The sequence below is a fragment of the Nicotiana tabacum genome, chromosome 20, assembly GCF_000715075.1.
Source record: "Nicotiana tabacum cultivar K326 chromosome 20, ASM71507v2, whole genome shotgun sequence".
Classification (NCBI taxonomy): Eukaryota; Viridiplantae; Streptophyta; class Magnoliopsida; order Solanales; family Solanaceae; genus Nicotiana; species Nicotiana tabacum.
Window position 1 is genome coordinate 29036817 of NC_134099.1, and position 72089 is coordinate 29108905.

At 38.5% G+C, this 72089-nt stretch overlaps 2 protein-coding genes and 1 non-coding gene across 3 annotated transcripts; 2 read left to right on the top strand and 1 right to left on the bottom strand.

The window, feature by feature from the left end:
- The first annotated feature begins 13076 nt into the window (after positions 1-13076).
- Positions 13077-13766, top strand: LOC142174317 (secreted RxLR effector protein 161-like). Its single transcript, XM_075240098.1, has one exon. It carries the CDS (start codon positions 13077-13079, stop codon positions 13764-13766), a length of 690 nt encoding a protein of 229 aa, XP_075096199.1.
- A 3099-nt stretch (positions 13767-16865) lies between these two features.
- LOC107803742 (aldehyde oxidase GLOX) lies at positions 16866-19609 on the top strand. The gene is made up of 2 exons (XM_016627506.2): positions 16866-17442; positions 17806-19609. Exons 1-2 carry the CDS (start codon positions 17069-17071, stop codon positions 19220-19222), a joined length of 1791 nt encoding a protein of 596 aa, XP_016482992.1. The 5' UTR covers positions 16866-17068; the 3' UTR covers positions 19223-19609.
- Positions 19610-26922: 7313 nt separating this feature from the next.
- TRNAA-AGC (transfer RNA alanine (anticodon AGC)) lies at positions 26923-26995 on the bottom strand. Its single transcript has one exon. It is a non-coding gene; the product is annotated as a tRNA-Ala (tRNA).
- Between the last annotated feature and the right edge of the window lie 45094 nt (positions 26996-72089).

A 72089-nucleotide genomic window follows, 5' to 3' on the forward strand; every position in this document is an offset into this window, starting at 1 on the left:
GCTGTTTACTATTTTCTTCAACATTTCGAAAGAAAAACAACAATCAATCCTCTAAAAAATTGTGGAATTTTCACCAAATTTAAATTAGGTCACTTAAAACAGAAACAAGCAGTAGCAGTAATATTTTCTGAAGATAGATATGAAGTATATTTTCTCAAACTCTTTTTCTCAGTGCCCATGAATAATTGTCTGTAATGGTCCATTGTTATTAAAAAGTAAAAATGCATTAAAATATTAACATTTTTTTCAACTCATCTTTTTTAATAAATAAATAATACAACAAACTTTAATTTGTATCTCAATAAATAATCGTGCAAGATCACAATAATTGTTGGACAGTTTTCATCTAAAATTTTGTATACGGTCAAAACCGGGCTCGCCCCTTATGTGATTAATCGAGATTGGAATATGATAGGTTAAGGTTCGACCTCGAATTATACTGAACCAAGGTGCGAGGTTATATCGTTAAGTTCGACCTCGGAAAGACGAGATCGAGGGAAATTTGCCATGCCGAATAACAGTAGGATGAAATATCGGCGATCTAGTGCAGATCACAGCGGGACTCTCGACACATATCAAGGATGGGCCGGTTAATTAGCTCGTGGGATTTTTTTACCTCATAGAGAGCTGTATCAAGAGTAGGAATCCTCTGTAAGTTATTTTTCCTATGTATATGTGGCCCAATAGGTTAAGACCCATAATTAATATTTAATTAATTATCAAATCTCATCCGTCCGATTGGTTACTTGATGGACGTACCAGATTAAGTGAGAACCTCTATAAATTGGTCCTCTCCCCACCCATTAGGGTTACCGTATTTTATATTCTCTCTTCCATCACTAAAGTCAGCGGTAACGTAAAGCTAGAGCAAGGGGCGAGAAACCAATTTCAATTAACGCTTCCGCTTCACGATAATGGATTCCGCTTCAGGTATGTTTTCTATGACGATTATATGTAAGATTATCATGTTCAAGATCATAGTACCAATTAAAGTTTATGCTTACAGAGAATGGATATTTGAACTGGTAATCTTCGTTTACTAGTACAACTGAAATCACCGTGGCTTTAGTTAAGAATAGTTTTCAGCGAAACTGTAAGAACATATTTATTTTCTCATGGTGTTTAAATCAGTACAATTGAGAATTCAATCTCTAAGCCAACGAGATTAGAAAATCTTTGACCAATGGTTTGCATTCGTTCAACACCCGTTAGCCCATCATGAAGTTAAAATCAGAGTTCTTTGAATACTGAGATATATTAATCTACTTGATTCTTAGTTCATCAATTTCAAAGAAAATATGAGTACTGGAATTTAAGTTTTGTGTGGTGGTGACTTATTTTTTGTTTACATGATGGTCGTATTACCCCTTAGTTATTAGCCATATCAGTTTCGGCCTAGATTGTTTGTAATACATTACTATTTATATTTTGTTAAGATTTTGACTACAAAAATTATTGTTACTTTCTAGATTATAAAAGTAAAGTTACTGGTATCTTAGGGACATTAAGGAAATAAAGTTTTACTCCTAAAAGATTTTCTTGAATGCTAAGCTTCACGGAGATCTCACATGATGCATTAACTATTATTTGATTCTTATACTGTGTAATGACTAATGTATGTTTTTTTAAAGTTATATAGAATGTTTAAAATATATACATACATAATATTTAATTTTTATGCATGTACCAATGTTTATATAGTTTGTTAGTCACCAAAGTGATCAAACTAGATTGTTTAAAATATTCACATGCATAAAATATTCTGATATTTATTTTATGTGTGCATTTATGTTTATATAGTTGTTAGTCGCCAAAGTGACCAAACTAGTATGTTTAAGAAATATGCATACATAAAATTATAGTTTATCCATAAAATTAATGAAACGCCTATAATTTAAAATTAGTGGATAAATTATTTTTAACTATTGCTAGAACTTAAGGATTTACCCAAAGGTGAATCAATTATTCTATGAATAGTGAATATGATGAGGTAAATTAATATTCGTAGTTAAATATATATTGTATGTCCAAAGATGGCATATATATTTGGTTAAAAATATATAATTACCTATTAAAGACGAAGTGGCATTTAAATTATGATAGTGCATCGTAGTATTTACCCAAAGGAGAATTACGATATGCTTTAACTGTTTCAAATCCATATTGATTTGTGAGCATGTATTATCTATTTTGCAGTTATTCCTTTTCATTCGCTTGCTTCGTCTATTACTGTGTTCAACGGATTGAACTTCTCTGAATGGCGTGAACAAGTCCAGTTCCACTTAGGTGTGATAGATCTTGACTTGGCTCTGCTGAATGATAAGCTCGTTGCCATTACTGATTCGAGCAGTGCGGATGAGAAGTCTTTCCATAAAGCATGAGAACGCTCTAATAGGCTAAGCCTTATGTTTATGCGAATGAATATTGCCAACAACATTAAAAGTGCTATTCCACAAACAGAAAGTGCCAGGGAATACCTGAAGTTTGTGGAAGAACATTTTTGTTCTGCAGATAAGTCTCTCGCTGGTACACTAATGGCTGAACTCACGACCATGAAGTTTGATGGGTCGCGTAGTATGCAAAACCATATCATCGAGATGACTAACATTGCAACAAGACTTCAGACCTTGGGGATGAAAGTGGATGACTCCTTCTTGGTTTAGTTTATTTTGAACTTGTTACCTCCTGAGTATGGACCTTTTAAAATTAACTATAACACTATTAAGGATAAGTAAAATGTTAGTGAATTGTCCAGTATGCTTACTTAGGAGGAGTCAAGACTTAAGAAATAAGCGAGTCATTCAATTAACCTCATGGGTCAAAGAGCTGGTAAAGGACTTAAAATGAAGGCCAACAAGTTCAAGAAGAAGAAAGCACTTGCTAAAGCTCAACAGGATGCTAACAAGGAACATAAGGCAGATACGTGTCATTTCTGTAACAAGGAAGGACACTATCAGAAAGATTTCCTGAAACGTTAAGCTTGGTTCGAAAAGAAAGGTACAACTAGTGCTTTTGTATGTTTCGAATCAAATTTAGTAGAAGTTTCTAATAATACTTGGTGGCTTGATTCTGGTGCAACTGCTCATGTATCTACTATGTTGCAGGGATTCCTTACGATCCAAACTACAGATCCAAATAAGGATTTCTTGTTCATGGGAAATCGTATGAAGGCTCCAATTAAAGGCATAAGGACTTATCGTTTGATCATGGAGACTGGACGTCACCTTGATCTATTACAGACTCTTTATGTACCTTCAGTTTCTAGGAATTTGATTTCTCTTTCAAGACTTGATGTTTCTGGATTTGATTTAAAGTTTGGAAATGGATGTTTTAATTTATATAAGAATGCTATTTTTTATGGTTATGGTTTTCTTAGTGATGGTTTATATAAATTGAAACTCGATATTGGTTTTTCTGAATCCCTTCTTACTGTTCAACATAATGTTGGAATTAAACGTCGTTCACTATATGAAAGTTCTGCTTACTTGTGGCATAGACGTTTGGGTTATATATCCAAAGAAAGGTTAGAAATATTAGTAAAGAATGAGATTCTTCCGAATCTAAATTTTACTGATCTTACTATATGTTTGGATTGCATTAAAGGAAAGCAAACCAAGCATAGTAAGAAAGGTACCACAAGAAGCACCCAGCTTCTTGAAATTATACACACCGATATTTGTGGACCCTTTGATGTTCCATTTTTTGGTGGAGAGAAATATTTTATCACTTTTATCGATGATTTTTCACGTTATGGATACATCCATTTGTTGAAAGAAATATCTCAAGCAGAGATGCTCTCAAGGTGTTTGTTAATGAGGTTGAAAGGCAATTAGATAAAAAGGTAAAAATTATTAGGTCAGATAAAGGTGGTGAATATTATGAAAAATATAATGAGTCAGGACAATGTCCAGCTCCATTTGTAAAGTTCCTCGAGGAACGTGGCATATGTGCACAATATACTATGCCAGGAACACCTCAATAAAATGGTGTTGCAGAAAGGCGTAATCAAACACTTATGGATATGGTTAGGAGCATGATAAGTAACTCCTCATTACCCAAATCATTGTGGATGTATGCTCTTAAAACCGTTGTATATTTATTAAACACGGTTCCTAGTAAGGCAGTTCCAAAAACCACTTTTGAACTGTGGACATGAAGGAAACCTAGTTTAAGGCACCTGCATATTTGGGGTTGCCCAGCGGAAGCTAGAGTTTATAATCCATAAGAAAAGAAATTAGATTCTCGAACGGTAAGTGGTTACTTTATTGGTTACCCAGAGAAATCTAAAGGGTATGTGTTTTACTGTCCAAACCATAGTTCGAGAATTGTTGAAACCGGTAATGCAGATTCATTGAGAATGGTGAAGTTAGTGAGAGTGTTGAAAAGCAAAGTGTGAAAATTAAATAGGTGAAGGTTAATATTCTATTACCCAAAAATGTGCCTACTTCCACACAAATACCAAATATTGTTCCAGTTGTTGAAGAACACTTTGACAACACCGAGCAACATTTGGATGAAACACCTCATGAAGAAATTAACTCACACAAATGAACCACAAGAAATGCCATTAAGAAAATCTCAAAGAGTTAGAAAATCGACTATTTCGGATGATTACGTGGTTTATTTGCAAGAGTCAGATTTTGACATTGGTATTAATAAGGATCCAATCTTATTTTCATAAGCCATAAAAAGTAATGAGTCTGACAAATGGATTGATGCCATGAAGGAAGATTTAAAATCCATGGAATACAATAAATTCTAGGATCTTGTTGAATTACTAGAAAGTTCTAAAAGAATCAGGTGTAGATGAGTCTTTAAGACCAAACACGATTCAAATGGAAATATTGAGAGATACAAAGCTAGACTTGTTGCCAAAGGTTATACTCAGAAAGGAGGCATTGATTATAAAGAGAACTTTTCGCCGGTCTCTAAGAAAGACTCGTTAAGAATTATTATGGCTTTGGTAGCTCATTATGATTTAGATTTACACCAAATGGATGTGAAAATTGCCTTTCTTAATGGAGACCTCAAGGAGGAAGTTTCTATGGACCAACCAGAGGGTTTGGAAACTAAAGGAAAAGGTCAAATGGTGTGTAAACTGGAGAAGTCAATATATGGACTTAAACAAGCCTCACGACAATGGTATATAAAGTTTAATGATACCATAACATCTTTTGGATTTGTGGAAAATACCGTTGATCGATGTATATACCAAAAGATCAGTGGGAGTAAGTTTATATTTTTAGTCTTATATGTTGATGATATTCTACTTGCTGCTAATGATTTAAGCATATTGCGTGAGACTAAAGATTTCCTCTCTAAGAATTTTGAAATGAAAGATATGGATGAGGCATCCTATGTGATAGGAATAGAAATATTCTGTGATAGATCACAAGGATTATTGGGATTATCTCAGAAAGGTTATATCGAAAGAATTCTAGAGAGATTTAATATGAACAATTGTTCAGTAGGAATTGTTCCAATTCAAAAAGGAGACAAATTTAGTCTCATGCTATTGGCCCAAGTAAAGGTTAGTTTTGAAGACTGACAAAGGAACTCAGGATGAACTAGGTCTATCCCTCAGGTGCACAAAAACGGGCAGATTCGAGCATGTGGGTTGCACGTGAAGGAGATAAGCTTAACTTGGTGTATTTAATATCTCCTGATCGAAAAGGTTGCATAATTGATAAGGAGAAGGACTCCTTAGTCAAAGAAAATACTATCCAAGATAGAGAATGAGTTAGAAGTTGAAATCAACTAGAACTCTTCCACCAAGGAAGAGTTGCATCAGAACTCTAGTTATTTCTTTATATACTAACTCTATAAATTGCAGGATGTTCTCACATTACAAGTGTTGCACAAAAACGCAGAAGTTAAACGTGAATTGAGAGCAAAATAGCAAGGTTTTTTGCAAGCAGTTCGTATGTGATTCAAGTGTGCAAACCTGAAGCTACATGAACCAGATTGAAGAACCAGCTCCATAAAGAGTCTTATGTGTCTTTCTTTATTTCTAGTTTAATTGTAGTAGGTGTTTTCATATTGTACCTTTCAGCTTTATCTAGAAGCAATTGTAATAGGTATTTGAGCATTCAAGTTAGAGTTAACTTGAAGTTGTCGCAACAGTTAGAGGCTGGTTGCTACAACGAGATTAGAGGTAATCCCTAGGTTTACAAAGAGTTTTTGTAAATGCTGTTTTGGCTCAGTGATTTAGTGAAGTGTTGGGAAAAATCCTACTGAGTAGTATGTCGTGGTTTTTTCACCTTTTGATCCAGGTGTTTTCCACGTAAAAATCTTTGTGTTCTTTATTTTATGTACTTTTTATTCCGCAAACACTAGTAGTTAGAACACCTAGAAGAACCAGGTTCTTCTAGATCGAAAAATTGGATACCACACAAATCACCCCCCTCTTGTGTGGTATTGACGCTTAAAACATCAATTGGTATCAGAGCGGGTTATCCTTGAAGAGGCTAACACTTTAGGAACAGATCAAGATGAGTGCATCACCTGGAAACTGGTAAGGGCAATCCACTGATAGGCCTCCACTCTTTAATGGCCACTACTACTCTTGGTGGAAAAATCGGATGAGAGATCACATCATCAGAGAAGACTATCAGCTGTGAGATATTATCACTGATAGTCCCCTAGCTACCATGAAGAAGAATGCTGAAGGAGTAGATGTGCCAAAAACAAGAGCTGACTGTAATGCCGAGGACTTGAGGAAATGGGAAAAGAATGCTAAAGCAAATAAATGGCTTGTGTGTGGACTTGGTCCAGACGAGTATAGTAGAATTCAAAGCTGTACCACTGCTAAGAAAATCTGGGATACTTTGCAAGTGGCTCATGAAGGAACACCTAAAGTGAAGAGGTCTAGAGGAACACTGCTATATTCTCAATATAAGAATTTCACCATGGAGGAAGGGGAAACCATCCAGGAGATATATACAAGGTTCACCACACTGGCAAATGAACTTAAGTCTCTTGGAAGGGTTATTCTTGAAAAGGACAAAGTTGAGAAAATTTTGACAATGGTTCTGCCAGTCACTTGGGAAAGCAAAATCACTGCCATTCAGGAATCAAAGAACATTGCCATTCTTAAGTTGGATGAGCTAATTGTAAATCTCACTGCCTATGAACTTAGAAGGCAAGCCATGAAGATGGATGCACCCAAGAAGGAAAGGAGCCTGAGATTCAAAATCACTGAAGGTGCTGATCTAGAGGAGGATAAAATCACCATGATCACAAAGAAATTCAAGAAGTACCTAATGATAGGAAAGGGTCCTTCCAGAAGTGGAAGCTACAACAAACAAAGGGTTCCTGAAAAACAAACCAATGAGGGGTGTTACAAGTGTGGGAAGACTGATCACCATATCAAAAACTGCCCTCAATGGGAAATTGAATGGAAGAAGGAAAGATCTGAACGAAGAAGCAGGAAGAAGGGACATGTTCAACCAAAAGGGAACAAAGGATCAACAAAGGCTATGGTTGCTACCTGGGGAGAAACATCAGATGAGGAATCAGAAGATGAAGTTGGAGATGAACAAGCTCTTATGGCCATAGGAGAATCAGATGATGAACAAGAGGTAAGTATTCTTCATCTCAAAGACAAGATTAAATTCCTGTCTAAAGAAAGGTTGTATGAACTATTGTGGGATTTTATTAATGAGTTTGAGATAATTAACAATGAAAAGGAAGAGCTGTCTAGGGAATGTATGATCCTAAAAGCCAAGTGCAAAAACCTGGAGTCTAGGGCTAATGAGAGTGAAAGTGAAAATACTGAGTTCAAGAACCAGGTTCTTGAACTTGACACTAGTGTCCTAGAACTTAGGTCTGGGAACTTAAAACTGAAACTAGGAACAGGAAAGAAGAAAGCTGATCATACACATCTCACCCTAGAAGAAAACTTAGGAAAAATGAAGGATGAGCTGTACATGAAAGATGAGTAGATAAGAGTATTAAAAGAAAATCTAGGGAAGGTAAAACATGAACTAGACAGAACTTGCAAATGGAACAAGGCTTCAGATGCACTCTCCTGGCTACAAGAACATCACAGTAGCAACAAAAGAGGACTTGGTTATGAGACTCAAACACCTAAGTGGGATCCCAAAAGCAAGTACCTCACACTTCCTGAGAACAAAATTTGCACACACTGTGGTAAAACTGATCACTATAAAAGTGAATGTATTGCAAAAAAAAAAAAGGCTAGTCAAAAGAATAAAGAATTTGTTCAAGGGAAAAATAGGCTGCCAGGTTGGGCTAAAAAGAATCTGATTCACCCTTTTGCCTATAAAAAGGGACCCAAACTAGTTTGGGTTCCTAAGACTAACTCCTGATTTCCTTTTGCAGGTCCTAGTGAAGGGGAGCAGCCAAATATGGTACATGGATAGTGGCTGCTCAAAGCATTTAATAGGAAGCAAGAACCAGTTCCTTTCACTTGAGGACCTCAAATGAGGTAATGTCTCCTTTGGAAATGGGAAGAAAGGTGAGATCATTGGGGTTGGAAAGGTAGGTAAGACTGATTCTCACTCTATTGAGAATGTCTACTTGATAGATTGCCTAAAGTACAGTCTAATTAGTGTATCACAATTATGTGATAGAAGTAACTTGGTAGCATTCACCTCTACCAAATGTTTTGCTATTGATCTTACCACTGACAAGATTGTTTTGCAGGTAAAAAAGAGTAAACAATATATACATTGTAGATTTGTCCACACTTTCAGAAAATGAACTCACTTGCTTAAGTATGTTGGATAATGATCCCCTTCTTTGGCACAAGAGACTTGGACATACAAGTCTGAGTCAACTCAACAAATTAGTCTCCAAGGACCTGGTGATAGGGCTGCCTAACATCAAGTTCAAGGAAGACAAAGTTTGTGAGGCTTGTGCAAGGGGGAAGCAGGTAAGATGCTCTTTTAAATGCAAGAAAGTGGTAAGCACCACCAGAACGATGGAACTGGTCCATATGGATCTCTATAGTCCAATGAGAACATTAAGCAGATGTGGTAAAAGATATGTGATGGTGCTTGTTGATGAGTACTCTAGATTTTCTTAGACATTGTTTCTAACATCTAAAGATGAAGCATTTGACATATTTACTTCTTTTGTTAGAAAAACTCAGAAATAACTAGGTAATCAACTTGCATCAATTAGGTCTGACCATGGAACTGAATTTGAAAATGCTAAGTTTGCTGAATTTTTGCATTCTACGTCATAAATAGTTGCATGACTAGACCTCTTGTTAAGAAGATTCCCTATGAGTCACTTAAAGGGAGAAAGCTAAATATATCCCATCTTAGGGCATTTAGATGCAAGTGCTTTGTACACAACAATGGCAAAGACTCCCTAGGTAAGTATGATCCCAGAAGTGATGAGGGAGTATTCTGGGATATTCTTCACATAGTAAAGCTTATAAGATATACAATAAAAGAACTATATGTGTAGAAAAATGTATATGTTATTTTAAAAAAAATTAACATTCTTTCTAAGAGGCAGGAACAAGATAATGAAGAGATTGGGCTGATAAGAAATTCAAATGGTGAAACCACAGTCCAACCTGAAGATGCATCGTAGGAAGGAACAAGTGATAGAATAGGTCCTTCTACCCAGGGCAACATGACATGGGGAACTGACTAGAGAGGAACTGATCCTCAAACTTCGAGGGAACCTGTCCATAAACCTATTCCTCAGTAACAAAACTAGGAAGGAACATCCAAAGAAATTGACACTCCTATTGCAACATCCACAAAATTGGATATAGATGAACCTCGTTCATCTGTTGATCAGAAGTTGTATAGGGGAATGATTGGTTCTCTTTTGTATCTTACTGCTAACAGACCTGACATTGTTTTCAGTGTAGGGCTTTGTGCTCGATTTCAAGCAAATTCAAAGGAATCCCACTTGGCTGTTGTCAAGAGAATATTGAGATACTTGAAAGGCACTACTGATCTTTGCCTTTGGTATCCAAAAGGTAGTAACTTTAACCTAGTGGGATATGTTGACGCTGACTATGCAGGTTTTCTTGTGGATAGGAAGAGCACCTCAGGTATGGTAGACTTCCTTGGTTCATGTCTTGTGTCATGGGATACTAAAAAGCAAAATTCAGTGGCCTTATCTACTGATGAAGCTGAGTATGGTGCTGCTGCTTCATGATTGTGCTCAATTGTTGTGGATCAAGAAACAGTTGATGGATTTTGGTATTGAAGTTGGTTGCATCCTTATTTTCTGTGATAACACTAGTGCTATTAGTATGACTAAGAATCTGATTCATCATAAGAGAACTAAGCACATAGATGTTAGACACCATTTTTGAGGGACAACTATGAGAAAGGCTTGATCACTGTGGAGTTTTGTGCTACTGACAAGCAAATTGCTGACATCTTCACAAAAGCCTTAAGTAGAGATCACCTTGAGAGGAACAGGTTGGAATTAGGGATGATTAAGATCACCTAAAAAGACCAGTTTAAGGTTAAACAAAAAAAACTGAAAAAATATATTTGGTTAGAAAGTCTGTAAATTGTGTATAATTATATTAAATCTTGCTCCGTCTCATACTTTCCATAGTATACTCTTGTGCCATGTGTTAAAATGACTCATTAATCTCTAATGATATTTTCTCTATTTTGGCAAATTTAGACTTACACAAGAGAATTATCAGTGAAGAACCTGGTTCATCAAGATAACACAGTATGTTTTCTACACTCTGTATAATTTAAAATAACTATATTTGGATCATGAGTAGAGTCCTACCAAATATCAAAGTTCTTTTGAACTTATCCGTTACAAGTGAACTGGTTACGTTCAAGACTCCTGACCGTATCAAACTACCTAGATTCTTTTAAATCTGCTACTCAGGGGGAAGAAAGTGGCTCTTCCGAAACTGAACAAGTATCTTCTGATTCTAAAGTTTCTCCTGAGACAATTTCTAAAGTTGCTGCAAATTTGGAAAATAGATTTGTAGGATCTATAGCAGGTGTTGAGACTACAGAATCTGGAGAAGTTGGTGGTAAAAATGAAAAAAAAAAGAGTGCAAGGGTGCTAGGAGTACTGTGAGGGGAAAAGAGACAAGAGTGGCTGATTCTTCACCCACTCCTGTGAGTTTAACCAAAAATGCAGGTGCAATGGTTGTTTAGGGAAATGAACCTGGTTCATATATAGATGAAACCCTCACAGACCTGCTGAAGAAAGTGACTAAAAGCTACAATCCAGCTTCTTGATAGAGTTATCGATGACACCAAAACTCATATTATTCCCTATGACTTCATTCTCACAACTGTGCTTGCACATTTCAATGTACCTATGAAAAAGTGGGAGGTCAGTACAAACATAGATCATTTTTGGGTTAATACTCTGCTTGCTTACGATCATGAAGTTAATGTCACTCCTAAAAAATCTAGTTCATCCAAAAAGATACCAGTGAATAGCAAGTCCAGAGCCTTGGTGCAAGAAAATGGGGCTAAGGATGCTGAGATTGAAAGGCCGAAGAAGAGGTTGGTTGAGGTGGAGACTAAGAGAGATGCTCTCAGAACTGAGTTGGCAAGAGAAAAAGAGAAGAATGATGGCATTCTTCAAGGTATGCTGAAACTCCTCCAAGTCAAAAACCAAGCACCTAGTTCTTCCCAACCTTAAGCCTCCTAGCCTAATGTAGATAAACCAGTAACCCAAATCGGGACTTTTTGTTTCTTTTGCTCATGTTTTCAGTATTTTTATTTCTTCTTATGCTTTGTGGTAGAATCTTATCAATCATCAATGAAATTCACTGTTTTTGCTCTAACTGTTTGTTTATATTTCTTTGATGGTTAAAATTATTAGCTTGATCTATGATGATTAATCCATGATTGCATTTGAAGTAGCTTCAGTGGCCATGAGTAAGCTTTAAAATCTGGTTATCTCACATTTTTTATGCAACTTTTCGATGATGCCAAAAGGGGAAAAAAGTTGTGCTTTAAACAAGTGATGTTTACACTTTGAACAGTGATGTTTATAACCTAATGCACCTGGTCCTTGATGATAAGTGATAAAAAGGAAAAAATGTTTCTAACATTGTGTTGATGTTGAGCTGAGTTGAAACAGAGCCTAAGCTTATGAAAAGCACTGAGTTTGTCATCATCAAAAGGGGGAATTTATTGGCCCAAGTAAAGGTTAGTTTTGAAGACTGACAAAGGAACTCATGATGAACCAGGTCCATCCCTCAGGTGCACAAAAATGGGTAGATTCGAGCATGTGGGTTGCACGTGAAGGAGATAAGCTTAACTTGGTGTATTTAATATCTCCTGATCGAAAAGGTTGCATAATTGATAAGGAGAATGACTCCTTAGTCAAAGAGAACACTATCCAAGATAGGGAAGGAGTTAGAAGTTGAAATCAACTAGAACTCTTCCACCAAGGAAGAGTTGCATCAGAACTCTAGTTATTTCTTCATATACTAACTCTATAAATTGCAGGATGTTCTCACATTACAAGTGTTGCACAAAAACGCAGAAGTTAAACGTGAATTGAGAGCAAAATAACAAGGTTTTTTACAAGCAGTTCGTGTGTGATTCAAGTGTGCAAACCTGAAGCTACATGAATCAGATTGAAGAACCAGCTCCATAAAGAGTCTTATGTGTCTTTCTTTATTTCTAGTTTAATTGTAGTAGGTGTTTTCATATTGTACCTTTCAGCTTTATCTAGAAGCAATTGTAATAGGTATTTGAGCATTCAAGTTAGAGTTAACTTGAAGTTGTCGCAATAGTTAGAGGCTGGTTGCTACAACGGGATTAGAGGTAATCCTTAGGTTTACAAAGAGTTTTTGTAAATGCTGTTTTGGCTTAGTGATTTAGTGAAGTATTGAGGAAAATCCTACTGAGTAGTAGGTCGTGTTTTTTTCACCTTTTGAGCCAGGTGTTTTCCACGTAAAAATCTCGGTGTTCTTTATTTTATGTACTTTTTATTCTGCAAACAGTAGTAGTTACAACACCTCGAAGAACCAGGTTCTTCTAGATCAAAAAATTGGGTACCACACAAATCACCCCCCTCTTGTATGGTATTGATGTTTAGAACATCACATGCAATGCCCTAAGAATGATGTAGAATGAAAGGAAATGGAATCAATTCCTTACTCTTCAATTGTTGGTAGTCTGATGTATGCTCAGACTTGCACAAGATCGGATACTAGTTTTGCGATCGGAATGCTAGGAAGATATCAGAGTAACCCAATAATTGATCACTGGAAAGCTGCAAATAAAGTTTTGAGGTACCTGAAAGGAACGAAGGATTACATGTTCATGTATAGGAGGTCCAAGCATTTGGAAGTTGTTGGATACTTGAATTTAGATTTCGCTGGATGTATTGACACTAGAAAATCCACGTTTGGTTATTTGTTCCAATTAGCTGAAGGAGCAATATCGTGGAAGAGTGTCAAACAGTCTGTTATTGCTACATCCACGATGGAAGCAGAATTTGCGGCATGCTTTGAAGCCACAATTCATGCATTATGGCTGCAAAACTTTATTTTAGGACTTGGGGTTGTCGACACCATTACCAAGCCGCTGAAAATTTACTGTGATAATTCTGCAGCAGTATTCTTCTCCAAGAACGATAAGTACTCCAAAGGTGCCAAACATATGGAATTAAAGTACTTTACCGTCAAGGAGGAAGTTCAGAAACAAAGAATGTCACTTGAGCATATTAGAACTGATCTCATGATTGCAAATCCGTTAACGAAAGGTTTACAGCCGAAGATATTTAAAGAACATGTACATAGAATGGGTCTTGGCTGTATTTATGACTGATGTATTTACGATGTTTTGACACTTTGAGCTCATTTATATGTTTCTGATATACATTAGTGATTTCCTGTTTCTCATAATGGTGTACACATTATTCTTTTGAGATATTACAGAATAAGTCTCAATGAGACATTATTGTGGACCATAATATTTTATAGCTTATGGACATGGTACGATGAATTGCTAATGTTATAGTATGTGGAAGAGAGTATGTAGACATATTATATATAACCGCCATAACTCATATTTAGTAGTTTATCGTATTATGGTATTTATGATGGACATTATAGAAGAGATTTATTTATGTGCAACTAATGTTCCTATATTAAATATTAATATTATGTGATTATTGGGCCAAGTGGGAGAATGTAATTTATTTTTCCTCCGTGTATGTGGCCCAATAGGTTAAGGCCCATAATTAATATTTAATTAATTATCAAATCTCATCCGTCCGATTGGTTACTTGATGGACGTACCATATTAAGTGAGAACCTCTATAAATTGGTCCTCTCCCCACCCATTAGGGTTACCGTATTCTATTTTCTCTCTTCCATCACTAAAGTCGGCGGTAACGTAAAGCTAAGGCAAGGGGCGAGAAATCAGTTTCAATTAACGCTTCCGCTTCACGATAATGGATTCCGCTTCAGGTATTTTTTCTATGACGATTATATGTAAGATTATCATGTTCAAGATCCTGGTATGAATAAAGTTTATGCTTACATCCCCTACTATATAAAGGGGGTCTGATCATTTGTAAAAGACATCATTTTTACGCAACATAAAGCTATATACTGTCATCTTTCTAGCTTTTATTATCTTGTTACCCTATTACTCTATTCATACTTCAGTTGGAACATATTTGGTTCAAGAGTGGTCGAGCTCGAGGGCCAAGACAATTCGATTCGTTTGGTTTGTATTTATTCTTTTATCGATCTCAATATTAATCCATTCTCTTAATTTGTATTAAGTTATATCACGTACCCTTAAAACCACGTATAAATTCAATTGTTATCCGATTTTAGGGTAAACAAATTTATGCAACAAGATCGAGCTGCGGTATTTCTGCCTAATCGACAGACCATGTTAAAGATAACAGCTTAAGCCTATTTTTCGCAAATACTAGACAGGACTAACATTTTCTGTGACCATGTTGAAATAGGACACCCATAAAAAGAGTGTTAGTGTTAAAAAGAAAAGGTTTAACTTTTATATACCGATAATGTAAAAATATTTTACACCATTAGATCACTCAAAAATTATGTGTAGCTGTCCGTAGTAGATGAAATCAATAACAACAAAACCCAATGTAAACCCGATGATGGGAAGATAGTGTATATGAAGACCTTACCCCTGGCTTGAGACGATAGAGAAGTTATTTCCGATAAAGGAAAGATGAAAAAAGAAGCAGTAGCATTGGACAGTAATAACAATAAGATAGCAAGAAAATTGAAGCAAAAGCAACAACAAATAGTAATACAATGATCTAAAAGTAAGAAAGTACCAGACTAACCCTAATACTACTGGTATAGACAAGGAAAACTCATGACTATCCACTAACTTTTTATCCTAATTCGGGATCTCCTACCATACCCCTTATCAAGAGTCATATCCTCGGTAAATTGAATCGTATAGTAGAAATTTATATTGAATTATTGATAGTGTGAAAAACATTTATACTATTGTTGTATATAATTTAAATTTAAAGCAACACCAATGAACATAACCGCATATGTAAAATGCATTCTTCAGATCACAAATCAGAATGGTTTTCGCTGGCTGCTATAAACTTGCATTTAATTCGAGCCGTATAATAACCCATGTTGCCCAGCAAAATATTAAAGTTGTTAGTGGACCCTTACCATATACCAATTAATTATTACTAGTTGACTTTGAATATTAATAGTGCCCTTCTGGACTTTTTAAAGCTACTTAAAAGTGTTTAACTAACGACAACAGTCGGTGAATTAAAGAAGGAAAGGTTATATACATAAGTTATGTCATCAAAGGATAAGCACAGTTAATTTATTGTTGGCAACGTTTCATGACTCTTGTGAAAAATCACCTAAAAGCAAGCTTTAGACATGTGGTTAAGCTATCGTTGTTAATTGTGTGAGCATGTGAACAAAGATCCATATATGGTTGGTTTTCATAATAATGATTTATGGTGCAAATTAAGACGAAAAAAGAAGAAGAAAATGAAGTTGATACAGACTGCAATAGGGAACCAAGAGAAATGGGGCAATTGTAGCAGCAAATTTATGTTGGCAGTATTCAATAGATTCAAAAAGGGCAGATTTGGAGTAACAATAAAGTTATCTTCGTGTGTTTAGTAGGTTATAGGTTCGAGCTGTCGAATTAGTGACACTGACGCTTGTGTTATGATATGTTATCTATATTATATTTTCTGGGTATGATTCTTTTCCGAACCTCACTTAGATGTGAGATGTTATGTAAATCGGATTGCCCAGTACAACGGGATATCTTTGAAATCGGTATATAAAAAAGAAAGATCTTTTTTTTTAGTTGAACCATATGATATCCAAAATCTACTGATCCGACTACTCCAAGAATTTCTTGAGTGTTATCTTAATTCTCACCCACTTAGTTTTCTACTGGAAAGTGAAATATACTCGATGATCGTAAATCAACAAACATAGCAATATAAGTTCTCTAACTCCTTGTTTCTTCCAAATCAAATAATATTATATTCAACTAAGAATACCACATGAAATTGGCAATAATTAAATTAAAGCTACCAACTAGAGAATCGAATGTAACTAATTACTAACATAAGCTCTACTTTTTACAACCTAAAAGTTCAATATTAATCAATTTGCACCATACTATTATTTTCTCTTCCTCCCGGCCGGTCCTATGCAAACTTCTACTTTAAAGAAGTTAATAAAAGTAAATTAGGGTTTCTATTTGAGGAAACCGAAACAATCTAAAGAAAGAAAGGGACCAAAATGCTTTTTCTTTAAATAAATATTAATTATAAATAAATAGGAGTAATAATTGTTGGCGGAAGTCAAATGATTATGGACCAATACAAGAACTTCCTCTCCGCCTATCCATATATTTAGCAACTGACTAATTTCACCCAATCCGTGCATGCATTCCCCTTACTCTCCCCTATCTATATTCTTCTCTTTCTACTTTTTTACGCCAATATTTTACTTTCACACTAATTTATTTCATTCATTTAAGAACTCTTTGCCCATCAAACTACTAATATTTCCTTTGTTACTTATCCATTTCCCATTTTTTTGATCATCTCAATCAAGAAAACATAAGAAAACTTATCAATGGAATTCAAGAATCTATCTTTTTATTTCCTTTTTGCTCTCTTCCTTCTTTTCTCAACTTTCCCTCTCTCATTTTCATCTTCATCTTCATCTTCATCCCCTAAACAAAATGGTGGCCACCGACAGAGTCCATCACTGCCTAATAGTATTATTCAATCATCATTTTCCACGTCCTTTGACTTCAAATTCTCAGGTCAAGCAGGACCATTGGATCAAAAAAACTCAGATCATAGAAATGGTAAATGGATTCTTTTACAAAAATCCATTGGTGTCTCTGCCATGCACATGCAACTTCTCCATAATAACAAGGTTGTCATCTTCGACCGTACAGATTTCGGTGCTTCTAACCTTTCCCTTCCCCAAGGCCAATGCAGGTACGTTGAATTGTGTGATTATTTCATCTCATATCTGGGCGTTTGGATATACATAGAGTAATTCACAAATAATCATATATTTTTTCGCAAATCAATATTTGTTTAAATGTTGGTCAGTATATCAATTTCAACTTGAAATGGAGAACTTTAAGTTGAAAAAACTAATTCGAAAGTTATTTCAAGTGAAATAATAGTATTTTTTTTATCGCAAAACTTCACTCCTAAGTAAAATTTAAGTTCAAACACATTTCAGTACATTAACTATTAACGTTAAATACTCATTTTTTTTTTAATTTCAACAAAATATTGAGGAAATAATACTAAGTTGTTAGAGAAATATATTTTTAATTATATTTTCAACAGGTATAATGACGAAGCCATCAGAGTAGATTGCACAGCTCATTCTATCTTGTACGATGTTGCCACCAACACTTATCGTCCTCTCATGGTTACCACCGACGTTTGGTGTTCCTCTGGTGCCGTTAACCCTAACGGCACCCTTATCCAAACCGGCGGATACCATGCGGGTGAACGTAAAATACGGTTGTTTTCACCATGTAATAACGATGAACATTGTGATTGGACGGAACTTCCACAGAATCTCACCGTTAAAAGATGGTACTCTTCAGATCATATACTTCCAGATGGACGTGTAATAATTGTTGGAGGTAGAAGAGCTTTTAGCTATGAGTTTTTCCCACAAAACTCACAAAATAATGGGATTTTTTATCTTCCTTTTTTGAAGGAAACAACTGACCCTAAAGAGGAGAACAATCTTTATCCATTTTTGTACCTTTTACCTGATGGAAATATTTACATTTTCGCTAATCAACGGTCCATAGTCTTAGATTACGTGAATAATAAAATTATTAGAGAGTTTCCACCAATTCCCGGCGAAAAAAGGACTTATCCGGCGACTGGTTCATCGGTAATGCTACCGATGAAATTAGTCGCCAGTGCTTCGTCGCCGGTGGTGGAGGTGATGGTATGTGGCGGTGCTAACGGTGGCGCGTTTTCACAAGCTGAGAAGGGTGTTTTTTTGCCTGCTTCACGTACATGTGGACGTATGAGGATTACGGATCCGGATCCTGTATGGGTCATGGAGGATATGCCAATGGGTCGGGTCATGCCCGATATGTTGTTGTTGCCTACAGGAGATGTAATTATACTAAATGGAGCTTCAAAAGGGACAGCCGGGTGGGAAAGTGCAATTGACCCGGTGTTGAACCCCGTTCTTTACAAGCCAAATGAACTCGACCTCAGTAAGAGATTTACTGTACTCAAACCAAGTAACATTCCAAGAATGTACCACTCAGCAGCTACATTATTGCCAGATGGCAGAATAGTAGTGGGTGGAAGTAATCCACACATAAGGTACAACTTTACAGGCGTACAGTACCCCACAGAGTTAAGCTTAGAAGCATTTAGGCCACCATATTTGGCCCCAGAACACTCACATCTCCGACCATCAATCTTGACCGTTGAAGGACCCGTATCATACGGTCAGAAATTCTCCATCACATTTACACTTGGTTTTTACCAGCCTGCAAAGGAGCTCATGGTAAGCATGATTCCACCCTCATTTACCACACACTCATTCGCGATGAATCAACGGTTATTAATATTGGACGTTGTGGGAGTTCAACGGCTGTCGTTGTTTGCACAAAAGATTACGGTGTGTGCACCTCCATCGCGTAATATTGCACCTCCAGGCTATTATATGGTGTTTGTCGTACACAGAGGTGTTCCTGGACACTCCTCTTGGATCAGGATGCAGTAATTTTGATAGCCTATTTTTGTTTGTTGGAATTGGCAAGAGGGAGTTTAATAGGTCATTTACTTGTTCAGTGTAGGTAGTTGGAATGGAAGTTTTGGTGCAGTTGAGAAAATGTCACCATTTTTTCCCCCTATTTTTTCCAATTAGGGAAAAAAAAGGATTGGTGTAGCTTGTAGTCGGTTAAATTTTTATTTAGTGGATATTATTTTTGGCATACTTGCCTAGTTTTTACCCTAGTGGCCCAGGTGAGCAGTGAGCTAATATTTGTATTTGTAATACAAAGAATAAGGCAGGGCAGGGACTTGACCACAGTATATGAGAAGGGAAGCTCCTTTTTACCATATTGTTCTATTAAAATGTAAAGTTTTTAATATATGGTATTCTTTTGTTTATGTGCACAATTTTTATCAAAATTGGTAATGTTAAGAGAAAATGTGGAAGCATGAAAAGAACAGGATCAGCTGCAAACAAGTATGTGACACACATTTACCGCATTATGTATGAGCACAGTACTGAACTATATTTAAAGTGCACATTTATTGTCACATTTCTTTTAGGTTTTCTATTTGGTTTATTTCTTTGCTTCATTTATCTTATTATCTTATTGTTGCTCTAGCATATTGTATTGCTTTTTTTTTTTTTCATATTTTTTTATTGTTATATTTCTTTTAAATAATATTGTGATTATGTTTCTCCTGAACCAAGGGACTACAGGAAACAAGCTTTTTACCTTTACAAGGTGAGGGTAAAATTTTCATATATACTGTCGTCCCCCTGACTCCACTTGTGGAATTTCACTAGATTTTTGTTGTTGTTATTAGGTTTTCTATTCGGTATCTAATATATGCTTATGGACCCCGACTAATGGGGACCCGCGCCGCATAAAAGCCCACTAAAAAGAAAATTCTCATACCATGATTTTTCTTATTCTCATAACTCAGAATCAACAACTGTGCTTGCCTAAGTTGAGAATCTCTTGGAAATATTCTCTTTACCTGCACATGGTAAGAGAGTCTGCATACATACTATCCTCCCCAGACCCTATTTGACTCAAGAGATATCGGAACCTTTTTGAATAAATTAATCAAAGAAAATGAAGGGGTAAATCTTAGTCAAACATAATAACTTCCAGATCAATGAGCTAATAGAATAGATAATATATAAGATAAAATAGATATAGTCGATCTTATTGAACTTCATTGTGACTCCCATTAATCGATGGGAGAGGTAGTATTACATGTTTTTCGGTAGATTACTTCATTCTTATGAAGATTACAAGAGGAGAACTTAGGGGAGAGAATGGGAAGGAGCTCACCTACTATCGAGGGTTTTCCCTTACTATATATAGTTAAGGAACCTTTGCCATTTACTTGGTCCGATGCTCTCTCGCTCCAAGTGTGCCTTGGTCGTCCTTTAGACATTGCTCCTTCTAACTCGACGGGTGTCGAGAATGCCGAATGTAGAGTGGGCCATGTTATCTTTTACCGCCTTATCACTTGGGCGGGACGTTGGTCAGCTCGACTGTGACGGTCAGATTTTGACCAATACAGTTAGTCCCTCTGTCTGTCGGGGTTGTCTCCTGTCGGGCCTGGTAGACGGATCATGATTGCTACGAATTCGAGCGAAAGCTGACTTCTCGTTCCTTGGTTACGTTACTTGGGTTTCAAGTGAGATGGCTGCATTCTTTCGATATCCTTGGACCATTGCGGCTGTTTCGGAACCGAAACGTCGTTTGGCATCGAAGCATTATTTCATGGTTACCGCCATTATGACACACGTTCCCGGGGAACAGAAATGTTTCATGCCCTATCAGATTCGATTAGCGACCCTTGGGTTTCGCTTGGGCGATTTATGTCTCTTATAAATAGAAGGAACTCATCATTCGATTGGCACACTTCCTTGCCTTTTACTCGAAAGAATTCTGCAGATATACTTTCTTCCCGAAACTCCGAGTTTTCGTTTGCCCTCAGTTAACTGAAATTTTTCATCCTTTCTTTCCGTTGTCCTTTTGCTACATCATCTGGACAAAATGGCTGGTGATTCCTCTTGCACCGATCTCCCTATCACAATTACGGCACCGGCAAATGTTGCTCAGGCCATTGGAGGGGCAGATGCGGTGGAAGACGAGGAGGTCCCGTCGGTAGTTGAGATTTTGCCTCGCTCTGGGCGAGAATTGACCGACTTCAGCAGCACTGGGGCGGAGCCGGAGCCTGTCCCTTCTGTTATGAGAGAAGAAGATATTGCAGAGTTGAAAGCCAGGTGGGGGATCCCCGGTTACGTCGACATGCGACCGGCGATAGAAAATGACATAGTTCATTTCGACCGTCTTGGGTACTGCATATTTTACGCCTACCCCTTTCTTATTGGATACACACTTCCTCTCCCTCTCTTGGTGGTAGACTTCTGCCATTTTTATGAGGTATGCCCCGCCCAACTTTCACCGTACCTGTACAAGTTGTTCCTTATGTTGCTCAAATTTGCGGAACTCGCTGGTCGTGAGATCACTTTGGATCACATGCTCAATATCTTCGCCCCCTCAGCTTATCCGCGGCACGATGCTTCACATGCGTCCTCGGGTGTCGAAGAGTCTGGTGGTGAAAATGGACGACCGGGCTAACCGTCGTTTCTATGAGAATTATTTCTATGTCCGGACTGAGCACATTGTGGCGGATCCGACGGGGTTCCATGAGAAATGGAACTTTGCACGTAAGTTCTTATGCTTTTTGTCGGAGATATATCTGATAATTTTCCGTTACAGTACTAAACCCTATTATGTCTCTGCAGCCGAGAAATTTTCTTCTCCATCTGTCGAAGGTATCCGTGAGTGGGTGAGCACCATCCTTCCCCATACGGCGGGGGTTCACACCTGGTCGGCCTTTTATGAAAAATTTGGACGCAGGCCCCTTACAGGTGAGAAGTCGTTTCTGTTTGTTACTTTTCCTCTCTTTTTACTTAGTTTTTTATATGCTATTTGTCAATGCCATAGAGTGCGGAGAGAGAGGGATCCTCCATTGGCTTTTCGTCAGCCGACATTGTCTGCTTACCTTGTTGCAGCACCTGCCGTTCGGCCTTCGTCTAGGGCCACTTCGGTCGAGTCGGCGGCTGCGGTTGTTCCTGCGGAGGCCACTTCTCAGACTGAAGTTTCAGCTCGTGTTGCTCATTAGACGGGTGAATCTTCCTGCGTTGAGGAAGAAGAAGTGTCGTCTAAGAGGCAGCGAGTGGAATTCGAGGTAACCCCTCCGACTGTAATTCACCTGGACGACTCTCCTTTGACAGAATCTAGGGCAGGGGTTGATACCGCTCCGCTCGTAGAGATGGAGACAGTCATCACATCTTCCCCATCGATAGAGATTCCTACTGCTGTTGTTGATCAGCAACCTGTCGTGACGGGGGCCAGATGTTTGAGGCTGCCATTGTAGTTTTAAATATACCCTTGTCATCCGTACCTAGTCATGCTTCGTCCTCAACTGCTGAAAGAGGAAATGGTGTTGTGGTCGACGATTATGAATCTGAGTCGGACCTCGATCTTGATGATGTTAGGTTATTTGAGGTGGGTATTACCCACTCGATGGTTCATGCAGGAGGGCTGGATCGTATTCTTGAAATTTCTTCAGATGTTAATCTCTTGGGGGACACGGAGGATCTGGTGCCACAGTTCGACATTCTATGTTCTGCTGCCAAGAACAAGGCTCTCCGGAACGTTCCTGATGTCGATTTGATGAATGAGGTGGCTGCTATGGGTTCTAGGGTACGTTGCCCTTTTCTTTTATACTTCTCCCATTTTTCTTGTTGGTATGGTTTTAGCCCGCCTTCTCGTTTTTCAGATGTACACGGTGGAAGTGGAGAGTATGCGCAAGGACGACATTCGGGCCAAGCTTTTCTTGAAGATGTTGGAAAAGTATCGACGCTATCGCAACAAGTGCCGTGAGATGCACGGGCGACTGAGGGAGAATCCTAGTGCTCGATCACTCGGTGAGGAATTGGAGAAAAAAGATCAGCAGTTGATGGAGGCCATTCGTAGGAACAGTGTGCTCGAAGAGTAGCTTCGCGCGAAGGATGAATAGCTTGAGGTGGGAAAGGGGGTAGCGGCAGAGTGTGACTATCTGCAGGGGAGGCTGAGGTCAATGCAGGCCGAAATAGACCAGAACCTTATAAAGGTCGAGGCCATGAGTGCAGAGTGGATGGGAAAGATGGCCGAGTTGGAGAGAAAGGTCGCTGGGCTGGAGAGTATCGAGAGTGCCTGGTCTGCGACTTTAGCAAGGGCGGCAGCACTGGAGAACACTATCCGCGTCCTCCAATCCGAGCAGGAGTCGGAGAGAGCGACGACAACGCTGATGGAGGCGAGGCTTGTAGAGCGCATTGGTGAGATCGATCGGGAAGCTTCAACCTTTGGAGATCGGGTCGCCGCTCTTGAGGCTGAAAAGGAGCGACAGTTGGCTCAGATTGAGTCTTCCTCCACCGATGCTCCCCGCCGCCTACATGAGCTTTGGGTTTATGTTGAAGCTCAGCGGGATATATACAAGAGTCTATGGGAGGCGAGCAATATTACTGAGGCCGCATATGAAGAAGCACGAGCAAAGGCGCAAGAGGCCCGTGTCAAATGTGGTTATGACTCTGTGACTCCAGAGGCTGAAGAGGGCGCGGATGATGAGGGAGAGCTTCCTAGAGATGATGGTGGCGGTGATGACGCCGAGTGAAAGAATGCTGTCTTAGTCTGTTTTCTGTATATTTTTTTTATCGTCGATTGTCATTGTTCCTTTCTCTTTTTTTTAATTGTTAGCTTGGTCCGTAAGTAATCTACGACTGTTACCGTGGTGACCTTGTATAAAGAAGAATTTTTTCGTTGTTATCTACCTTGCGTTTTATCTTTGTTTTTACTTTTTTGTGACTTTGGCGCGAGATGGATTCCCGTATGGCGAGTCCTGGTCTTTTCTTCCCTTTTTGTTTATTGACGACCCTTGGCCTTAGATATATTTTGAACTTTTCCCTTTGGCGATGGCTTGTGGCCTTGAGGGTGTGATTTCGAACTTTTGTCGAAAAATCGATCCGTCACTGTTTGATTAAGATCGAACTCTTCTTTTTGGCGAATGCCCTTGGACTTAAAGAATGTTATTTTGAACTTATCGAAATAGTAACCTATCATCGTTCGATCGAGGTCGAACTCTTCTTTTTGGCAGAGGCCCTTGGCCTTAAAGGGCGTTATTTCGAACTTATCGAAATATTAACCTATCGTTGTTCAATCGAGGTCGAACTCTTCTTTTTGGCGGAGGCCCTTGTCCTTAAAGGGCGTCATTTCAAACTTAGCGAAATAATAACCTGTCAACGTTCGATCGAGGTTGAAGTCTTCTTTTTGGCGAAGGCTCTTTGCCTTAAAGGGTGTTATTTCGAACTTATCGAAATAGCAACCCATCGTCGTTCGATCGAGGTCGAACTCTTCTTTTTGGCAAAGGCCCTTGGCCTTAAAGGGTGTTATTTCGAACTTAGCGAAATAGTAACCCGTCGTCATTCGATTAAGGTCGAACTCTTCTTTTTGGCGAAGACCCTTGGCCTTAAAGGGTGTTATTTTGAACTTATCGAAATAGTAACCCATCGCCGTTCGATTGAGGTCGAACTCTTCTTTTGGCGAAGGCCCTTGGCCTTAAAGGGCGTTACTTCAAACTTATTGAAATAGTAACCCGTCGTCGTTCGATCGAGGTCGAACTCTTCTTTTTGGCGGAGGCCCTTGGCCTTAAAGGGCATTATTTTGAACATAGCAAAATAATAACCTGTCGACGTCGATCGAGGTCAAACTCTTCTTTTTGGCGAAGGCCCTTGGCCTTAAAGGGTGTTATTTCGAACTTATCGAAATAGCAACCCGTCGTCGTTCGATCGAGGTCGAACTCTTCTTTTTGGCGAAGGCCCTTGGCCTTAAAGGGTGCTATTTCAAACTTATCGAAATAGCAACCCATCGTCGTGCGATCGAGGTCAAACTCTTCTTTTTGGCGAAGGACCTTGGCCTTAAAGGGTGTTATTTCGAACATATCAAAATAGTAACCCGTCATTGTTCGATCGATGTCGAACTCTTCTTTGTGGCGAAGGCCCTTGGCATTAAAGGGTGTTATTTTGAATTTATCGAAATAGTAACCCATCATCATTCGATCGAGGTCGAACTCTTCTTTTTAGCAAAGGCCCCTTGGCCTTAAAGGGTGTTATTTCGAACTTATCAAAATAGTAGCCCGTCGTCGTTCGATCGAGGTCGAACTCTTCTTTCTGCGCACACATTGTAGTTTCCTTGTCTGACTCCTGCCTTCCGGCTTGGAGGTGTCACCGGCGGGCGGTATTTCGGTTGTTTTGTATTAGTTTCTCATTCTTTAATTGAGATGTTTCTTTTCTTGCTCGCCCGCGCGACATTTGTGTTCCTGCTTGAGCATTGAGCAGAAGGTGATTTAAAATGATACTTTCCTTACCCCCATCCGATGGTCCGGCGAAGGAGAGTAGGTTTGTAATGTTGCTCGCTTTGCTTGGCATTTCGATGGTTGATGGGGCGAGAATTTCTAAATTCGGTGATTCTACTCGGCTCTCCTTCCCCTTCTGTGCTACACCTTTGTCCCGCGTGGGTTGGGTTTTGCCTTAGCGCTCTTTTTGGTGGGTAATCATGTTTCTTGTCTTTGATCTGGGAGAGACTAGGAAATTTCACTAAAAAATCCACACAGACGACGCTAAATTGTTTGACTCAAAAGATATCAGAACCTTTTTGAATAAATCAATCAAAGAAAATGAAGGGGTAAATCTTAGTCAAACATAATAACTTCCAGATCAATGAGCTAACAGAATAGATAATATATAAGATGAAATAGATATAGTCGATCTTATTGAAATTTTTCATTGTGACTCCCATTGATCGATGGGAGAGGTAGTATGACATGTTTTTCGGTAGATTACTTCCTTCTTATGAAGATTACAAGAGGAGAACTTAGGGGAGAGAATGGGAAGGAACTCCCCTTCTATCGTGGGTTTTCCCTTACTATATATAGTCAAGGCACCTTTACCATTTACTTGGTCCGATGCTCTCTCGCTCCAAGTGTGCCTTGGTCGTCCTTTAGACATTGCTCCTTCTGACTCGACGAGTGTTGAGAATGCCGGATGTAGAGTGGGCCATGTTGTCTTTTACCGCCCTGTCACTTGGGCAGGACGTTGGTCAGCTTGGCCGTGATGGTCAAATTTTGACCAATACAGACCCCAAATGTTGAAATATACTAGATATGTTATTATTGTTCATAACTCGAAACCGAGAGCATTGTTTAAACATGAAGAAACACTATTCATCCAACCACATTCTTTGTAGTGTCATATAATAGTAGATGCAATAATATTCCGCTTCCATTGAATTAAAATTTATTCTGTATTACTAGAAAAAGAGTATAAGATGACAAGAACAGAAGGGTTGAGAGTGAAACATAACAGGCTGGTGAAAAGAGAGGGTGAAATAAATGAGAAGTTGTAAAGCAGGTGGGGAAGGGACCCTTGTATTAGAAACACAAAGGGGGGAGTCCCCCATCTTTGTTTGTTTGTTTGTATTGGATAGTACAATGTCAGAAGCAAGTGCCATAAATACACCGTTGTGATTGTGGGCACAAGTAATGAAAAAAGAATGAAAAGCCTATACCCCCGACGAGAAGAAAAAGAATGAAGCAAAAAATTATGTGAACGCAACAAAAAATCAATGGAGATGCGGGGTATCGATCCCCGTACCTCTCGCATGCTAAGCGAGCGCTCTACCATCTGAGCTACATCCCCTTCAGCGTGAGATACGTTTTACTGCTTCCTTTGTTCTGTTATCTTTTTCTAGGTTAGATTTAGACTTAAGAATTGTAAAATTCCGAAAAAAGTGACAAAGGTAATTGAAAATTATAGTTGTGTTTGAACATGAATATATTTGGGGTTATTTTTGCGAGTGGTCTGAGTGAAAATTTTGAAAACAACTTTTTGGAGTTTTTCAAATTTTCGAAAAATTTCAAAATTTATCTTTAAGTGAAAATTGAAAATTTTATGACTAAACATTGATTCGAAAAAAAGTGAAATTTTTTCGAAAAAAATAAATAAAAGGAATCTCATAACCAAACGGGCTCTTATTCTCAAACTCAATAAATTTGGAACCATTGCATACTGTCAGAAAGTTGAAAATGAATATATTTACATAAATGATTGAAAAATCAATTGTATATTCATTACGCGAATCAAAATACATATAATCCATACTTAAATGTTGAAAACGACGAGGCAAAATGAGTTGCCTATATATGTATATTCTAGGAAAAAAAGCACATTTTGAGATTCTTTTATTTTGTAGTTTGTAAAATTCATTGTGAGATGTTTGGTTAATCTTTTCTTGAAGTTGAAAGAAGGTTCATATTCTTTAGTCCCAAAGTATTAGTCTTTTTTTCTTCCACTATAAGTCAAAGAAAGAAATTCGAAAATGCATTCTTGTCTTCATTTTGCACTTGAGACGAAAATTGAAACTGATAATTTGTTTGGATAATATTTATTTTTTCAGAAAAATAAATTAATACTTTTCATGATAAAGAGAAAGCATTGTGTTCAACTTGTAGGCAATGTATTTTTGAGCAGAATGAAGAAGCTCTCATGTTTTTTTTTTTTTTAAAAAAAGGAAGCTCTCGTTCTGCAGAACAATTACGTTGGTTGTTTATGTGAGCCAAAATGGTCTTACAAAGACAAATGTGGGAACAAAAAACTTCTAACATTTTGTAAACTTGAAATAAAATAAATTAGTCGAGATAATATGTCAAAGGTTGATCAAGCTTACGTTTCTTTATTTATAAAAGTGACCAAACTAATATTTGTTGTACGTAGCATTTATTATAGAGAACTATTATGGCCATCGTTATCATGTCCCTTTTGTTTTGTCCTGCTTCACATAGTTGAGTGAACTTTTTATTAAAAAGATAATATAGTGAATTTTATGATGCTTAAATAAAATAAAGTTAATTTTCTTTCAAAAAAAATGTTATAAATTTAATGTGATAAAATAAACTTTAAATAACCATAAAAAATTAACCCTAACCGTGTTGAACTTATGATTGATTACTCAAGAAATAAATTTGATCCTAAAAGTCCATTAACTTTGATCAACAACTATACTAAATGTTTATAAGATAAAAGAAAGGAGAAATCTAAAAATATATGAAACAAAACTCTTATTTACAATAACTCACAATATTATTTCACTTTCAAAATGTAGTAACAAAAATTTCTTCTTAATTTATATAACTTACAACAAAACCTACAAATTTAAGGATTTTAAAGATCTTCTCTCTTAGATTTTTCAAGCACAACTTCTATGGCTTCCTCTGTTGGGATATATACTATTAACTAGGGGTTTGGTTTAGATATATTATTTATTATGAAACAATTGTTTATTCAGCTTTAATAAAGTTTTAAATAGATCATATATTCGTCTGTGTCCTTTGCTTATATAGTAGATGATTTAGTATGTAGAGTTTAGTTTATACACGGAAGATTAAATCATCGGTTCTTATAAGTATAAACTTTGAGTTCACAATCTAATGATGGAATTGGACAAACCATGAGGAATTATTGTAGCATAAGATTAAATATAATTTATCTTGATTATGGGAATGGTTTAATTCCAACTTCTTATGCTAGTACATTTTGTATGTATTGAACGGACCAAGTAGAGATAAGTATTTTATACTGACTTAATAAAATAAACTCTCTAGCCATTAAATGTACTTATACTCTTAATCTTGATATAATTATTATTAGCTGTGTATATTATTATTATTATTGTTTGATTTATTAGTGTCATGACCCGAAATTCCCACTTTCGAGACCGTGATGGCGCCTAACATTTCACTTGCTAGGCAAGCCAACATTAGAGAAGCGAGATTCTTTCGTGGGTCAATATGCCTGGTAAATTGGATAACAATAATGTACATTGGCGAAATAATAGTTAGTTAATGGAATCCATGTCTCGGTTTAGAGATTGATGATACACCTTTATGAAAGCTTATAAGTGTTCATGTGTAAACCCGGCCGGTGGATTTTGTATCCGACACATGAAATAAGTTAAGCGAAAGTCTAAAGGAAATGATCAATAAATTAAATTGTCAGTAATTTAATTTAATTGATTAGTATCTGAATCTTAACATGGGAAGTTAAATAAGATTTAATGGATGAATTTCGAAATTGAATAAGGAGTGCAATTACGAATTTTTAGTGAAATAATTCGCAATTAATTTAGTGGATATTAATTTCGAAAATTACAAATTAATTCCATAATTGGAAGCCTTGTTAATTAAATTCTGTGGTCCCTACTCTGCCTAAATAATAGGAAATAAAGGAATCCTTTTTCTGGTGGAAAAGAAAACCTAACAGGTTTTGGAAAAGGGTTTTAACCCGTAAAACTTGTGCTATAAATACATAAGGTTTTCCACCTAGTACAGGAGAGTAAAGGGGGCCGAAATTTTTAGCCTTTTTCCTTAGAAAATTTCGCCCGGAAGTTGCTATTTCCGGGTATTATTTGGGTAACACAGTAGAACACCGTGGAACGTTCGAAGACCGTGATCGTGCGAGTGGTAGATGTCATGACCCAAAATCTACTAAGGATCGTGATGGCGCCGGACACCGCTGTCAGGCAAGCCAACCAAAATACTTAATTAAATTCTCGTTTTAATAACTTTTGAAAACTATGATTTTCCTTCAACTTTACCAGTAAAAGATAATTGTTTCAAATCAAATATGAATGTTAAGAAGTTAATACAAGATACCCCATAATCATCCCAGAACCCGGTGTCACAAGGGCATGAGCATTTATTACGGAATGAAATAAAATACAGTAACTGTCCGGAATACAAAGTTGACAGAAATGAAAACACAGTAAAATACTCTGAAGGGAACTCTACTGGCTGCGGGTAATCTCGATAAATGCAGCTCGCCTAAGTCTCCGTATCAACCCTGCCGCTATGCCACTAAGCCACTAACGACATATGAACCTGTGCAACAAAATGCACAGCAAGTGTAGTATGAGTACGAAAATAACGTGTACCCAATGGGTATCCCGTCTAATCTCGAAGAAGTAGAGACGAGAGGCCGACTTCGACACTTACTAGTGGTCCAATGATAATATAGTACAAGTGTGAGAAATTCATGGATTTCATAAAGCAAAATTAAACTCATAAAGCCGGAAAGCAGGTAAACAACTTTTCAAATAATAAAGGATTTCTAAAGATTTACTTTTCATTATCTTTATCAATTTATCTCTGGCCAGGAAAAGCAATTATCAACATTTATAAATCTCAGGCAAACAATACAAGCATGCGCATATCATGCCGAGGTCGTACGGCCCGATCCAACATCAATGTAAAATGTGTACTACCGAGGGTCGAACGGCGCGAACCATAGATGTATCTATTACCCCACTCGTAAATCATACATGCGACGCGGTCAACATAAATAAACATACACCCTGCTCGCGAATCATACATGCGACGCAGGTACACATAGAAATACATGCTCAAACAGAAAATTAAGAATTTATTGTGGAACGTTTATCCAAATAAAAGCCAATTCTCTTTTAGTGATTTAAGAAAATGGAGCTTAATCCTTTTAGAAATTCATTTACCAATTCAATAAGATTTAAGCAATTCAGATGCTAACAAGATTACAGATATTCCAAGTATAGCATGCTTTTGGGTCCTAGACTACCCGGACTTACACATAATAGTAGCTATGCACGAACCCTCGTCACCTCGTGCGTACGTAGCCACCACAAATAGGAGCACATAACCAATTATATCACATATGGGGACAATTTCTTCTTACAAGGTTAGAAAGGAGACTCACCTCGCTCCGATGATCCATAACCGGCATTCCATGCCCTTCCAAAGACTCGATTCGATGCCAAATGCTCCAAAACTAGCAAATAAATATGCAAATCCATTAATATATATTCAATTACTCATTACAATCTAATTTATAACAATTCCTAACCCCGATCGAAAAGTTAACAAAATTGCCCTCGAGCCCACATGCCCAGATTCCGAAATTTCTCGAAGATAAAGTTTACCCATGAACTCACGAACACAAATATATGATTTTATCCTAATTTCATACCCAAAATCGTGGTCAAAATCCAAGAATATCAATTTTCTAGGTTTTCCCTCTACCCGAAGTTTCTACCAATTTACATGCTCAAATCCCTAACAAAACCATGTATTTAACCCATAAGGGGTGAAATTAACTTACCTCATGTTTGATGATGAAATCCCTCTCTTGAAGCTCTCCAAAAATTGCCCAAACAAGAGTAAAATGGCCAAGACCCCCGATTTTTAAAGAACCTTACTACTTACAGCAATTCCTCCCTTGCGGTCACACAAACGCTTCTGTGGTTCCACAGGTGCGACCCCTCTACCGCTCCTGCGGTTTCTCTCTGGGCTCCCCTTTCCGCTTCTGCACCTCGACTCCCGCAGGTGCGGTCCCGCTTCTACGGCAAGATAACCACATTTGTGGTCCTTACACTTCCAGCCCAAAATCGCATCTGCGACTCTCCTGGCCGCCCCTGCGGCCGAAGCCTCGCAGGTGCGGTTACACTAGAAGACAACTGCTGCACTTCCTCTTCCAATTTCCAAAATTGATCTGTTAACCATCCGGAATCCACCCGAGGCCCCCGGAACCCCAACCAATCATACCAACCAGTCCCAAAACACATTACGGACTTGCTCGAGGACTCAAATAATATCAAACAACGCTAAAAATCATGAATCGACCCCCAATCCAAGCTTAACGAACTTTAGAATTTCAAACTTTTACATTCGATGACGAAACCTATGAAATCATGTCCGATTGACCTCAAATTTTGCACACAAAACATATTTGACATTACGGACCTACTCCAACTTCCGAAATTGGATTCCGACCCCGATATCAAAAAGTCCACTTCCGGTCAAACTTCTCAAAAACCTTCAAATTTCTATCTTTAGCCAAATGACTCCAAAATGACCTACGGGCCTCCGAATGTACTTTCGATTGCTCTCCCAATACCAGAATCACTATACGGAGCTATTCCCAGACTCGGAATCTCAAACGGACATTGATAACACTGAAATGCACTTCAATCCAAACTTATGAGATTCTTCCGAAAATGCTAATTTCCACAATAGGCGCCGAAACATTCCCGGATCTTCCACAACCCAGTCTGGACATACGCCTAAGTTTGAAATTATCATACAAACCTGCTGGAATCTTCGAATTAGGATTCCGAGGTCGTTCACTAAAACATCCAACCTTAGACAATTCTTTCAACTTAAAGCTTTCAAATGAGAATTCTCTTTCCAAATCAACTCCAAACTTCCCGGAATTCAATTCCGACAGTGCACACAAGTCATAATACCTGAAGTGAAGCTTTTCATGGCCTCAAACTGCGGAACGACGCGCTTGAGCTTAAAACGACCGATCAGGTTGTTACATTCTCTCCCACTTAAACATATGTTCATCCTTGAACGTGCTAAGAATTGTGCTGGGGTTGCCTGAAATCACTGTTTAACACCTCGAGCACCTACCCGTGCTACCACAACTCAGCTGGGCACCCTAGATCGATTAATCTGAAGATACCCTTTTTCACTTAGACAAATAAGCCTTAGCACCCAATTCTAACATCCGGAATTCTCTGCCAGGCCTGTTCCAACATACGCTCACCGAATCAATAACTACACGCAATACGAAAACATGACTACATACCTTAGTTGAATTCACACCTTGCACCCCTTTACTCACAGAACCACAATAACACTCTCTAATAAATTTAGTCGAAATTCCATGACTCTGATGCTCCCATTGCACCTCATGACATATATAGGTCTTGCCCTAACTCTTACAATACCGCCACGACGGAAGAGATGTGTAGAAATTCATAACCAACTATTGAATCAATAAATCATTGGGTCTATACTCCTGACAAGAACCATCACCTCATTCTAAACCAAATAATGGTCTTAGCTCCTTAATATACTTCATATAATCAGATTGCACTGATTCTAAATCCAATGATCTTGTCTTATCCAGTACAAACTGCTCAGGCAATAAGCCATCCCGAACATGATCAAAAGTCTCATATAATGCCATAATGTACCAATAGGCTACCAATTCGAACATGATACAAAGGAAAATGAACTCTGAAAAGGAAATCCAATTGCCCTGCTCGCGAATCATACATGCGACGCGGTCAACATAATTAAACACCCCGCTTGCGAATCATACCTGCGACACAGGTACACAACTAATATAAGTTTTCCTCAGGAAAAAAATAGGAAACAAAACATATAAAAACAGATATGGGGAACTGTACTCAACATCACACTATTGCGGTGCACAACCCGATTCAAACAACATACCCATAGCGGCGTGCCACCCGATCCACACATAAAATTCACATAAGGAGATACACACTGATTCCTTCCTGAACCACCACACCCCGCAATATCTAATAGTCGTTTCTCCAATATTATTTCACAATATTTTACCCCAAAGGCGAATTGCAGAAGACTATAACATCGGCAAACTCAACACATTCAATCGAGGATGACGACACAACAGCGCAGATGAAAATTCCACCACACTCAAAAATACCAAGTCTCATTACTTCCTCTACCCAAACCTGGACCTTCGTAGGCCAATTGCTTTTCCTGCACTGAAAATAAAAATAAGGTACTGAATCTCGGAACCATGCACTATGTAAACCTCATTTCAAGTCATTCACTGCCCCGCCACATGGGCATGCATCCTACCATCGCGTCACTACTGTGCGATAATCATTCATGAACATCAAAGCAACCTGTGCATGGACTCAAAGCTCTCAGAAGTGCAGCTACTGAGCTGAAATGACAAGATATCCTTCCACAAGGCGACGACAATAGCCCCCTCAACTATACCGGGAGAAATATCCCGAACCACATCTGTAGTTCCAATACAATTTTTTTTTCTATTCTTGATTTATAACAAGCACCTCGCATCGCATAAGATTGGGTAGGAAGGAAACATGGGCATAAGCCTCAAGAAATCAAATGGCACGATGAGGAATCAAGAAGGGAAGTGCTCCTAACAGTCCTGTAGCCTCTCGAAGATAAGTATAGACGTCTCCGTACCGATTTGCAAGACTCTACTAGACTCGCTCATGACTTGTGAGACCTAAGGGAACCTAGTGTTCTGATACCATGTTGTCAATACCCAAAATTCCACGAAGGTTCGTGATGGCGTCGGACACCGCTGTCAGGCAAGCCAACCAAAATACTTAATTAAATTCTCGTTTTAATAATTTTTGAAAACTATGATTTTCCTTCAATTTTACAAGTAAAAGATAATCGTTTCAAATCAAATATGAATGTTAAGAAGTTAATACAAGATACCCCATAATCATCCAAAAATCCGGTGTCACAAGGGCATGAGCATTTACTAGGGAATGAAATAAAATACAGTAACTGTCCGGAATACAAAGTGGACAGAAATGAAAACACAGTAAAATACTCTGAAGGGGACTCTGCTGGCTGCGGGTCGTCTCGATAAATGCAGCTCTCCTTAGTCTCCGTATCAACCCTGCCGCTATGCCACTAAGCCACTAGCCACATATGAACTTGTGCAACAAAATGCATGGCAAGTGTAGTATGAGTACGAAAAAAACGCGTACCCAATGACTATCCCGTTTAATCTCGAAGAAGTAGAGACGAGAGGTCGACTTCGACACTTACTAGTGGTCTAATGATAATATAGTACAAGTGTGAGAAATTCATGGATTTCATAAAGCAAAATTAAACTCACAAAGCTGGAAAGCAGGTAAACAACTTTTCAAATAATAAAGGATTTATAAAGAATTACTTTTCATTATCATTATCAATTTATCTCTGGCCAGGAAAGGAAATTATCAACATTTATAAATCTCAGGCAAACAATACAAGCATGCGCATATCATGTCGAGGTTGTACGACCCGATCCAACATAAATGTAAAATGTGCATTGCCGAGGGTCGAACGGCACAAACCATAGATGCATCTATTACCCCGCTCGTGAATCATACATGCGATGCGGTCAACATAATAAACAAACACCCTGCTTGCGAATCATACTTGCGACGCAGGTATACATAGAAATACATGATCAAACAGCAAATAAGAATTTATTGGGGAACATTTATCCGAATAAAAGCCAATTAACTTTTAGCGATTTAAGAAAATGAAGTTTAATCCTTTTAGAAATTCATTTACCAATTCGATAAGATTTAAGCAATTCAACTGCACAATAAGATTACAGATATTCCAAGTATAGCATGTTTTTGGCTCCTAGACTACCCGGACTTACACATAATAGTAGCTACGCACGGACTCTCGTCACCTCGTACATATGTAGCCCCCACAAATAGGTGAAAATAACCAATTATATCACCTATGGGGACAATTCCCTCTTACAAGGTTAGAAAGGAGACTCACCTTGCTCCGAAGATCCACAATTGGCATTCCACGCCCTTCCAAAGACTCGATTCGATGTTAAATGCTCCAAAACTAGCCAATAAATATGCAAATCCATTAATATATATTCAATTACTCATTACAATCTAATTTATAACAATTCTTAACCCCGATAAAAAAGTTGACAAAATTGCCCTCGGGCCCACATGCCCAGATTCCTAAATTTCTCGAAGATAAAGTTTACCCATGAACTCACGAACACAAATATATGATTTTCTCCTAATTTCATACTCAAAATCGTGGTCAAAATCCAAGAATATCAATTTTCTAGGTTTTCCCTCTACCCGAAGTTTCTACCAATTTTCATGCTTAAATCCCTAACAAAACCATGTATTTAACCCACAAGGGGTGAAATTAACTTACCTCATGTTTGATGATGAAATCCCTCTCTTGAAGCTTTCCAAAAATCGCCCAAACAAGAGTAAAATGGAAGAAAATGGCCAAGACCCCCGATATTTTAAAGAACCTTACTACTTCCAGCAATTCCGTACCTGCGGTCACACGACCGCTTCTGTGGTTCCACAGGTGCGGCCCCTCTACCACTTCTGCGGTTTCTCTCTAGGCTCCCCTTTCTGCTTCTGCGCCTCGACTCCCGCAGGTGCGGTCCCGCTTCTACGACGAGATGACCACATCTGCGATCCTTACACTTCCAGCCCAAAAATGCATCTGCGACTCTCCTGGCCGCCCCTGCGGCCTAAACCTCGCAGGTGCGGTTTCACCAGAAGACAGCTGCTACACTTCCTCTTCCAATTTCCAAAATTGATCTGTTAACCATCTGGAATCCACCCGAGGCCCCCGGAACCCCAACCAATCATACTAACCAGTCCCAAAACACATTACGGACTTGCTCGAGGACTCAAATCATATCAAACAATGCTAAAAATCATGAATCGACCCCCAATCCAAGCTTAAGGAACTTTAGAATTTCAAACTTTTACATTCGATGATGCAACCTATCAAATCACGTCCGATTGACCTCAAATTTTGCACACAAAACATATTTGACATTACGGACCTACTCCAACTTCTAAAATTGGATTCCGACCCCGATATCAAAAAGTCCACTTCCGGTCATACTTCTCAAAAACCTTCAAATTTCTATCTTTAGCCAAATGTCTCCAAAATGACCTACGGGTCTTCGAAAGTACTTCCGATCGTGCTCCCAATACTAGAATTACCATACGGAGCTATTCCCAGACTTAGAATCTCAAACGGACATTGATAACCCTGAAATTCACTTCAATCCAAACTTATTAGATTCTTCCAAAAATGCTAACTTCCACAATAGGCGCCGAAACGTTCTCGGGTCTTCCAAAACCTAGTCCGGACATACGCCCAAGTCCAAGATCATCATACGAACCTGGTGGAACCTTTAAATCAGGATTCTGAGGTCGTTTACTCAAAAATCCAACCTTAGTCAATACTTTCAACTTAAACCTTCCAAAACGAGAATTCTCTTTCCAAATCAACTCTGAACTTCCGGGAATTCAATTCCGATCGTGCGCACAAGTCATAATACTTGAAGTGAAGTTGCTCATGGCCTCAAACTGCGGAACGCCACGCTAGAGCTCAAAACGACCGGTCAGGTTGTTACATTCTCTCCCACTTAAACATACGTTCGTCCTCGAACTTGCTAAGAACTACGTTGGGGTTCCCCGAAATCACTGTTTAACACCTCGAGCACCTACCAGTGCTACCACAACTTAGCTGGGCACCCTAGCTCGATCAATCTGAAGATACCCTTTGTCACTTAGGCAAATAAGCCTTAGAGCCCAATTCCAACATCCAGAATTCTCTACCAGGCCTGTTCCAACATACGCTCACCGAATCAATAACTACACGCAGCACAAAAACATGACTGCATACCTTAGCTGAATTCACACCTTGCACCCCTTACTCACAGGACCATAATAAAACTCTCTGATCAATTTAGTCGAAATTCCATGACTCTGATGCTCCCATTGCACCTCATGACATACATAGGTCTTGCCCTAACTCTTACAATACCGCCACGACGGAAGAGATGTATGGAAATTCATAACCAACTGTTGAATCAATTAATCATTGGGTCTATACTCCTGACAAGAACCATCACCTCATTCTGAACTAAATAATGGTCTTAGCTCCTTAATATACTTCATATAATCAGATTGCACGGATCCTAAATCCAATGATCTTGTCTTATCCAATACAAACTGTTCAGGCAATAAGCCATCCCGGACATGATCAAAAGTCTCATATGATGCCATAATGTGCCAATAGGCTACCAATTTGAGCGTGATACAAAGGAAAACGAACTCTGAAAAGGAAATCCAATTGCCCCGATTGCGAATCATACATGCGACGCGGTCAACATAATTAAACAAACACCCCGCTCACGAATCATATCTGCAACACAAGTACACAACTAATATGAGTTTTCCTCAGGAAAGAAATAGGAAACAAAACACATAAAATAGATATGGGGAACCGTACTCAACATCACATTGTTGCGGCGCGCAACCCGATCCAAACAACATACCTATGGCGGCGTGCCTGTCACACCTCCTTTTTTCCTACACACCCACTAAAAGGATGTAAATAAATGGAGTTTTTCCAATTAAAGGACAATCAAAATGAGATTTATTTATTTAAAGATTCAGAGTCGCCACTTGGAATATTTATGGTGTCCCAAGTCACCGGTTGAATCCCGAATCGAGAAAAAGATTGACTCTGTTTAACAGTCCGCGAACCAAAAATCCGGGTAAGGGATTCTGTTAACCCGAGAGAAGGTGTTAGGCATTCCCGAGTTCCGTGGTTCTAGAACAGTCGCTTAACTGTTATGATTGGCCTATTTACTTGATTTTAATACATGTTTAACCTATGGTGCAATTTTAACTTTTTAACCGCTTTTATTCATTTTCAAGAAGATTGCAACGTTATTAAAACACATCTTGAACCACGTCACATAAATGCGCCCGCGGTCTTCGACATATTTTATCATTGTTGAGATTTGGATTCGGGTCACATAAATGCACACCCGAATTTAAGAAAATTAATTTAAATTACGCGCCTAACGCAACTACGCATTTTCAAGTTTGCGAGTGCCATGGAAGACTCAACGAAATGACACACCCCAATTTATTTTTAAAAGATTGCATTCAACTTAAAGCAAACTACGGATGTTCATAAGTTATTTTCCTAAACTAGTTTGAGATTATTGTAAAGGTCATGATATATGGAATTATTTGGTGGAAGAAACAAAATTAATTGTCTAAGGAAAGGCTAACTAGCTTATTAACTAGTCTATTGCATTGGGCCGGACAATTTGAACGTATTTGAGCCCAATTTTGATTCTTACTAATCTGACCAAAACCAAACCCCATTGCCTATACGTAAGAGAAAAAAAAACTGGTCCAAAATAAAATTCCAATCACATAGCCCATTTCAACTTAAGAACCCTGGTCCATTTATGATTACAGTACTAATTTCCACCTACAGTTAACGTGACCCTCTTCTCACAAATAACAATTGAAGGATTTATTATAATAAACAAAACATAGGTACACATATCAATTAATAACTTCTAGTTGTTAAGATCTTGCACTACATATCAAAATCCAGATGTCCAAGAGTAAACAAGTTGTGCAAAAACCAAATGCAAATCTTCCCGTTCAGTTTCAGTAGCAGCTCTACAATGACGATGGGTCTGAATGATAGACACAATTAGCAGATAATATCATTAAATAATGAAATGCTCTTCAAGCACCTAAATCACATCCTAATATACTTCAAGGTCTTGACATCATATTTAATACAATGAACGCTTAGAAACTTAACTTTAAAAATTGGCATGGTTTTTGCAGAAACAACTAAGAGCCATAAAAAATATAAATTAAATGGCAACAAGTACATGCCTGAATCAGATAATGCAACTGCCAAATTTGAGTAGAAATAAAGACGACGAGACCCAGCAAAAGCAACCACAGATTCAACAATCAGTCAATAGCTATTATGAATGTCCTTGAAAGTCCCCTTTATACATACACCAATTCAAACCCCATGACATCCAAGTATCTAAGCCATAACTTGTTCTATGTTTCAAACCAAAGATAATTCTAGAACAAAGAACTTAGCAAGTGCACCCAACAATAAGGTGATTACAAACCTAGTCATACTCTATTCAACCATAAATATACCTCGACCAAGCTATTTTCGAACTAAATGATATACATTATGCATGAAATGGAAAGAAAACAGAAGTGAGAATTCAATAGCAACCATCATCCAATTTGTTCACATTTCAGAACCAAGCTTCAAACTGCCTTTAAGTGGTGTCCATGGAATTGATAAATACCTGGACGTAAAAATGAAACGAAAGGGTGAGGATTTTAGCAGTAACAACAGCAGAATTAAGTTCAGATCCAAGGAAATAGTGCCACAGATCAGTTCAAGACCGTGAAATGCAACCCAGAATACCAAAGATCCAATTTCGGATTCACAGTTAAACCAACAAACTCAATATCCAAGATAAATGACTGCCACTCAAACTGTTTCTAAGTCCAAACAGTTAAGAAATTGATTCAAGGAAAGAATAGTTGCAGATTAGCAAATTCAAACTTAATGGAACAGTGCTAAAGTTTTTAGCTGTTTTCAGATTTTTTCTCTTTTTTTTTTCGATTTTTTCTCTTCCTCTCCCTCTTTCAGGTCCATGTGTTCTCCTTTTAAACTTCCAGCCTCTCTCCTTTTCCAACTCCTCTTTTCCTTTACAATTGTATTATTTCAGCTTTTTGAAATGTTCCTCCCATGTTGTCTTACTTTCCAACTCTTAAAAGTATTGAACAGGGTGTCCTTTGCATTGCTGATCCCCTTTTTATTAAATTAATCCCAAGACTGATCCTACCATGTGCTAGCAACTTATTAAGTAGGTGAGATAGACCTTTTCATTAAACAATTCTTAGGCTATCTTAAAGGCTTCCTAATTAATTTCAAACACAGTTGCGATTTGAATTCTTTCAGACAAATAAATATCCCAAACTTTGTTCAAACCCTCTACACTCCTCTACAAACTGTTATGCATGTTCCAAAGAAAAGAACAGAACGATTAGGCGTCGACGAGAACCAAACAGAGAACCAAATAGAAAACCAGTCAGAAAACCAAACAGAAGGTGGCCTAAATATCTTGGCGCTTGAAATCACGCATACTAGAAAATCAGAGAACCAAACAGAAAGCCATGAGAAATGCATCGCTGGTTCAGACTTATTCAAAAAAATCCTAAAGTCGAACAAATCGTCCATTTCAACTCGAGAAAACTTAATCCCAAGAGATACTTCAACACCATAAACAACTAAAGGCATTCGAGACATAGAAAGCGAACACTCAAATTAGCTTTTGTTAACTGAACATGCTCGAGGCAAATCAAAACAGTGAATACAGGATTCCAAACAACAAAATGACATATCAAATACAATTTCCAAACACGAATCGAGAACAAATGCTAACTCCGAATCCAACCTCAACTAAAATTAATCGCAGGCCTATGTTTATAGATGGATTAGCATAGCTCTTATCAAGTTTTCCCAATCGACAACCAAACAGATATAAAACAAATATTGAACCTGATTGCGCGAAGCCTAGATTAATTTCGTATCCAATACAAATGAATCCGACCTTGAAATTAAGAGTAACAACAACTGAGAAATAGATACTAGTGGCCACGAATCAATGGTGAGCACAGGCAAATTCCATCTCTATCGAAACAGAACTTGAATAAAAAAAGAAACTTTAATTGATTCTGCCCGGAATCTCTTCAGGCGAGTATAGAGATGAAAATAAATCAACCCGACTCAGTTACATAGCAAATCGACTCAGCTCGGAACATTTCTTGTGGAAATTTTTTTTTCGTTTCCCCTCCAATCATTGTTGTTCCCTTCTCTTTGCTTTCTGTTTTCCAGTCATCCTCTCTATGCTTGTATGTGTGTTCATGTTCAGTGTGGTTCAAGAAGAAGCTTGGTCATTCGATGAAGACGAGGGGCTTAGGGTGTGTAACGTTGCAGAAGATCGGTGGAGATGGCTGGATAGTCGTTTGGGGATGGGGTGGTTCGAAGAAGATGATCTGAAGGGGTGGGGTGATGGGTCTATTGCGGCTGCCCCTCTCTTTAGTGTATTCTAGGTTAATTTAAGAGGGATCCGGGTCGGGGATGGGTTTGGGTCGGGTCGTGGGAGGGTTTTAGGCCGGATTGGATTGGGTCTGGGTGGGTTTTTGTTTTGGGCCTGAGATTCTGACCAAATTGGCCCAAACCAGATTTTCCTCTTCTTAATTTCTTTTTTTTTTCAATTTTGTTTCTAATTAAAATAAAATACAAGCCTAAATTTAACCTTGGCCAAATTATCCTAAAAATATTAATTAACTCTAAGTAGTTATTATCACAGATAACTAAATACCAAATTAAAAGAAAATCACACAATTTTGACATTAAACACTAAAATGCGAAGTACGTTATTTTGTGATTTTTTTTTCATTTATTGTAAAACAACTACTTACTTAACTAATCCTAATTGTAAAATTATATCCTAGATGCAAATTCAACATATTTTTGTATTTTCATTAATTTAACAAATAAACATCCACAGACAAAAATGCAAATAATAACAGAAAATATTACAAAAATCCACAAAATTGCAAACAACGGAAAAATTATTTTATTTTGAATTTTTTGGGAGTAATTCTCATAGGGCAAAAATCACGTGCTCACAGCTGCCCCTCTTTGACCGAAAACACAAAGAGTTTTCGTGCAAAGATAAAGTGAGCGGATACGAGCGATTTTTGCATGTTTTGAATACTCCGTGGGAAGCATTTTTTGAAAGATTTGACCGAACCTCTGCTTCAAAGGTTTCCTACATATCCTTGGCTAAAAAGGAATCAGGTCAATGTAGTTCGGGAAGTTTCGGTAGCTGGGACTATTATGAAGCTGTGGTTTCACTGTTACTGCTGCTGCTGTTGCTGATACTGCTTACTGACCTCCTCATTACACCATGACAAAAATGAAGAAGCTAGACTAAGCTATAATCTATGCTTTACAAATATTTATTTTCAAACTTGGTCTTGTGACTGTTGTTGCCTTGTTGACTTGTATTTTCTTCAGTTGTTCCTTTGTGGTTAACTTGCATGGTATCTTTTGAAATTCTTTCCTTTTCTTCAGGTGGGCATCTTGTTGCTGAACCTTTAAACGTCTTCCTTTGACCATTGTTGCCTATCCTCTATTCTATAGGCGAGCTCCTGATTACTCAAACTTGAATTGGCTCTTCCCTTCGTCCTCCCTTTGGGTGCCTGACCGCTGAACTTGAATTGTATTCCATTGTTTTCCAGGTGGGCTCCTGACTGCTGAAACTCGAATGTACTCCCTTGTTCTCCAGGTGGGCTCCTAACTGTTGAAACTTGAAATGTATTCTCTTGTTCTCCAGGTAGGTTCCGGATTGCTGAACTCGAATTGTATTCCCTTGTTTTCCAGGTGGGCTCCTGACTGCTAAAACTTGAATGTATTCCCTTGTTCTCCAGGTGGGCTCCTGACTGTTGAAATTTCAACTGTCTTTCCTTGTTCTCTAGGTGGACGCCTGATTTCTGAAACTTGGTCCATCTTCTTCTTGAAACTGCTTTTCTTTGACTTGTTCTCCCTCGTTCCTCCAGGTGGGCACCTGATTACCAATACTTGTGTCAATCTTCCTTTGAAACTTGATTTGTTTTCCCTTGTTCTCCAGGTGGGCTCCTGATTGCTGAAACTCAAACTGTTGCTCCTTGTTCTCCAGGTGGACGCCTGATCGCTGATACTTCAACTATTGTTCCTTGTTCTCCAGGTGGTCGCTTGATTGCTGATACTTCAACTGTTGTTCCTTGTTCTCCAGGTGGACGCCTGATCGCTGATACTTCAACTGTTGTTCCTTGTTCTCCAGGTGGTCGCCTGATTGCTGATACTTCAATTGTTATTCCTTGTTCTCCAGGTGGTCGCCTGATTGCTGATACTTCAACTGTTGTTCCTTGTTCTCCAGGTGGACGCCTGATCGCTGATACTTCAACTGTTGTTCCTTGTTCTCCAGGTGGTCGCCTGATTGCTGATACTTCAAATGTTGTTCCTTGTTCTCCAGATGGTCGCCTGATTGCTGATACTTCAACTGTTGTTCCTTATTCTCCAGATGGTCGCCTGATTGCTGATACTTCAACTGTTGTTCCTTATTCTCCAGGTGGACACCTGACTGCTAGTGCTTAGTTACGCTCTTATCTTTACATCTGTGTTATTCTCCCTGTTCTTCAGAGGGGCACCTGACTTCAACAGAAATAGACAAAACAAAAGAAAATTTTCTGCCCCAGTTTGGTAGCTGGGTGCATCTGTGAGTGTTAAACTGAATCATATTACCAAATATTACTAAGAATTTGAAAGCTAGGTCCCATTATTCAGGGGAGGGGGTCGTGAAAACTCTTAATTAAATGACAATTTTAAAGCTAAATCATATCTACTGAAGGTCTGTCTTATGCTAAATCTTGTTATCCAATGGAGATCTCAAAGCTAGGTCCCATTATTCAGGAGGGTCCTGAAAATTCCTGATTGAATCATATCTTAAACATGCGAAATTTAAACCATATTATTTCTTGGGATACATTTATGCTAGATTTTACTACTCATGACTGTTTTAAATTTTAAACTAGGTCCCATTTTCCAGGAGGGTCCTGAGAATTTCCGATTAAATTGGGGAAAAGGTGGAAAAAGTTGGTGTTTCTGCTTGGGAAAAAAGTTGAGGAAGCAGAAAATCATAATCATTAATCTGGGAAAGAAGAGAAGTCAGAATCTTTGTTCTCATGGGGTAATGTCCAAAGTGTATCTCAAACATACAAACTTCAGAGCTCCACTTATAATCCTCTATGGTGCATTTATGCCAAATTCCGCTAATCATGATTATTTTGAATTTTAAACTAAGTCCCATTTTCCAGGAGGGTCCTGAGAATTCTGCGATCAAATCTGCCTAGTACTTACTCTCCCTACGGATGATTTCCAGAAACAAATGCCATTTTTGCCCCTGTTTCAAATTAAAGAAAATTTATTCAGTTTAAAACGTCGTGGTTCGTTGTGGCATTCTTGCTGGAGGTGGTTTTCTCTTTGCCATTCTTTGCTTCGTCCAACTGCCTTGAACTGATCGAAAATATTGTTTTGACCTTCTAACTGATCCTTAACTACAAGATCCCCAACTGCTATTCTCCCCTCCTAACCTTTCTACCTGAAACCGTACATCTCCCACGACATTACTGAACCATTCCGCCGTTTTGACTTTTGCTTACACCATAGGTCCCATTTTTCATCATATTATCTCCGGCATGTCCTAGCCGTATTTTGTTTTGTGCAATTTCGAAATTGGTATTAAACTTTGAAATTCCTTCTTATTCATTGAAACAAGGCTAAACTTGGAAGAGCTTTAGAGAAATAAAATTAACAACAATGAAATGCAAGGATTTTGAGAATTAAGAATAAAGAAAAGAATTCAAATTTGGATGACTGTTGGAGATAAGAAAAGGAACTTATCTGAGTGGAGTCACTGACACCAATGATCATGGTATGCATTTTGGATTAATTAGCCCAGCCTATTTAACCAACCTCTTTTCCAATTGTTTTACTTTGTGCTCCAAGATCTTCCATAACCCAAATTTACTTTCCGCTAACTTTACGGACCTTGTTCGACTTGTAGTGCCCCGAAGGGTTTTTACCGACAAACCTCTCTCATTTGTTGATTCCTCAATTACTTGTCGCCTGATGGTGCCCGTAAAGGTTTTCACCAATAAGACTCTCTCATTTTTATTTTCTCTCAGCTTTCATCGCCTCCTGGTGCCCATGAGGGTTTTCACCAATAAGACTCTCTCATGTTCATTAGTTTCCCTGCTTGGACCAGAGTATCACTCTGATATGAATCACCTCTATTTGCTCGACTTGTCATCTCTCAAAAACTGATCGGAAGGTCTTTCTTTGGATCGTAATGTGGGCTTTTGGATGAGGTTAGAAAGAAAGGGTATCAAAGGCTCAAAATAATTTTGACATGGGTTTAAAATTACAACTTTTGGAATCACATTTCTTATTTCAAATATAACCTCTGCCCCAGTTCCTTGCTTGGGGATCGTTGGATATTTTATTTCACTTTGACCGAGCCGTGAAACTGCCTACGTATCCTTAACATGAATCAGGTCAAACGTAGTTCGCACATGAATTTCCTTGTTGTTATACTTTTTACTTCTTTTCTTTTCTCTTTTTCTTTTCTTTCTTTTCTCTCTTTTTCGTTATTGATTCCAAAAGAGGGGTATGAAAGAAAGAAATAAGGCTCAAAAGGGGGAACAAAAGGGTAAAGTATTTAGATAGCAGAACAAATTGCCTTCGTTATTTCAATCTTTGAAATAATGCCAAATACAAACAATCAACAATTATACCAAAGAAATCATATATAATATCTTTTTATTGCATCAACATTGATAGCCATGTCTATCCATTTTCCTTCGATATCTGTTAAACGTAAAGCACTATTGGACAATACTCTGGTCACAATGAATGACCCTTGCTAATTTGGGGCGAACTTGCCTTTCGCTTCAACCTGGTGTGGAAGGATACGTTTCAGCACCTGCTGGCCCACTTCAAACTTCTGGGGACGTACCTTTTTGTTGTATGCTCTTACCATTCTCTTTTGATATAACTGGCCATGACACACTGCTGCCAATTTTTTTCATCAATCAAATTCAACTGCTCCAAACGGGTTTTGACCCACTCATTATCATCAATTTCAGCCTCAGCGACAATCCGAAGGGACGTGATTTTAACTTCCGCAGGTATCACTGCTTCAGTTCCATATACCAACAAATAAGGAGTTGCACCTACTAAAGTACAGACAGTAGTGCGATAACCCAGCAACACAAACGGTAATTTTTCATGCCATTGCCTGGAACTTTTTACCATTTTCCGAAGTATCTTCTTTATGTTTTTGTTGGCTGCCTCAACTGCTCCATTCGCCTTGGGACGATATGGGGTAGAATTGCGATGTGTAATCTTAAACTGTTGGCATAATTCTTCCATCAATTTACTATTAATATTAGCGCCATTATCCGTGATGATCACCTTTGGGATTCCGAATCGACAGATGATATTTGAGTGAACAAAATCGACCACTGCTTTCTTGGTCACCGATTTGAAAGTTTTGGCCTCAACCCACTTAGTGAAATAATCAATGGCTACCAGAATGAATCTATGCCCGTTGGATGCTGCTGGCTCAATTGGTCCAATGATATCCATGCCCCAAGTAACGAAGGGCCATGGTGCCGACATCGTGTGCAATTCCGATGGTAGAGAATGAATCAAATCTCTGTGTATCTGGCATTGATGACATTTGCGCACAAAACTGATACAATCTCGCTCTATGGTGAGCCAATAATAACCTGCTCGGAGAATTTTCTTTGCCAACACATACCCGCTCATATGTGGTCCGCAAACTCCTGAATGTACTTCGGACATGATAGCCGTAGCTTGTCTAGCATCTATGCATCTTAACAATCCAAGATCTGATGTCTTTTTATATAAAACTCCTCCACTTAAGAAGAATCCACTCGCCAACCGTCGAATTGTTCTCTTCTGATCCCCCGTGGCTTGTACTGGATATATCCCCATTCTGATGTACTCCTTGATATCATGAAACCACGGTTCGCCATCAAGTTCTTCTTCAATTATGTTGCAGTAAGCATGCTGATCTCGTACTTGAATGTGCAAAGGATCGATATAGGCTTTGTCCGGATGGTGCAACATTGACGCTAGGGTAGCTAAAGCATCGACGACCTCATTATGGACCCTAGGAATATGCCTAAACTCCATTGATCGAAACCGTTGACAAAGATCATGTAAACATTGTCGGTATGGTATGAGCTTCAAATCTCGTATTTTCCATTCTCCTTGAATTTGATGTACCAGAAGATCCGAGTCTCCCAAGACCAAAACTTCCTGGACATCCATGTCTGCAGCTAGCCTCAAACCCAAAATGCATGTCTCGTACTCAGCCATATTGTTGGTACAATAAAAAAGAAGTTGAGCCGTGACAGGATAGTGATGCCCTATTTCAGAAATAAGCACAGCTCCTATTCCGACTCCTTTCATGTTAGCCGCCCCATCAAAGAAAAGTTTCCAGCCTGGTTTTTCAATTTGCTCCAGTTCATCGATATGAATCACCTCTTCATCGGGAAAGTAAGTTTTCAATGGCTCACACTCATCATCAACCGAATTCTCGGCCAAATGATCGGCCAATGTTTGGGCTTTCATCGCAGTCCGAGTCACATAGATTATGTCAAACTCCGTGAGCAAAATATGCCACTTCGCAAGTCTTCCTGTCGGCATTGGCTTTTGAAAGATATACTTCAATGGATCCAAGCGTGAAATGAGGTAAGTAGTGTAGGATGACAAATAATATTTCAATTTCTGTGCCACCCAAGTTAGGGCGCAACATGTCCTTTCCAGGTGAGTGTACTTAACCTCATAAGTCGTGAACTTCTTGCTAAGATAGTAGATGACCTGTTCTTTCCTGCCGGTGACGTCATGCTGCCCCAGTACACAGCCAAATGAATTTTCCAGGACAGTCAAGTAAAGAATCAAAGGTCTCCCTAGTTCTGGTGGTACCAGCACAGGCGGGTTAGACAAGTATCCCTTTATCTCATTGAATGCTTCTTGACATTCATCAGTCCACTTGATCGCAGCGTCCTTCTTCAGCAACTTGAAAATAGGCTCACAAGTTGTCGTGAGCTGAGCAATAAATCTGCTGATATAGTTCAACCTTCCTAACAAACTCATCACTTCAGTCTTGTTCCTCGGAGGGGGCAATTCTTGTATGGCTTTGATCTTTGATGGGTCCAACTCGATGCCTCGCCGGCTGACTATGAATCCCAACAATTTTCCGGATGAAACACCAAATGCACACTTGGCGGGGTTCAGCTTGAGGTTGTACCTACGAAGCCTCTGGAAGAATTTCCTTAAATCCCCGACATGGTCGGCCTAATGCTTTGATTTTATGATCACATCATCTACATATACCTCAATCTCCTTGTGTATAATATCATAAAACACAGTAGTCATTGCCCTCATATAAGTTGCCCCAGCATTCTTCAAACAAAATGGCATTACTCAATAGCAATAAGTTCCACATGGCGTGATGAATGCCGTCTTTTCTGCATCTTCTTCATCCATCAGAATCTGATGATACCCGGCATAACAATCCACAAAAGATCCAATCTCACGCTTGGCACAATTATCGATCAAAATATGGATATTGGGTAGTGGGAACTTATCCTTTGGACTTGCTTTGTTGAGATTTCGGTAATCGACGCATACTCTGATCTTGCCGTCCTTCTTCGGTACATGCACGACATTAGCCAACCAAATAGGATATCGAGTGACCCGAATAACCTTTGCATCCAACTGCTTGGTAACTTCTTCTTTAATCTTCACACTCATATCAGTTTTGCATTTCCTCAACTTTTGCTTGACGGGAGGGAATGCTGGATCAGTGGGCAATCTGTGGACCACTAAATCAGTGCTTAAACCCGGCATGTCATCATATGATCACGCAAAAACATCTTTGTACTTGATAAGTGTTTTGATTAACTCCTCTCAGATTTTTGGCTCGAGGTGGACACTTATTTTAGTCTCTCGGACATTGTCTGTGTCCCCTAAATTGATGGCTTCTGTGTCATTCAGGTTGGGTTTGGGTTTTTCTTCGAAGTGAATTAACTCCTTACTAATCTCTTCAAAGGCTTCATCCTCATCATCGTATTCTGATTCGTAATCATTATCTTCTTCTTGAACTAATATTTCAGAATCAGATTGATTTTTAAGACTGGGCTGAGGATTCCTTATGCATGCCATGTCATTAGAACCAGCGTAAAAAGAACTGTATAGAAAAGAAAACAAAACAAAACAAAAAGGAAAACCATCAGGAATGATGAAGAAAGGGAAATTGTATTTTATTGAATGATAAAAGATAACAAGGTTTGCACACTGAAAAAATGGAATCTGGATTACAACCCTGGAATAATCCGTACAAACTTAAAGGAAAATCAAAGCAAACTACCAAGACTCCTTCCGAGTAGGGAGAGGAGTAGCCTTCCAATTATTAAGCTTTGTTGTTGGCCCGACAAATTGCACTTTCGCGTTGCTAGAACCTTCTCCAATTTCCACCATGTTCACACTATCGAACAACTTCTCAAATCTTTCAATTAACTCCTTGTCCGGATCAATCACAGAACTAAGAATTGCTGTCACTGGGCGACTCCTCGTACCGGACTTGACAAATGATCTGGAAAGACGTGGGATCGGTTTTGGAAGGACCCATGCCCTCTGTTTCAATTTCCTGGCTCTTTTTATGTTTGCGGCTATGGGCTTGAATCCTAGACCAAATGTTCCCAAGTTTTCAGGAAGAGACACGGGCTGTATGATGCCTTGCAAAGCTGATCCCAAACCCTTTCCTGGTACAAAACCATTCTTCAACATTTCATACGCTACCATGACTGATGCGGCGGTTATCTTCAAATTTGGGATACACTTCTCTTTTGGAACTTTCTCGACTGACATTGCATCATAAACTTGGTAGACCCATGGTCCCTTGTCATCTTCCACTTCAATGAATGGCACAATGGTGTTCCTGTGAGTGCACAAATTATCTTCGCCGTGCACAACTATTTCCTGTCTGTCCCATTCAAACTTGACCATCTGATGGAGTGTTGATGGTACTGCTTTAGCGGCATGGATCCATGGTCTCCCTAATAGCAAATTGTAGGAAACAGCTATATCCAGCACTTGGAATTCCATTGTGAATTCTACTGTACCTATAGTCAGCTCCAACATTATGTCCCTAACTGAGTCTTTACCTCCGCCATCAAATCCTCGCACACAGATACTGTTCTTATGGATCCTCTCATCTTCTACTTTCAGCTTGCTTAGAGTGGAGAGATGACAGATGTTCGCACTTGAACCATTGTCAACCAATATCTGGGTAACCACGGAATCCTTCCATTTTACTGTCAGGTAAAGGGCTTTGTTGTGCTTAGTACCCTCTACGAGCAATTCATCATCGGAAAAAGTGAATCTGTTTACTTCAAAAATCTTGTTGGCTATCTTTTCCGGATGTTTTACCGAGATCTTGTTAGGGATATGGGCCTCATTCAAGATTTTCATCAGCAACTGACGGTGCTCATTTGAATGGATTAGCAAGGAGAGCAATGAGATCTGAGCGGGCGTTTTCCTCAACTGTTCTACAACAGAATAGTCATGCACTTTCATTTTCCTCAAAAATTTCTCTGCCTCTTCTTTAGTTACAGCTTTCTTTACCGGCGTTGGATTATCTTTAGTTCTTCTTAACTTCTCGGGAGTAAAACAACTTCCTGAGAGAGTCAAACCTTGTGCTTCACAAAATTCTTCTTTGATTTCTTTCCCTTTGTAAATCACTGTCACTCGTTCATAATTCCAAGGAACAGCCTTGCTATTGATCACTGGAAGCTTAGTTACTGGTTTTATAATAACAGGCTCTGTGCGAGCACCCTTCACGACCACAACAGGTTTACTTGCAATCCCTGGCACTACCACTTTAGCTTTCTCTGGTTTCACTGCAACAATGCTTGACGACCCTCTCTCAGCTACCACAACAGGCTTATCGACTACCCATTTAGATTGGACCATTGATTTCCCACTAGTTACCTTTTCCTTTGAGTTGGTTTCACTGGAACGGATCATCATTACCGACTGCGAGGGCTTTATGGGATCTCCTCCTTTGTGTATCAACTCAATCATATGGGTCTCATGGTGAGTTGACAGTGGATTCTGATTGACATTTGGTGCTTCTAGGGCCTGAACCTCGATCCAATGAGTATCAATAAGCTCTTGCACAACTGTTTTCAGTTTCCAACACTTCTCTATATCATGCCCCGAGGCTCCTGAACAGTACTCACAACTCACCGAGTGGTCAAGATTTCTAGGAGGGGGATTTGACATTTTAGGCTCAATTGGATTCAACATGCCCAACTGCCTCAACCTGTGGAAAAGACTGGTATATGATTCCCCCAGTTGAGTGAAAGTCTTTTGCTTCTGTAACCTCTCATTCTTGAAGGCTTGGTTTGGTCGAAAACCTATTCCGGGGGGATTTCTGTAGGCTCTTGGGAGTGTATATGTGTTTTGTGGAGCTGGGTATGGAATTTGTGGAGTCGGCGCACGCCATTGTGCATGTGCCGGGGTTTGGGTATAGGTTTGTGCATGATGGACAGAAAAATGGGGATGTGGCGGTAGGTAGTAATGCTGTGGAGGGCTATATGGAGCGTGGAGGTAATTTTGGTGGTAGGGTCGGGGTTGGTTATAGTAGGGTGATGGGCTTTTAGATCCGAACCAGGCTCTGGACTCAACTGTCGCGACATCTTCTTTCTTCTTTTTCCCAAGCACACCCCCAGTGCCGTTTTGAATTGCCTGGGTGGTTGCTTTAATTACTAAATAACTCATGATTTTATTGGAATTAAGCCCCTCCTTGACCATGACTCCCATTTTTACAACCTCATTAAAAGACTTGCCAATTGCGGACACCAAATGACCAAAGTAAGTCGGCTCCAAAGCTTGCAAAAAGTAATCAACCATATCACTTTCTTTCATTGGGGGATCTACCCTTGCTGCTTGATCCCTCCACCGGAAACCATACTCTCTAAAGCTTTCACTGTGCTTCTTCTCCAGTTTAGTCAAAGATAGTCGGTCTGGAATGATCTCAAGATTATACTGAAAGTGACAAGCGAATGCTTGTGCCAGATCATCCCATGTGTACCATCTTCCGTGATCTTGGCGGGTGTACCACTCCAATGTTGATCCACTCAAGCTCTAACTGAAGTAAGCCATTAGCAATTCATCCTTTCCTTTAGCTCCCCTCATCTTACTGCAAAAACCTCTCAAATGAGCCACCGGATCACCGTGTCCATTGTACAAGTCGAATTTGGGCATTTTGAACCCTGCTGGTAGTTGTACATTTGGGAATAAACACAAGTCTTTGTAAGCCACACTTACCTGACCTCCTAGCCCTCTCATATCCCTGAAGGATTGTTCTATGCTTTTCATTTTTCTGAACATCTCTTCATATTCGGGATTTTTGGCTGGTCTCTCAGCTTCTCTCGGGAGATCAGAGCGCGGATCATAGGGGTAGGTTTCGGTAACTTTGAGGATGGGCTCCGGGGGATAATACTGGTTGTCCTGAGCTTGGAACATAGGTTCGCTTGAGGATATATGGAGTGCAGCTGGTGGAGATGCCACAAAGACAAGAGTGACTGGCGGAGGGAGGTATGTAATTGATTTTGGTGGTGGAGCTTGTGGCATATGAGAAGCAGTGCCATGGTAATGTTGGTAAATGAGAAAACCTGGATCGGTGGCAGGATGATCCTGAGACTGAGCTAATGGTGGGGTAAAAGTCGGGTTAGCCGGGTAAGACGGGGGTGATTGCCCTTTGGACCAGGCCTGGTACATTTCGGCCATCTGTTGCTTAAGTTTGAGCATCTCCTACTTTATTTTATTGACATCCAACTCCTCCAACTCAACACTAGTGTCGGCATCCGGGATAGACATGATTTCTGGTATTGGTCCTTTCGATCTGGTTTGGTAATGATAATATGCCAGTATCCTCTAAGTAAACTAACTGCTTGAATTCTCTGGAAAACAACAAACTTGTTAGTTCTTAGAGTTTAACACATATGCAATTACACGTTGGGATGCAATGCACCTAGGCAATTAACCATTTTCTATCATGCATTTTCTTCGGTTGCGTGCGTCATTCCGGCCTCTCATAATTGTGCCCCTTCTTTTAAGCTTCTTTTATTCTATACTTCTTTATTCCCCCTTTTCCTTTTTAGTGGTGGTCGAATCCTATAGAGATTGCCTACGTATCATGTCCCCGCATGAATTAGACCGTGCGTAGTTCTGTCAGATAAGTGTGAAAATAAATAAAACATTTTTGGGATTTTCAGCTTTTATAAAAACAGATGCTTCGATCACAAAGACTCAATACTAACAAATTTCAAAAGACTAACAGACTCTGATGCAAAAGACAAAATACAGACTCCGAAATTAAGCTATCATACTTTAAATAAATACAGACTAACAAAAAGAAAATATAAACCCAACATGACTTACGGACTCCGACAGAAAAGGAAATACCAACTCAAACGGAAAATCATGAGTATATCAATTCTCCTGGTGCCCCCGGGACAACATTCGGTCTCGTCGCGGGCCTATGTGCAAGATCCCTTTGAAGTCGGTCCAAGTTGTTCATTATTTGTTTAACAAAGATCATCACCGCTGCAAAGAACGTAGTGCGAGTCATATCCTCACAAATGTGGCACTTCATAACGATGTAGTCTGCGATGTTTCTAATTCTCTCTCTTATGACGCCCTTTTCTTGTAAGAAACGCCCAATCTGCTGGGCCCTGGCTTCCAAAGTTTGCTTGGCTGCATAATTTTGTTCCTGAAGTTGTTGCAAGTCTATTTCTAACTGCGCCAATGTCGTATAACAGCGTTCCCTTTCAACCTTGAAGTCTTTTGCCTGCTTGATCATTTTGTTTTCCGCGGCGATGACCCTTTTCTTCAACCCCGCGACCTCATCGTCGTACCTTTTTCTTAACTGCTTAACCAGGCATACCCGTTCATCTGCATTTTTAGCCAATTGTTTTTGAGCCCTGGCTAGTTCACTTTCTGCTTTGTTCAAATAGAAACTATAGTTACTCACTTTCTGCCTTAGGTTAGCTACGAGCTTTTCATCTCTGTTACTTCGGACTGGATTTTCTGCCGCTACTTTCAGTTTCTGAATTTGAGCTCGAAGGGCCTCATTTTCTTTGGTTAGCCTTTTCTTTTCACCCTCATCTGCCGCTGCTTGTAAGCCATTCTCGAATTGAAGGTCTTTGACTTGCTTTTCCAGCTTTCCTATTGTGGCCCTCTACTCGTTTTCTTTGGCCAACCAAGCCCACGGTTCTTGCGATGCCTCAACGAATTCCTGAATGTGCAGTTTTTTGGCCGGTCTTTCTGATTCGGCCCTTGCAGTGTTCTTCTTTCTATACCAGGCAAGGTAGGCAGGTGAGACCTCGCCTTTAGATAGGTTCCATACTCGGGTGCTTGCCGTCAATTACTGGCACTCGTTCCAAGTAGAACGAACTGTTTCTTCGTGAAATTGGCCGTCGGAGCTAATCTCAACCGCGTGGATATTGAGATCTTCATCTGGATGCATCACTTGACACCTTCCTAATTGTCCCATCACTCGGTAGGGAGCGTAAGGCTGAATACCTTGAAGACCCATTAGGAGGAAGTAAGGACCTGTGGTAGGTATATACACAATTTCTTCAACAGGAAACCAACCTAGTATCCATTCTATTTGTCCCGTAATGATGGCGCGAAGGCGGGCTATCCATTCTCCAAACTCCTCCGGTAACTTGAACCCTGAAACCCTTGTGTTGAATTCTTCAACGCAGCTTTTCTCTACAGATCCATAACTCATATACTGAGGGTGGTGGCACAAGTGCTCGATCATCCACATTTGTAATAGCAAATTGCACCCCTCAAAGAAGTCTGCCCCAGCTTTACAAGCTGTGAGAGCTTGGTATATCTCAGACACTATCATAGGGGCGAGAGTGCTCTCGACATTGGTAACCAGGACCTTGATGACTCCAGTCACCCGCAAATCGATATTCCCATCTTTTCGGGGAAACACCACAAGGCCTAAGAATGCTACCATGAAAGCGAAACATCTATGCTTGTCCCATTTTGTTCGGTTCCCTTTACTGCAAACCCCGCTTTCCGGATCAATGAACCCTCTTACATGCCCGTACTTCTGGTATATAAAACGTAGAGTGGAAAACCCCCCTTTCAACTCGGAATATGGGATTCCCTTGCTTATCTTTAGCAAATCCATGAATTTATGAGAGTTAACGGCCCTTGGAGCGATCAGATACTTATGCCTCAAACCTGCAGTACTTTTCATATAACCTGCTATCTCTTCCAAGGTTGGGGTGAGTTCAAAATCCGAGAAGTGAAATACGTTATGGGCCGGGTCCCAGAACGTAACCAAAGCCTTTATGATGTATCCTCTAGGTTTGATCTTTAATAACCCGGTGAGACCCCCCAAATGCAGATTGACCTTATCTTGCTCTGACCTGCCCAGATCTTCCCACCACATATGCAACTCCAAAGAGATTTTGTTCATAACTGTTACCGGCAAATTCTAACTCGTGCTCATTCTGCATGTTTATTAGGGTGTTTAGGCAAAATTTAAGACTTATTTGACTCAAAATAAAATTAACACACACTTTTTCAAAAATAAAATAAAAACCCGGTTTCGCAAATACGGACTTTCAGCACTTCGAGAACAAAGATTTTAAGGTTGTGTTGGCTCACTGGTGAAAACCTTGAGAAAAAAAATGACCACAGGTGGTTGTTCTTGCAAAAACAGCCTTCCGGCGCCCTTTTTAAGGACATTGACTATTTTTGACAAGAATGGCATCACCCTAACTATTTTTCAAATAAAAGTAAAATTTTGTTCTTTTGACTATTTTTGCGAAAAGGAAGTTGGACCCGATGAGGGTTGCCTACGTATCTCACACCCTGTGAGAATCAAACTGGCGTAGTTCGGGCAATTTTGACAACACAAAAACCAATTTTTTTTTGAAAATAATAAAATTCTCTTTTTTGTTTTTTTTTTCAAAATTTCTGCAGAGTTTCGGTATATATAGGTTTTCAAAATAGGTAATTACCTCCCTTAGCCCTCACACTGCTATTTCGTTTCCAAACTCTTTTCTTTTATTCAAAAACCGGCCAACATGCAAATTCGAAACAAATAAATGCACAAGTAGCAAGCAAGATGCATCAGGATGGTCTTTTCATTTTTTGTACACTTGTCCTAGACAGACCCAACCCCTGTGTTGAGTCTCCAAAGTTAAAATGCACGTGATGCAGCAAAACGTTCCTACTAGGGATCCGACATGAGGTCTTGTTATACTAGGTTAAAAACCTGGGTTTATTTGTTCTAGACCTGGCTTACCCGAGTGGACAACTCGAGCCGGGGGGGGGGGGGAGGGGTTGCGTACCGGTAACCAAAAGATCATCCGGCTTTGCAACTTGTCCGGACCTCGTTCTATTTGGAATAGGACTCTAACAGAAAGAAGTCACGACCAGCGTGCACTCCTCGAGAGAGAGAAAAGAGGGGTTTCGTGGCAATTTATATACAGTTCAGATAATATCAAAGTGGTAAAAAGCAACAATTAGCACATCAGGCCCAAACATGTAATAAAATCAGATAATAAATAAAGCCAAATAATAACAATTATTCTAAGCTCGAATTCTGAACCCTGAACCAGAGATTCTGAGTTCGGTCCCCAGCGGAGTCGCCAGAGCTGTCACACCTCCTTTTTTCTTACACCCCCACGAAAAGGATGTAAATAAAGGGAGTTTTTTCATTTAAAGGACAATCGAAACAGGATTTATTTATTTAAAGATTCAGAGTCGCCACTTGGGATATTTATGGTGTCCCAAGTCACCGGTTGAATCCCGAATCGAGGAAAAGATTGACTCTGTTTTACAGTTCGCGAACCAAAAATCCGGGTAAGAGATTCTGTTAACCCGAGAGAAGGTGTTAGGCATTCCCGAGTTCCGTGGTTCTAGCACGGTCGCTTAACTGTTATGATTGGCCTATTTACTTGATTTTAATACATGTTTAACCTATGGTGCAATTTTAACTTTTTAACCACTTTTATTCATTTTCAAGAAGATTGCAACGTTATTAAAACACGTCTTGAACCACGTCACATAAATGCGCCCGCGGTCTTCGACATATTTTATCATTGTTGAGATTTGGATTCGGGTCACATAAATGCGCACCCGAATTTAAGAAAATTAATTTAAATTATGCGCCTAAAGCAACTACGCTTTTTCAAGTTTTCGAGTGCCATGGAAGACTCAACTAAATGGCACACCCCAATTTATTTTTAAAAGATTGCATTCAATTTAAAGCAAACTACGGATGTTCATAAGTTATTTTCCTAAACTAGTTTGAGATTATTGTAAAGGTCATGATCTATGGAATTATTCGGTGGAAGAAACAAAATTAATTGGCTAAGGAAAGGCTAACTAGCTTATTAACTAGTCTATTGCGTTGGGCCGGACAATTTGAACGTATTTGAGCCCAATTTTGATTCTTACTAATCTGATCAAAACCAAACCCCATTGCCTATATGTAAGAGAAAAAAAACTGGTCCAAAATAAAATTCCAATCACATAGCCCATTTCAACTTAAGAACCCTGGTCCATTTATGATTACAGTACTAATTTCCACCTAAAGTTAACGTGACCCTCTTCTCACAAATAACAATTGAAGGATTTATTATAATAAACAAAACATAGGTACATATATCAATTAAGAACTTCTAGTTGTTAAGATCTTGCACTACATATCAAAATCCAGATGTCCAAGAGTAAACAAGTTGTTCAAAACCAAATGCAGATCTTCCCGTTCAGTTTCAGTAGCAGCTCTACAATGACGATGGGTCTTGAATGATAGACACAGCTAGCAGATAATATCATTAAATAATGAAATTCTCTTCAAGCAGCTAAATCACATCCTAATATACTTCAAGGTCTTGACATCATATTTAAAACAATGAACGCTTAGAAACTTAACTTTAAAAATTGGCATGGTTTTTGCAGAAATAGCTAAGAGCCATAAAAAATATAAATTAAACGGCAATAAGTACATGCCTGAATCAGATAATGCAACTGCCAAATTTGAGCAGAAATGAAGACGACGAGACCCAGCAAAAGAAACCACAGATTCAACAATCAGTCAACAGCTATTATGAATGTCTTTGAAAGTTTCCTTTATACATATACACCAATTCAAACCCCATGACATCCAAGTAACTAAGCCATAACTTGTTCTATGTTTCAAACCAAAGATAATTCTAGAACAAAGAACTTTGCAAGTACAACAATAAGGTGATTACAAACCTAGTCATACTCTATTCAACCATAAATATACCTCGACCAAGCTATTTCCGAACTAAATGATATACATTATGCATGAAATGGAAATAAAACAGAAGTGAGAATTCAATAGCAACCATCATCCAATTTGTTCACATTTCAGAACCAAGCTTCAAACTGCCTTTAAGTGGTGTCCATGGAATTGATAAATACCTGGAAGTAAAGATGAAACGAAAGGGTGAGGATTTCAGCAGTAACAACAGCAGAATTAAGTTCAGATCCAAGGGAATAGTGCCACAGATCAGTTCAAGACCGTGAAATGCAACCCAGAATACCAAAGATCCAATTTCAGATTCACAGTTAAACCAACAAACTCAACATCCAAGATAAATGACTGACACTCAAACTGTTTCTAAGTCCAAACAATTAAGAAATTGATTCAAGGAAAGAAAAGTTGCAAATTAGCAAATTCAAACTTAATGGAACAATGTTAAAGTTTTCAGATTTTTTCTCTTTTTTTTCCCGATTTTTTCTCTCCCTCTCCCTCTTTCAGGTCTATGTGTTCTCCTTTTAAACTTCCATCCTCTCTCCCTTTCCAGCTCCTCTTTTCCTTTACAATTGTATTATTTCAGCTTTTTGAAATGTTCCTCCCATGTTGTCTTACTTTCCAACTCTTAAAAGTATTGAACTGGGTGTCCTTTGCATTGCTGATCCCCTTTTTATTAAATTAATCCCTAGACTGATCCTACCATGTGCTAGCAACTTCTTAAGTAGGTGAGATAGACCTTTTCATTAAACAATTCTTAGGCTATCTTAAAGGCTTTCTAATTAATTTCAAACACAGTTGGGATTTGAATTCTTTCAGACAAATAAATATCCCAAACTTAGTTCAAACCCTCTACAGTCCTCTACACATTGTTATGCATGTCCCAAAGAAAAGAGCAGAACGATTAGCCATCGACGAGAACCAAACAAAAAAATCAGTCAAAAAACCAAACAGAAGGTGGCCTAAATATCTTGGCGCTTGAAATCACGCATACTAGAAAATCAGAGAACCAAACAGAAAGCCATGAGAAATGCATCACTGGTTCAGAATTATTCAAACAAATCCTAAAGTCGGACAAATCGTCCATTTCAACTCGAGAAAACTTAATCCCAAGAGACACTTCAACACCATAAACAGCTAAAGGCATTCGAGACATAGAAAACGAACATTCAAATTAGCTTTTGTTAACTGAACATGCTCGAGGCAAATCAGAACAGTGAATACAGGATTCCAAACAACAAAATGACACATCAAATACAATTTCCAAACACGAATCAAGAACAAATGCTAAATCCGAATCCAACCTCAACTGAAATTAATCGCAGGCCTATGTTTATAGATGGATTAACATAGTTGTTATCACATTTTCCCAATCGACAACCAAACAAATATAAAAAAAAATTTGAACCTGATTGCGCGAAGCCTCAATTAATTTCGTATCCAATACAAATGAATCCGACCTTGAAATTAAGAGTAACAACAGCTGAGAAATAGATACTAGTGGCCGCGAATCAACGGTGAGCGCAGGCAAACTCCATCTCTATCGAAACAGAACTTGAATAAAAAAAAAGAAACTTTAATTGATTCTGCCCGGAATCTCTTCAGGCGAGTACAGAGATGAAAATAAATCAACCCGACTCAATTACATAGCAAATCGACTCAGCCCGGAACATTTCTTATGGGAATTTTTTTTTCGTTTCCCCTCCAATCATTGTCGTTCCCTTCTCTATGCTTTCCGTTTTCCAGTCATTCTCTCTATGCGTGTGTGTGTGTTTGTGTTCAGTATGGAGAAGCTTGGTCTGTTGATGAAGACGAGGGGCTTAGGGTGTGTAACATTGCAGAAGATCGGTGGAGATGGCTGGATAGTCATTTGGGGATGGGGTGGTTCGAAGAAGATGATCTGAGGGGGTGGGGTGATGGGTCTATTGCGGTTGCCCCTCTCTTTAGTGAATTCTAGGTTAATTTAAGAGGGATCCGGGTCGAGGACGGGTTTGGGTCGGGTCGTGGGAGGGTTTTGGGCCGGATTGGATTGGGTCTGGGTGGGTTTTTGTTTTGGGCCTGGGATTCTGACCAAATTGGCCCAAACCAGATTTTCCTCTTCTTAATTTCTTTTTCTTTTCAATTTTCTTTCTAATTAAAATAAAATACAAGCCTAAATTTAACCTTGGCCAAATTATCCTAAAAATATTAATTAACTCTAATTAGTTATTATCACAAATAACTAAATACCAAATTAAAAGAAAATCACACAATTTTGACATTAAACACTAAAATGCGAAGTACGTTATTTTATGATTTGTTTTTCATTCTTTTGTAAAATAACTACTTACTTAACTAATCCTAATTGTAAAATTAAATCCTAGATGCAAATGCAACATATTTTTGTATTTTCATTAATTTAACAAATAAACATGCACATACAAAAATGCAAATAATAACAGAAAATATTACAAAAATCCACAAAATTGCAAACAACGGAAAAATTATTTTATTTTGAATTTTTTTGGGAGTAATTCTCATAGGGAAAAAATCACGTGCTCAAAGTGCCACCCGATCCACACATAAAATTCACATAAGGAGATACACACCGATTCCTTCCTGAACCACCGCACCCCGCAATATCTAACAATCGTTTCTCCAATATTATTTCACAATATCTTACCCCAAAGGAGAATTGCAGAAGACCATAACACCGGCGAACTTAACACATACAATCGAGGACGACGACACTACATCGCAGATGAAAATTCCACCACGCTCGAAAATACACAGCCTTAATACTTCCTCTACCCAAACATGGACATTTATATGCCAATTGCTTTTCCTCCACCGAAAATAAAAATAAGGTACTGAATCTCAGAACCATGCACTGTGCAAACTCATTTCAAGTCATTCACTGCCCCGACACATGGGCATGCATCCTACCATCACGTCACTACTGTGCGATAATCATTCATGAACATCAAAGCAACATGTGCATGGATTCAAAGCTCTCAGAAGTGCAGCTACTGAGCTGAAATGGCAAGATATCCTTCCGCAAGGCGACGACAATAGCCCACTCAACTATACCGGGAGAAACATCCCTGTAAGCACGTGATTTTCGCCCTATATGAGAATTACTCCCAAAAAAAAATTCAAAAAATAAAGTAATTTTTCTTGTGTGCAATTTTGTGATATTTTGTGATATTTTGAATAATTATTTGTATTTGTCTGTGCATGTTTATTTGCTAAATTAATAAAAAATACAAAAATATGTCGCATATTGCATGTAGGATTTAATTCTACAATTTGTTAGTAATTAAGTTTGTTTACAAAAAATAAATATTTACAGAAAATAGACATCGTTTGCATTTTTAGCATTTAATGTCCGAATATACAATTTTATGCTTAATTGTGCTTTAATTGTTATTGGGAGTTAATTTGCGCTTTTATAACTTAATTTAGTTCTTAATAATAGTTTAAGTATTTTTATAATTTAGTTTTAGAGAAATAAAAGAAGAAAAGAGAGCGAAAATATAAAGAAAGTCGGAATTTGGCCACTTCTTCGATTTCAAGCCACATGCCCAAAAATGGCCCAATCTTCCCAAACGACCCAGTCCATATCGAACTAGGTCAACCCAGTCCATAACCCAACACCCCTATTATCTTACAAACAACACAAAACAAAAAAAAAAGAAGAGAAGAAAACCCTAAAAAATACTAACCCATCCGCCGCCCCCCCTCTCTCTTTCTCTCTTCTCCTTCACCATCTTCAAGCTCCATCCATGTCAGCCTGCAACGTCGACCACCCTCCCCCACGAACACCCCCTCACCCCGTCACACTCACACACACACGCACCAACACCTCCATAGCTGCCCTCATCCATCGAGCTTCGTCATCGTCAAGTTTGAGCTCATCCATCGTGCATCGTCTACTCTTTCTTGATGCGATCAGTTGCTTCTCCTTCTTGTTGCGTTTGCTGCTGCATTACAACGTTGCCGAGCAGCTGTTGCTGCGTCTCTTCTCTTCATGCTGCTGCCTGCTCCGCCATTGTTGTCCGCTGCAACCTTCTTCATCACAGCTGCTACTGCTTAAGCAAAAGCTTCGTCCAAACGAGCATCGTCGTCTCCATCGCTGCCACTAGTTGAGTAGCGTTGCTACTGCTGCCCGCGTCGCCACTGCTGATGCGTTTTTCTTCCAGCTATTTGCTGCTTCACTTCATCGTCCTCTTTGCTGCTATTGTTTCGTTGTCGCTTCATCGTCTTCAAGTCCGTTTATGTCAAAGTTTCGTTGGATTCGTTTAAAGTTCGTTCGAGTTCGTCGTTGGTTATTTACGGTTAGTTGTTCTAAGTTTTGTTTCTGTCCATATTTTGTTTGATATTTTTCGTATCCGAAATCGATAAATGATTCAATTTTTGTTTTGTTTGTTCATCGTTGAAATAATTTTCTAGTTTGTTCATATGTTTTGTTGATTAAATTTTCAGATTCAAATGGAACTTTGATTAATTAATTTTTCAATTTGTTTCATGTTTGTTTTATCGTTCTTGTTTATAGTTTAGTTAAAAGTTGTTAGTTTAATGTTGGTTAGATACAAATTGAAGTTTAATTAATTTGTTTCATGTGTTCTATGTATTTTTTCAGAAATTGTTAATATTGTTAAGTTGAAGTTTAAATTCATAATTGTTTCTTCTTAAGTTTGTTTTGTTATTTGCCTAAAATAATTTATTTGTAATAGGGAAGTATGTTGGTTTAATCATTTGAATCCGTCGTTTTTAAAATAGACTCATTCATGTTCATACTTTGTTTGGTTGATCTTGAATCCGAAATTTGTATAACTTGATCTCTTGTTTATCATTTATGATTATTTCTTGAATTTGTCTCATAATCTTGTTTAAAGTTTAATATAGGAAGTGTTGGTTGTAATGTTGTTAGAGTTGATTTTAAGTTCAATATTATTGAATTTAGAAATCTAAATATACTTGTTTGTTGTTGTTGTTGTTGAATCTGAAAATAGGTTTGTTGTTGCTAAAATATTGTTCAATCAACTTTTAGTTGTTCTTTGTTGTTCAATTTGTGTTCATGTGATTTGTTGTTGAAATGTTGAAGAAATCATGTTCATGTGATTTGTTGTTGAAATATTGAAGAAATCATGTTCATGTGATTCGTTGTTTGAACATTGTTAGAAATTGATCATATTGTCTATATTTTGGTTAAGTGTGATTAATTGATTTGTTATAGCTGATGGGGGTAATTTGGTAAATCGCAGTACGTTTGAGGGTAAAATAGTAATTGTAATAAGGTCGGAGGGGTAGTTTAGGAATTGTACATGTTTGTAATTTTTTATGTGAAGCATGGGGGGCAAAATGTAATGGGGTGGGTTGTGATATAGTTGTTTAATATAAAGGGGGGACAAGACAAATTTTAGTGTGGGGGAATCTTGTATTTGTTTATGTTAGGCATGTGGGACAAAATATAATGGGGTGATGTGATATATTTATTTAATATAATGGGGATGAGTGGGAAAATAATGGGTTTGGTAGGGGAAAGTGATTGATTTTAATTGATTAAAGGGTTAAGATTATATATAGGAAGTCTTGAACACAAAACGAGAGGACACACAGAATAAAAGAGAATAAGAGAGAGAATAAAAACACAAACAGAGAAAAAAAAAAGCTGAATATTTAAGAGAGAAAGAAAAAATTCCGAAAAATATTAAAGCCTTCAAATTAAAAATAAAACTAAAAAATCTTCTGCTTTCATTCATTGTTTTGAAATCAGCATTAATTGTTGGTTGTTTCATAAGAGCTTGAAGCTTTTGTTTTGGGATTACTACTCCACCGGTTTGCAAACTCTTTTCCTGGGTTGTTACTGTTGCTGGGCTGTTGTTGCTGTGTTGTACTGTTATTACTGCTGCTGATTCTCATCTTCATTTTCTTTTGTTTCCAATATCAGGTACACAACTGACACGCTGGTTATTGTAATCCGAATATGAAGCATGAATACGAAAAATGAAGAGTTGAAATTCTGAATTAGCTTTAATTATATTCTGAATTTTATTTGTATGTACAAATTATTTAGCTTGCAAAAATCAGAATCATGTAGCTATTTAATACATATAGTGGATCATCCGATGATAGCTTAACGGACGAACTATCTATATATTGCTTAAAAATAAATAAAAGGTGTAGTAACTTCGTCTAGTTAATTCTATATTGTTGGATGATTACCATGTCTCAAAAAGCACGTTAATTCATCGAATAAACCGTTTCGGAACTTGTAGGAATATTGTTTAGCTAGATACTATTGGTTAATTTCAGCATGTAAATAAATTAGGGCTTTCTTCATTTTCATTTTTTTAAAAGACAAATTTAATAGGAAAAGATGTAGGCACTTTAGGATTATCCTTTTAAAATAAATGGGATGAGCCTCGCCCAATAAAACGCACAAATTGCGGGGCTCTCGACAAATATTTAATTGAATACTTAGAATTCGGGATGGGCCGTTTAGCAAATTTCACGGCCTTCCCCAAAGTAATAAAGCGCTAGACTCTTTAGGCATGATTTTAATAATATTACATCCCTAAACTCGGGTGCGCGTTTATGCGACCCAAATCCAAATCTCAACGGAGTCAAAAGGTGTCAACAACCACGGGTGCATTGATTGTGACGTTGTTCGAAACACATTTTCACGACGTTGCAATTCTATTAAAAATAATAATAAAAACGGTTTAAAGTTGATAAAAGCACATAAATTATAATATGTATTAAAATGAGATACCTAGCCATTACAACAGTTTAAGCGACCGTGCTAGAACCACGGGATTCGGGGGTGCCTAACACCTTCCCTCGGGTCAACAGAATTCCTTACTTAGAATTTCTGGTTCGCAGACTTCATTTGGAAAGTCGAATATTTTCCTCGATTCGGGATTCAATCGCTGACTTGGGACACCATAAATCTCCCAAGTGGCGACTCTGAAATAAATAACTAAATCCCGTTTCGACTGTCCTTTAATTGGAAAAAACTCCCTACGCCCCCCGCGGGGGCGGAAAAAAGGAGGTGTGACAGCTCTGGCGACTCTGCTGGGGACGAACCCAGAATCTCTGGTTCAGGGTTCAAGAATTCGAGCTTAAAATAATTGTTATAGTTGACTTTATTTATTATCTGATTTTTACATGATATATGCCTAATATGCTAAATGATGCTTTTACCGCTTTAATATTATCTGAATTGTGTATATACAACTGCTACGAAACCCTTCTTCTTTCTGAGTCTTCTGAACTTATGGTGTACACGTGCGCGTGGCCCACCTTTCTGTTAGAAGTCATACCAAATAAGACGAAGTTGGGACAAGTAACTAGGCCGGGCAGACTTTCGTGCTCCCGGTACGTTGCCCCCACTTCGGCTCAAGCTGTCCACTTGGGTGAGCCAGGGCTAGAACAATATGCATCAGGTTATTTCACTTAGAATAACTCAGCTTCATGCCGGATCCCTAGTAGGAACGTTTATTTGCATCACGTGCATTTGACTTTGGAGGCTCAATACAGGGGTTGGGTCTGTCTAGGACAGGTGTACCAAAAAATGAAAATGACCATCCTGATGCATCTTACTTGTTGCTACTTGCGCATTTATTTGATTCGGACTTGTGTGTTGACTGACTTTTGAATATCAGGAATAATATTTTAAAATTGAAAAAAAAGAAATAGCGGTTAGGGAATTGATTGTTTATTTTTGAAAAAAACCCAATGCCCAAATACTGTCAAAACTCTGCCGAAATTTTGAGAAAATGAAAAAAAAAATATTTTATTAGTTTGTTTTACTAAAAGCAAAAGAAAAAAAAAGAGTCGTTGTTGTGTCTCGTTTTCAAAAATAGAAAAGGAAAATAGTTTGCCTTCCCATGAAAAATGAAAATGAAAAATGGTCTTGTTTTTTTTTAAAAAAAATATAGTTTGTTTTATGCCCGAACTAAGCGGGTTTGATTCTCACCGGATGTGAGATACGTTGGCAACCCTCATCGGTTCCAACCCCCTTTTTTGCTAAAATAGCCAAAAACCAATAAATAAATAAAAAATGTGTCAAAATTTTAATTTTGTCATAAATAAGTCGGGCAGTGTCCAGCCTCCCCTTTTGCTAAAACAAAAAATAGCCAAAAAAAATATGTCAAATTTAATAAAGAAGTCAGGTGACGCTGTTTTGTCAAGACACAGCCGAATGTTCCCGAAAGGGACGCCGAAAGGCTGACTTTGCATAAACAACCACTTTTTGGGTCATGTTTAAGATTTGGTCCAGTTGACCCACACAGCCTTAAAAATCTTCGTTCCCGAGACGTTGAAAGGCCGTGTTTGCAATGTTGAGTTTTCTATTTTTGAAAAATGATAAAAAGAGTCATAAATAAGTCAGGGTGGTGCTGTTTTTGTCAAAAATAGCCGAATGTTCCCGAAAGGGACGCCGGAAGGCCGACTTCGCATAAACAGCCACTTTTTGGGTCATGTGTAGGATTTTTGTCCAGTCGACCCACACGGCCTTAAAAATCTTCGTCTCCGAGGCGCTGAAGGGCCATGTTTGCAACACCTGGTTTTTATTGTAATTTAAAAAAAAAACAAAAAACAAAGAGTCAACGGTCAAGTAAATACCGTTTAGATTTTTGGTCAAAATAAGCCGAGCCAGCTTCGGCCGCGTCTTAAACCGTTCTTGCCGAAATAGCCTTAGAGTATCTTTCAATTGTCGAAAGGTTATTTTCGTAAAAGAATGGACAAGTTCGTAAAGTGTCAAAATAATCCTCCCCGGCCTCAAAATTCATGTGAGATTTGGAAGGGGCCACATTTGCAAAAATAGTCGTTTGGTTGCATTTGTCAAACGGGGAAAGAAACTGGCCGTTTGTAAATCTTTTGATTAGAGTATGTGGGTTGTTTGATTTTCGAGTTTGTAGGTCATCTTCAAACCTTTGAAACCCAATTTGTTTTATTATGAAAACTGATAATTCCAAAAAGTGTCTCATTGTTGTTACCTTTCATTTTGTCCGAACTACGCAAGATCTGATTCATGCGAGGTCATGATACGTAGGCAATCTCCATAAGATTCGACCACAACAAAAAATGAAAAAAAAATGAAAACAAATCGAAAAAAAAAGAAAAGGAAAAAATGAAAAAAAAATAAAAAAAAGGAAAATGAAAAAAAAATGAAAAAAAGATGTTATTAATAATGGGGACCGACGGAGTCCATTCTAACCTGTTTCACTTTGAATCACAAAGAAAGTTAAGGTAGTTGGTTTGTGGTAAGCCGAAAATACAAGACCCAGAAGCACACTTTGCGGGGATCAGGCCTGATAGCAGAAGCACTCAAATCCTATTGGGGACTTGTTGACTAAGGTTGATGATATTGAAGTTGGTAATAGTCTAGGCAATACTGATGCAAAGCTCAGTGGCTAAGATGTCAATTTTGATAAAGTGGGAGGACGTTCCGTTCCTTGATCAGCAAGAGAAAAGCTTGTGGTGGCTTATTTTGTTGTCATTTCTGGTGTTCGGATTATTACGGTTGTAATTCAGATATTGTCTTGTGTCAAACTGTCTTATCTTTTCGTTTTGTCATTACGGTTTGTTTAAGTTTGTCCAGGCTGTGTTAGGATTTTATTCTGGTTGTTTTGTTTGTTTTGTTATTCAAACCATCTCGCCGGTAGTCTAAAGCAAATCCGGTCCTTTATTATTTCCAGTCATTTTTTGTTTAGTCCTTTTATCATTTTTGTTCAAGCGCCGATTCTCGTGACATGACATGCGCACACAGTTTGGGCCTAATCTTAAAAGTTAATCATAAAACCCTGGGAAGGTGATCAAAGCATTTAAAGGAAATAAGAACGGTGTGAGATTATTTGAAGCCCGAGTCATGTGGAACTAGAGCAAGTAAAACACAAAGAAAACCGTTAAATGCAAGATTCGCCGAATTGGCATGAGGGTCGTTCATGAGAGTGAGAGTGTCGCCCAGCAGTGCTTTAGAAATGACAAATTAAAAGCAAGTGTTTAACATAATTGTCAAGACCAGCACCGTCGGAAAAGACTATAAATCTATGTTCAATTGTGTTGTTTGCACTTGGCATGTTTTGAAAACTGGAATGACGAAGGCATTTTGTTCTGCTACCTAAACACTTTATCCTTCGTTACCCCTTTTGAGCCTTATTTATTTTCTTTCATACCCCTCGTTCGTAATCAATAGCAACGACTAGGAAATACGAGTCTGGAAGGTAAAGAAAAAAAATCAACAAAAAACGAAAAAAAAAGAAGAGAAAAATGATAACAAAAAAAAAGTCAGAAGAAAAAAGAGGAATTGGGAACTACGTTTGACCTGATTCCTCAAAGAGGATACGTAGGCGCTTCACGGCTCGGTCATAAGGTGCATAATGGCCACAATGGTCACAGTGTGCCGGGTGTAATAAAAAAATTTTAAAAAATAAATAAAATTTTAATTATAAATAAATAATCCCCAAGCAAGAAACTGGGGCAAGAGTTGTGCTCGTTGTAAGCAAAATTGGTTCCGAAGGTTGTAATGTTAAACCCCAAATTTATTTTGTTTTTGAGCCTTTTATACCCTTTCTTTCTAAACCTATCCAAAAACCCACATTACGGTCCAAGGAAAGACCTTCTGACCAGTCTGCAAAAGATGCCAAGTCAGACAAATAAGAGTCTTACCGGTGAACATAACACTCTGTTCCACAACAGAAAGGACTCCAATCTCCAGCAGAGAGAGTCATACCGGCAACACTCCAAATCCCCAGCTGGAAAGTGATACAAATGAGAGAGTCTTATTGGTGAAAATCTTTACGGACACCATAAGGCGATGAAAGCTGAGAGAAAAACCCAAAATGAGAGAGGCTTGATAGTGAAAACCCTTCGGGCACTACAAGTCGAATAAGATTGGGAATCAGATGGGGAATTGCCAATTGAAGGTCTTGAAAGACGATTGACGGCAGAGGATAGGCCATAGGTGCATGTCATGACCATTAGAGTCGGTATCTGCGTTTGATAGGTTTTTTTTTATTCATAGTTTCTTTTGTTAAAGAGTCACCTTTTTCTTTTGTCTTTTATTCTGTTTCCTTTTATCTTTTCCTTTCATAGAAAATTCCCCAGTAGAGTCTGTATGGTCAGAACAAGTGGGAAATGACTTCAAAATAGGCCATCAACTTTCCAATTATGCAAACGAGATCTGACTAGTACATCCGAGTGGTATAGTCAGCAAGGAACAAGCGCGAGGCCAATATCAAGAAAGATATCCCCAACAAAAGGATCAACGAGTGTCAAGAGGGATATCCTTGCCAAAATCAAAGGTTATTAAAACCTCAAGGCCAAGGCCCGTGGACAAACAAGGAGAGCAATAAGCATGATTTGGGAAATTCATGCGAGACTAAAAGGTCGGGAAAATGCAAGTTTCCGAGCCATGCCACGAAAGAAGAGGGATATCCCCAGCAGAAAAGGATTATCCCCAGCAAATAATATCATCCCCAACAAGTTTTGGAACGCAGAGCAGGGAAGGAGAAAGGGAAAAGCCATCCCAGTAGGCGTATCACAACCAACCACCGCATTTTAAGCTAACAAATTTTATTTGATTTGAAACAGGTAAAAGAAATGGCATTTATAACGGAAATGCATGCCACAAGAAAGATTGTCAAACTGGGGCAGAAAATTTTCTTTTCAGTTAGAAAATTTTCTGGAAAATCAGGTACCCATTTGGGGAAGAATAAAGATAGCACCAAGAAAGTGGTCTTTGAACCAGGGTTGCCCCCAACATAATAAGTTTCCAATGGAGGAAGTTGTTCCCTAGCAGACAGAACCAAAGAGATGAAACTGGTGTTTAGAAAAAGCAAAAGCCATTGTCATCCCCAGCAGCTTCCAGAAGAATGAAGCATCGATTTGAAGGGATAAAATTCCCAAAGCAGCGTTATCCTCAACAACGTTATCCCAAGAAGATAACACTTTTTCCCCCAGCAGTGTTGAGAGAAAATTAAAAAAAAACAAAAAAAAACAAAAAAAAACCAAAAAAAAATTTTGAATTTGAAGGAGGGGAAGAAAGGAGACTCCCACAGTGGTATTATCCCCAGCAAGCAAGAACAAAGCAGCGCGAAGGAAGGAGAAAAGAAAAGAAGAAATTACGAAGGTAAGTTTCTCAAATCATTGATCTTTATATTTTCCTCCTAGGATAAAAGTCCTAATCTGATGAATTTCTTTCCCGATACAATCTTGGTCAGATGAAATTTTTCTCCCAAGAAAAGATATCAAATCTTAGTCCGATGAATCTTTCTCCTAAGATAGAAATCTTGGTCCGATGAAATTTTTTCTCCCAAGATAAGATATCAAATCTTAGTCCAATGAATTTTTCTCCTAAGATATCAAATCTTAGTCCGATGAATCTTTCTCCTAAGATCACAACAAAATGGACCTAGTTTGACGATTTATCTCCTAGAGTCACAATCTTGGTCCGATGGAATTTTTTCTCCCAAGATAAGGTATCAAATCTTAGTCCGATGAAATTTTCTCCTAAGATACCAAATCTTAGTCTGATGAATCTTTATCCTAAGATATAAATCTTAGTCCGATGAAATTTTCTCCTAAGATATTAAATCTTAGTCCGATGAATTTTTCTCCTAAGATCACAACAAAATGGACCTAGTTTGACGATTTATCTCCTAGAGTCACAGTCTTGGTCAGATGGAAATTTTTTCTCCCAAGATAAGATATCAAATCTTAGTCCGATGAAATTTTCTCCTAAGATATCAAATCTTAGTCCGATGAATCTTTCTCCTAAGATCACAACAAAATGGACTTAGTTTGACGATTTATCTCCTAGAGTCACAATCTTAGTCCGATGAAATTTTCTCTTAAGATACCAAATCTTAGTCCGATGAAATTTTCTCCTAAGATATCAAATCTTAGTCCGATGAATCTTTCTCCTAAGATCACAACAAAATGGACCTACGATTTATCTCCTAGAGTCAAAATCTTGGTCCGATGGAATCTTTCTCCCAAGATAATATAATAAAATCTTAGTCGGATGAATCTTCTCCTAGGATCAAAATCTAGTCTTATGAATTTTCTCCTAGGATAATTTGAAAAAAAAGAAAAGTTTGAATTTGAAAAAAAAAAAGTTCGCCAACCTAAAGAAAGGAATGACATTTTATTTTTAAAGTTGTTGTTGAAGTCAGGAGCCCCCTGAAGAATAGAATGGCGATTTATTGGTTGAAGTCAGGAGCCCCCCTGAAGAATAGAATGGCGATTTATTGGTTGAAGTCAGGAGCCCCCCTGAAGAACAGAA

Excerpts from the sequence above, each read along its gene's own strand:
- LOC142174317 (XM_075240098.1), top strand. The coding sequence starts at position 13,077 with ATGGAATCAATTCCTTACTCTTCAATTGTTGGTAGTCTGATGTATGCT.
- LOC107803742 (XM_016627506.2), top strand. The coding sequence starts at position 17,069 with ATGGAATTCAAGAATCTATCTTTTTATTTCCTTTTTGCTCTCTTCCTT. Across the intron at positions 17,443-17,805 it reads CTTCCCCAAGGCCAATGCAG|GTATAATGACGAAGCCATCA; the intron begins GTACGTTGAATT and ends TATTTTCAACAG.